General features: G+C 33.5%; 2 protein-coding genes and 1 non-coding gene across 3 annotated transcripts; 1 reads left to right on the forward strand and 2 right to left on the reverse strand.

The window, feature by feature from the left end:
• Window positions 1-27,004: 27,004 nt before the first annotated feature.
• Window positions 27,005-29,001, forward strand: LOC115886801 (putative nuclease HARBI1). Its single transcript, XM_030906092.1, has 2 exons — window positions 27,005-27,491; window positions 28,159-29,001. Exons 1-2 carry the CDS (start codon window positions 27,030-27,032, stop codon window positions 28,978-28,980), a joined length of 1,284 nt encoding a protein of 427 aa, XP_030761952.1. The 5' UTR covers window positions 27,005-27,029; the 3' UTR covers window positions 28,981-29,001.
• LOC115886802 lies at window positions 27,485-29,696 on the reverse strand. Its single transcript, XM_030906093.1, has 2 exons — window positions 29,020-29,696; window positions 27,485-28,118 (listed from the first exon to the last, which is right to left on the reverse strand). Exons 1-2 carry the CDS (start codon window positions 29,389-29,391, stop codon window positions 27,558-27,560), a joined length of 933 nt encoding a protein of 310 aa, XP_030761953.1. The 5' UTR covers window positions 29,392-29,696; the 3' UTR covers window positions 27,485-27,557.
• A 13,736-nt stretch (window positions 29,697-43,432) lies between these two features.
• Window positions 43,433-43,505, reverse strand: Trnak-cuu. The gene has a single exon. It is a non-coding gene; the product is annotated as a tRNA-Lys (tRNA).
• Between the last annotated feature and the right edge of the window lie 28,584 nt (window positions 43,506-72,089).

Raw genomic sequence — 72,089 nt, forward strand, 5'->3', positions numbered from 1 at the left:
TATTACTAGTGAATATTTTAACAAAATATTTGTAAATATGTAAATAAGTAAACGCCAGTTACAAACATTTTTTTTTTGTTAGAGAAGAGAGGAAGCGATTTACCGCCGAACTGTGGGGTTCGATGCAACAGTACGATACGAGCGGCATAATACCCACTAAACCCCACTCCTATGGTAGGTGTGGATGTCGATCGCCATGAGGTATACGGATGGATCCACTTATACCTTTATTCGTCACTCCATCGACCCTCGATCGCTCTAGTTCTTCAACTTAATCTCGATTATCACAGATTCGATTATCACTGACAGGAGCTTATGCAGGACAATTTACATAGACCTACTACGTCTTGCGGCCACTACCTCGTCCGCTTCAATAAGGATGTCGACACACAGTTGATTAACAGCCTACCAGCAATGCTCATCACGCAGCATAACCGTGATGAGGTTTCTCGCAGTCAAAGGTCCTGTTTTCCGTCTCAGTTCTCAGTGCCGCCATGTCGGTCGCATTCCAATAATACTTGCCCGGCATCCTCCACATCGCCACAAGCTCCGCAGTGGGGAGAGGCAGCTTTTCCGATGCGATGCCTGTAGGAATCAAGCGTACTATGTCCACTCAGAAACTCAGAAACTGCACCAAGCACTAGGTCAGTTTCCCATGGTCTCTCTGTAGCCATAGTTTCAGGTTTGGTATACAGCGTCGAATACAGCCGCCCCGATCGCTGCTTTGCCATCTTCTATTCCACAGCTCCAGCTGTTACAGTAACATGGCAAAATTAAACTAAAATGATTAAAGAAATAAAAACTAAAAATAAAGAATATAAAGAATTTCGTAATTTAAGTAAATAATCGCCATTTGATCACTATTGACAATTGCTTTAGGAATCTCTCCCAGAAACGTAGAGATAAACAAATAATTCTGGCTCTCTATCTCTCTCATAACAAAATTTCTATAAAAAATATAAATGTTTTTCCTTAAGCATCTTGTCTCTACAGTTAGGGGTTGGAACTTCTATTTACAGTTGGAGGTTGGAACTTTTGGTGTTACAAGTAAAGTAAAGTGTTTAAAGTGAACCATGTTAGCATCATCAACAGATTAAAACTAAAGTTTCAAAAAACCTGAATAAAATTAAATACTAATTCACCAACAGTAACCAACAGCAGTTATTATTGAAAATGTAGACCATATTTAGGTCATAAAATTAAGCTGGTCAAGGAAAACCAAAATACGGAGATCAAACGCATGATCCATTTGGCATGGGTAGCATTTGGAAATATGAGCGATATTTTCAAGGGTAAAAAGGTGCCCATCAACCTAAAGAAAATGGCTTACGACAGCTGCATTCTACCTGTGCTTACGTATGGCTTAGAGACTATGGCAATTACCCGAACAACAGCAAAACAACTACGAGTAGCACAAAGAGCCATGGAAAGAATTATGTTGGGAGTCACCATTAGGGAAAAAATACGGAATACTCACGTCAAAAAACAAAATTAATAGATGTCGTTAAAAGAGTGGCAAGTCTGAAGTGGCAATGGATAGGACATGTGGCAAGACAGGATCCAGACCGATGGCCCCAAAAAGCAATCTTATGGAGACCTAGGGGAACAACAGGAAGTGTGGGCCGACCAAAAAAGAGATGGGTCGATGACGTCAGGGCAGTGGCGGGAAGACAATGGATTGGCTAGAGATCGCGAAGCATGGAAAAACCTAGAAGAGGCCTATATCCAACACTGGATGGAACCAGGCCGAGAAAGAAGAAGAAGAAGAACCAATACACAGCAGCAATAGTACGTCCAGTATTTAAAAGCAAAGTTTTTTGGTATATTGTGTGAATTAGTGTTTTATTTTGCTGATCCAGCAATAGTCACTATATTTAATATTATATTTATAATATCACTGTATATTTCAACATAATTTTAAATTGTGGACATTGCCTCCCCACATATACTTATAAAATATTTTGTTTCTGCATCTTTCCGTTTTCGTATAATCAACCGAGCCGAATGAGGTGCGCCACCCTGTATACTAAAAGTAATACCGAAAAGCAATTACAGTATGAAAGATATTGGTCACTACAACACAGTTTGTAGCAACTTGAGATAGGAATCGAAGCTTGAGGTGCATCTTTAAATTGATTTAGCAAAATGTTTATGAAATATCAAATATTTTGATCACTCCATTGTACGAGTACTAAAACTATAAAAATATACCCAACGTTTCTAAAGAACTTTATTTCCTTTGAAGTTTTTCCGACAAAAACTTGAAACTATTTGCCGATGGATACTAATATTTTGAAAACTATTGGCTAAAAATTCTGGCAACAGTGAATATTGTTAGCTAACGTCGTTTGCGAACTTCGTTAATGTTTGTCTTTGTCTGGACCCGGTATTAGATGTTTTAATTTGTAAGACCCCTTTCTTGTCATTATGACCTTGACAATAAAATAAAATAAGCTAGCTTAAAAGAAACCCAACCATTATATTTTAGGTTTTGACCAAGAATTTTGAAAAATTTGCCTGTGTAGCACGGATGCGATGTTCCGCTTTAGTTTTAATAAACCGGATAAAAAATGGGGGACTGCGACAGTGAGGGTTCCGGGTGAAACAAATTATATGACGCGTAATGAATACCGTGGGACAAAAGGGGCATTAAAAATAACTCTAAGGGCGGGTTCGTTAAAGTGGAAACCGGGGTTTGGGCGACTGGAATGATATTTAGTCATTGTTTAAGGCTGTTGCTCATTGCGATTTTTTAAAGACTGGAATATAATAAATGATTTTTTTATGTATGTGCATTTTGTATTTTAGTATTTTTTAACCCTTATCTGGTCCGGTAATAGATATGTATCATAAACGGTCCGGCGTAGTCTGTGGGACTACGCCTTCTAAAAAGTAAAAAAAAAACACACAAAAACTAAAAAATAACAAATTTTTATCTTATTATATATTATATTATGTATTATTATACTAATCTAGACAAAAATGGGTTCAATTATTATAAACTTTAAGAAAATATAGTACAAAATAAAATAACATACATATAAATTTGAAAAAAAAACAATTAGATTTTTACTAAGCTCTAAAAAATAAAACCAAATTACTAACAGTCATTACAATATAGAAATAAGTTTTTAATACTATATATAAAAAAAATAAGTTATAAAACTGAAGTTAAAGAAAAGGTTTTTAGTTACAGCATGAGGCAAAGTTTATTGTTTTCCTCACCATGTTTTACAAAATGGATTCGTACATTCTAGGCATTAAAAATAATTAACTAGGACATAACATTGTCTTTAACTAGGATAAGAACTCTAGCATAAGAATATCTCCGTAGGCGTGTTCTGATTATATAGGAATTGCAAGTATTCTACCAATTGTAAAGTATATTTCTCTTGGAATATTTGACATTGTCAAACGCATTTGTCTGGCAGATTGTTATATTGTCACTGTCACAGTCCACAGTCCTCATCAAATCATTTTAATAGAGTTTCTTCATAACTAGAGTCTCCTAAACGCACTCTTTTCGAAGGTCCGGCCAAATTTTACAAAATTTTGTCACACACAAAATCTTACACAAACGGTCCGGCGTCGTCTGAGAGACTACGGCTAAAGTAACTTCTGCCATAAGTTCTAAAAAACTAATCCAGTTTGAGCATAAATATGGCTATCAGTCGTTGACCGAGAGGGGAAGGATTAGCTGGAACGCCAATCCTGTAGGCGGTCCCAGTAACTAATGAGAATGAGTTAATTATTTGGCGTAGTCTGTCAGACGACGCCGGACCAGTTAAGGGTTAAGGCCATCGTGTATTCTATTGCAAATTTTAGAGTGAATGCTATCTAAAAGGATCCTCAATCGAAAAACGAATGTTTTCTAAACCACTAGCCATAAAAAAGCATATTAAAAATTTGCAGTACAGAATATCGAACAATCGAAGTATATAAAATATCTAATATCCCAACTTCCACTCACATCTTTTTAAAGTGAAACTTCTTTACGCGCGATGGGTGTAAAAATTCAAGGCCGTGACATGCGCACGACGCGGCTTTGACAGGCGAGCTAGCTAGAAAACAAGTAGTAACTCAATGAGGAAGTTGAGATGGGTTGTTGGAGCGTCGCGTCGTAACTCAGATACTCGCTAAGCTAGGGGGTTGAAATTCGAAATGTAGATGGATCTCAAAGATTCCCATTTTTTCGTAATATTTTGACAACGTTTCGTGCATTACGAAAGCTCATCATCAATGAATCAAATAAAAAATCGTCCGATTTAAATGAAATTTGGCATATCTAATAATAGCAATAGGCATAATATATTTGCAATAAGCCATATTACAATATCTTTAAAACAATCTTGTTAAATCTGCCCTTTTTCTATGATGATCTTGTAGAAAGTTTACTCAGATATTCTCCGTTTCTAATATATCAACTTATTTTTCTTTGAGTCTTTGTACTCTTTCATGGAAACATATAAAAATGATATGTCTTTACTAATCAATTATTTTGTCTTTTTTTGTCGATAATTGATAGATTGACTGTGAATTTAGAGCCAGACACATATCCAGGTAAGGATCAACCCAAAGGACCTTATATAACAAAAGCATGGACAAGATCACTTGTGATTGGTTTAATTAGTGACTCAGAGAGGGTGTTGTCCTCCATATCCGTGTATAAGTATAGTACAAGAAATTAAATCAAACATACTAAGATGGTTAGGACATGTTCAGCGTTGCAATGACTCAATACCAATCAAATGGTCTCCGAAGAAGACCCTATCAACAAAACACTACCTAACTTTGACGCTGGCGTGAAAGCATTCATAAAGACCATTAAACTCTCCCTATAAAACGGTATGAGACCATCCCATGGTACAATGAAAACAAGGTATGATCGATAGCGGCTCCAATTTCGTTAAGTTTGCGCATACCACCTGTGACGTCATACGTCATACAGAAAAATATCCATATTGTTCAATTGCCACTAACAAAAAAAAGACCTAAAATAGGGAAGAATCAGGACATAACACCAAAAGTTATGTCAAATTATCGAGCTTGACATATTTGAAAAATTATTTTCGCGTTTATTGTGTCATCTGTTTGACAATTTGAAATTGGCGCGCGGAGCTTGCCGACCAATGGTGCCGTTTATCACCTGTGACGTAGAAACCAACCTGCGCAATATCACACCTTGTATTCTTTGTATCATGAGACCACCCGGGATTAAAAATAGCGAAGGAAAATTGTTGAGGTAGCCAAGCCTCACTCCGAGTTGTATAACCACGGATGGATTGGTGAACTAGTAATTCAAATTTTGTAAGAAGATGGCAGTGTGACACAAAGTACATTCTGAATCGTCTTATGTTCTTTACATCCTTTGTAAAGTATTGTGTTCAACCGTTGATTGAAGAAATAAGAAGATGCGCAACTTTGAGATTTAGTTTAGCTCTGCGTTGCTGCGCACTGATAGTCGTTTACAGCGCAGCGGATAAAGAATACTGTACCTTAGTTCTGCTTTCAGTCGACAGAGTGGGTGGTTGCCGAAGTCAGTGTTGCCAGAACTACGGATTAATCCTTAAATTTACGGATTTTGGGTACAGTACGTTAATAATACTGATTTTGTATCATTAAATAATTTAATATAATATTATATGATTAAACAAACGGCGTCAGAGTTGGCTTGGAAATGAAGATCGCTATTATTTCATATGTAAAATATTAGGCAAATGTCTATAGTCGTCATTTCTAAGCCAACTAAACGATTTTTTTTTATTAAACAAAATATTCAGTACCGATAAAACAATTTTTATTTTTGTTGTTTGTTCTTTTTTTTCAATACAAAAATACAGATTTTTTATCCAAAGATATTTTCGTCAAATGTATTAGAGCTATTACACATTTTAATATGGCAACATTGTCGCTTTCAATTCCACAGCGTCTTCGATATGCCTTCGGTAGCCGAATTAAAGGATATTAGTATTTTATGCGTTGGCCGCAGAACGAGTAGAGGCTGCACCGTACAGCATTTGAGACGTAAGAGGAAATCATATCAGCCTTGTCAAGAATTTGCTCATTAGGTTGCGAATCTTCACAATTCTTTCAGTTAACGGTACTACAGAATCTTTTTAAACAACTGTATTTTTTAAAAATAACGATTAAATGCATTTTCCGGCATATACAGGGTGGTCCGAATTGTATTCCGGAAACTTCAACAGCAGATTCTGCAGATAAAAATAAGTAAAAAAGTTCGTATAAATGTATGTCCTAAAATGCTTAGTTTCGGAGATACAGGGTGTAGAAGTTTCATTTTTATTTCGATTTTTTCCAAATAATTTCTGAAGTAACGACACTATTTCGATGAAAATTGGTGTCTGGGAGTTTTTTGCCATGAGAAATTTGATTTTGATATCAACATGACTCGTATTTGTAGGGGGCGCCACCTACATGTGTTTTGACTGTTTTGAAGAGTAATAACTTTTTGTCCGTACCTGTATAAAACTACTGAGTGAAAAAAATATACATTTCCATGATTTTTTACATAATAAATGTCTCCTGATAAAAATCGCTACGAGCGATGTTGAGTGGATAGTTATTTGACTGAAATGACAAATTTGGGAACTTTTTATTTTTTTTTAACTAATCATAAATTTTTCTTCGAAAAAATGATGATAAAACAGTTTCTGTTGAACTTAGGTACGGACGAAAAGTTATTACTCTTCAAACCAGTTAAAAAATATGTAGGTGGCGCCCTCTACAAGTAGGAGCCATATTGACATCGAAATCAAATTTCTCATGTCAAAAAACTCCCAGACACCAATTTTCATCCAAATATTAACGTTACTTCACAAATAATTTGGATTGGACTTTTACACCCTATATTGGCCTTCTACACCCTATATCTCCGAAACTAAGCATTTTAGGACATACATTTATACGAACTTTTTTACTTATTTTTATCTACAGAATATGTCACCGAAGTTTCCGGAATACAGTTCGGACCACCCTGTATATGGCAATTTTAATCAACTTAAGAAATTTTTGTTTTTTATTAAATTACGAGTTTTATTTATATTTTTTTTGAAAGTAAGCACCGCTGCTTTCTGCATTTCATTTTCTGATAATTTCATTTCTAATTAACACTGATTACTTGATTTCGACGAACTTCTAATTAACTTTATTATCGAGTTAAATTAGGTTTTAAAGTTTTTTCCAATGCAAAGTACAGGCTATCGGGTAAACTTGTTACCAAACTATAATTAGTTTCCAGACAACAGGGTATAATCAATACATTGACTTATGGCGTCAACAACCCTCTCGGAAAATTTCTTCGAAGTACGGTGAAAATTAGTGCCACATTGTGTTTAGGGATTTCAATCAACAAACAAATTATTTTGTTAAGTAAAGTTTCTTAAGCGTAATTATATTAGTCTTTATTTTCTAACTAGCAAGGGCTGGGATTAAATACAAACTATAATTAGATGTTTTATAAGACGTCTTTGAAGCTCAAATATAAATTACAACAAGGCTCTAAGTCTAGGTATTTTTGAAGGCGCATGGTGGATAAAATGATACGTGAGAGCAATTCAGTGTAAGTACATTGATCAATTTTGGGTGCAAATTACGCATACAATGATTCATTCATACGTCTATGAGACGGCTATCGGCCTGTTCCATTGCGATCGTTTCAGATTTATTGTGTTCCTCTTCTGATCTCTAGGTTACATTTCTCAGTCCCATCTATTTCTAAAGATCTAACACCTTGGAGACTTTTTAATAGACCTTTACATAGCTCTTTGAAAATGGTCTATCATTAACTAATACTATTAACCACAAATCTGCAAGGCTGCCACACTGACATAAAACGTGTGAGTCGTTTCTTTTTCAGATTGACAAAATCTGCATATGGTATCGTCCTTCAAGACCATCAGCTTTAGATGGTTGTTAAGCTTACGATACCCTGTTAGTAGATCCACTATAGTTTTGACAGTTGCTTGTCTGCCGTAAATTTTGGCAAATATTCACCAAATTTTTTGCCTATCTGGCTTTTAAATTTTCCACCATTCGAGAGATTTGCTGGCCACAACCATTCTTTTGTTGCCATTCTTGCCTGTGTATGTTATTGATAAGTTTTGTTTGATGATTTCATCTGCTCTTCGTTTTCTTTGTCATCGTCGTGCCCGGTACCCAGGCTAGTAACGTAACATTGATACGCCCATCTAAAGTATTTAGAGGACGCACACAATCCCACACTAGTCTAGAATGGACATCCGTGGAACTGATTGCCATTAGCGCTGCTTGAAGCTCTGTGTTGTCCTTGCTTCCTTATATATTTTCTACACAATAATGTACTGTCCTTATTTTCGCCTGGAAAATTGTGACATCCTTGGATATTCTCACGGATATAACTATTTCTTGTCTCACCCTGACTATTTCAGCTTCTAGGCTTTCCGACGCTCTTGAACCATCTATACCAAGTTACCTTAGCTTGAATGGGTACAACATTTTATCCAGTCTTCCCTGCCTTGTATAATTATAATAAATTTCCTCAAAAAATCCTCTGGATATTTCGCCACTTGCATTGTAAGAAAATCTACAAAATAAAATAGTTATTGCACCTCTACTTAATCCAATAAAGACCGACATCCGTTGCGGATCATCCGTTGGTTGAACAAGTACTATGTGTTTATGTGAATATGTTCACATGGGCGCGAATGATCCATCCGTATGATTTCGTCCGACTGACACTTGAGCCCTTGCTTCGACGAACCATCCGCGCTCGGGCCTCCTATATGATTAAAAACGTTGCTTCACATGCGCAGATTGACAATATAGGTGAAATTACTCTGTCAGATCTTAAAAATACACACGATGGTCCGCACGGATGGTCGTCTCCATGTGAAACAGCACATATATTTCCCGAAACCTGTTTTTGTTCGTTAGTGCTGTTTCACATGCGACACACAGTGCTGTTTCACATCATGTGTATAAGGTTCGGCGGAGTACTTTCATCTGTGTACCGTCCGTTGGTTGAACAAGTAAGGTAAAGTGAGTTGATATGAATATTTTCACATGGACCCGGATAATCCGTCGAAGCAAAGGCTAATAATCCGAACGGGCTATCCGCGCGTATGTGAAAATACTTATATAAACTCAATATACTTGTTTAACCAATGGAGAGCTCATGTGGACTGTCCGCTCCATGTGAAATGTCAGACCAGGGAAGATCAGCGCGGACGGTCCGCGCGTACTGGTCCCTTCATCTGAAACAGCACATCGGCGGTGTTTACAAAAAATAACTATTTTATTTTTTTAAAAACTATAACTATTTTTGAGTATTATATATGATGTATACTTTCTCCGTTATTGTTTAATATATAGCAAATCAATTTTTCGGGAGTCCTTGACTAGTAGAAAGGAGGGTATTACTATTAATGGGCAGGTCTTAAATAATATGCGGTTCGCGGACGATACCGTCCTTATAGCAGACAACGTGGAGGGTCTGCAAACACTTCTACAAAGACTAAACAACATGTGTAGAATCTATGGCCTGAAAATGAACCCTAAGAAAACTAAATTTATGATAATCACGCCAATGTTCTAATAGATGATATACACCTATGGAGAGGGTACAAAAATATAAATATCTAGGCAGTTTGTTGACCGAAAACTTGGATCAGTCAGCAGAAATAAAAGCTCGAATAGAAATAGCCAGAGCATCCTTTGTAAAACTCAAAAAATATATCTGCAGTGGAGACATCAACTTAAAGCTTAGATTAAGAATGCTAAGGGGTTACATATTTGCAACTCTACTCTATGTTGTTTGAAATGACTTCAAACCAGTTATTCAGAGCAGCTGTTAACAAAGTTAGAATTGCCATGATGATTTCCAACCTCCATTAGGAGATGGAATTCGAAGAAGAAGAAGAACTATTTTATTTTATAGATTTGCTTACAGTGCAAGTGGCGAAATACCCAGAGGATTTTTTTGAAGAGATAAATCCGTCATAGAGGTACAGACATTTTTTATATTAAATTTGTTGTTAAAGTTACACCTTGTAAAATTTAAAGAAGACGTCCATTCTTCTCAAAGAGACCTGGTTTAAATTAAAAAGAAGTATAAAACACCTTGTATATGTAGATGTTGAATCTAGAAACGATTTTTGTCATATAAAAGATACTTTTTTTTCAGTCAGCAACATTATAAAGTTTAATTTAATATGCTAATGTCATTTTCATTGTATAATTATATTTTCAATAGCGGCTCTGTTAGTAGTTTAGTTTTTTAAATATTTTTGTTCTCCCTATAATTCCTATAATTCTAATTCAATTTTTCCCAACTGCAAATGAAAGTATATAACGATTTTCATGGCATTTCCGTTTAGGGCGGAAATAAAAATTTACATTTTTTTCGCATTTTATTCAATATCTGATATAAAAATCAGGAGAGGTTAAAAAATGTCGACTAACTTTTTCATGATATACTGGCATATATCGACGATAAAAATAATTTTGATTTTAATATTGTACAATAATTTTTAATTTTTTCATATATTTTTTGTTTAAGGTTGTGCTAGGTATTTTATTACAGGAAAAATAATATTTTTTACAATTTTTATACGTTATATTGTTTTGCACATATTTCGAAAATGAAAATTATATTTGTATGTTTAGATTTATAAAGTGTTACAAATCAATATTATTTGTTTGCTTAAAAAACTTTTTATGTCGTTCAAACAAACATTTTTGTCAATTAGAGACAAAGAAGAATTGGTAAATCTCATTTTCCCGTGTACGTTAGACAATTTTCTATGGTTTTATTTTTGAGGTGACGAAGAAAAGAGATTTTGAAGGTTTAGATGAAAACATTAAAGGAATGCCTCATAGGTTTTAATACGTAAGAGATTAATTTTTCGAATTTTGTCATTATAATAATCGGTCAAAATGTCAACAGCGGGTCCGTCGCAAAATCAAGCCTATTGTAACTAACACTTTCCTAACTTAAACTTCAAATAAATTAAATTATTCATTTATCCCTTCCATAAAATAGCCAAACTAAATAACCAAACTATATATATATTTATATATACAGGGTGGTCCGAACTGTATTCCGGAAACTTCGGCAGCATATTCTGCAGATAAAAATAAGCAAAAAAGTTCGTATAAATGTATATTCTTAAAATGCTTAATTTCGGAGATACAGGGTGTAGAAGTTTCATTTTTATTTCGATTTTTTCCAAATAATTTCTGAAGTAACATCAATATTTGAATGAAAATTGGTGTCTGGAAGTTTTTTGACATGAGAAATTTGATTTTGATGTCGATATGACTCCTATTTGTAGGGGGCGCCACCTACATGTGTTTTAATTGTTTTGAAGGGTAGTAATTTTTTATCCGTACCTGTATAAAAGTATGGAGTGGAAAAATATACATTTCCGTGACTTTTTACATAAAAAATGTCTCTTGGTAAAAATCGCTACGAGTAACCGTTCTCAGGATATTTAGAAGGGAAATAGTCAATACATGCCATTATTTTAAAAAAAATGAACACGTTGAGTAGACATTCATTTGACTGAAATAATAAATTTCGGGAAATTTTTATTTTTTTAAAATTAATCAGATTTTTTGTGAAGAAATGATGATAAAACAGTTTTTGTTGAACTTTTGGCACAAAAACATTTTAAATTTATGATTTCAGTCTAATAAGTATTTAGTCAACATGTTTAATTTATGTCAATGATGACAGGTATTGATAATTTCAATTCTAAATATCTCGAGAACCATTACTCGCAGCGATTTTTTCTAAGAGACCTTTTTTACGTAAAAAATGTCGTAAGTGTATATTTCTTTACTTAGTAGTTTTATACAGGTACGGACTAAAAGTTCATTCTTCAAAAAAAAAAGTTCACTCTTCAAACCAGTTAAAAAATATGTAGGAGGCGTCCTCTACAAGTAGGAGTCATATTGACATCAAAATCAAATTTCTCATGTCAAAAAACTCCCAGACACCAATTTTCATCCGAATATTGGTAACGTCAATATTCATTCATAAATTATTTGGAAAAAATCGAAATAAAAATGAAACTTCTACACCCTGTATCTCCACTAAGCATTTAAGGACATACATTTATACGAACTTTTTTACTTATTTTTATCTGCAGAATATGCTGCCGAAGTTTCCGGAATACAGTTCGGTCCACCCTGTATACAGGGTGTTTCAAAACAAATGCGAAAAACTTTAGGGGTGATTCCTTGTTCAAAATAAAGGGTAGTTTGCTTTATAAACGTTGGGTCAAAAGTCAACCATTAGGGAGATATCGCGGTACAAAGATGGCGGAAAAATAATGTTTTTATTTTTTATCTTGAAAACGAAAAGAGATAGACTAATGAAATTTTATGGAAGCATTACTGTTATGAAAAACACACTTTCAGGTAATTTTTTACTTTTTTAAAATGAGTGGAAGGGGTTGAAATAAACTACCCCTATCATTCTTGTTAACAAAATTTAAAGAAAAATCTCATCAAACACATGCAAATGCTTTAATTTGGATAGTTTAGTGTGTTTAGAAACTTTTTTACCTCTTGTGTTTTTTTGATAAAACTCACCGATTGGAAATTAAAAAATAAAATGTAAAGCATTACATGTCAGGACAAAATTTTTTTTAGATTAAGAATCTAGTGATAATAACGATAATAATAATCATCTAGATAATAACATATTGCAGTAGAGTAATGTCAAATAAAATAATATTAGGAACATCCTAAAAAGTAACAGCGGCCGACTAGATTTTTTCCTAAAAAAATTACAGCAGCCCACTAGATTCTTTATCAGAAAATGTTGTTTGTCCTGGCATGTAATGCTTTACATTTTATTTTTTAATTTCAAATCGGTGAGTTTTATCAAAAAAAGACAAGAGATAAAAAAGTTTCTAAACAAACTAAACTATCCAAATTAATTTTTTTGCATGTGTTTAATAAGATTTTTCTTTAACTTTCGTTAACAAGAATGATAGGGGTAGTTTATTTCAATCCCTTCCACTCATTTTAAAAAAGTGAAAAAATTACCAGAAAGTGTGTTTTCATAACAGTAATGCTTCCATAAAATTTTATTAGTCTATCTCTTTTCGTTTTCAAGATAAAAAATAAAAACATTGTTTTTCCGCCATCTTTGTACCGCAATAATAATGGTTGACTTTTTGACCCAACGTTTATGGAGCAAATCACCTTTATTTTGAACAAGGAATCACCCTGAAGTTTTTCGCATTTGTTTTGAAACACCCTATATCAGATTTTAGTGAGTCATTGTTCTGGCTTGTAAATTATTTTCAGTTATCTTGCCCCTTGTACTGTATATTTCATAATTTCTTTTAGTGTTATTCCATAATATATATAGAATATACTTGCGGAATTACAATTACGGTATTAGAAAATAACTTTATAATTTATAATTATCTCTGCATATTCTAGAGGGATATTTAGAGAAATCTTATTATTATTATGAATGTACAAGGGTTAGCCCAGTTATTGTACCTATCTCGAAAACCCCAGACCCTTTTTTCTTGAAATAAGCCCTCCACTAAGATATATACATTTTTTTGTAGTCGCAAACAAACTAGAAAGTAAATTAAACAACAAGATTGAAAACAAGATTAGTATGTTTGTCTCTTAAAAAAAATTGTTTGGAATATTTCTTACTTCCGTACCTACCCCATTTCCCACTCTTCCTGCCAAAAAAATGTTCATCCGGTGGGCCATGACTACAAAGCATAACAATACATCTATTTTACTTACCCCTATTTTAAATCGGTAATGGACCATGCTTCCCTCTTGTATGGAAATAAAATAGAGAATATGATCTGGAAACTGTTTTGTTTTGTCGGATCGTCAGTAGGATCAACATTTTGATGACAGTTTTTATTGTGTGCTGTATTGGTCATATAAAAGCGTGATATAGATATTGTCTAATGTAACAGTCAAATTTCCTCGCAACGACGTCTGTGTGCTAGCTCATAAATTATCGCAAATAACTATTATTTTTGCATCATGTTTACTATAATTTTATTGTTAAATAGTATTTTATTTAAATTTTACAATTATGCAACCCGATATACACCGCGATATTATTCAGCTACACATTATTGTCACTGATGCCGACCAGCAGTAGGCTTTTTGTCCATCTCTCTATATCTTTGATCATCACCTCCGTCACTTGTCACTGTCAGATCAAATCAGATATTTTTGGATTTATTTATCCTTTGTTTCGGTTATTGAAATTTTATAATTATCAGATAAAATTTCGTAGTTAAATCGTTTATTTTTGATGTGGATCGCAGTGCGCAATTCGTTCATTTAATTGTGGAATTTCTGAGTTAAGTTCGTTCATTGACCGGATATGGAATATGGCCGAGGAGAAAATATTCTAGAACATCGTTTTTTATTTATGCCTTTTTGTGAGTGGGACTAGTCGAGATATATATAGTTCTCTATCTATATCCTGGAGGGAGATTTCCGGTTGAAATCTGATTTTGTGAAGGAAATCGAATCCTTGCATCACTTCTTGTGTACTCCCCGACCGGGTATCATCGTGAAGAGTTGGCTGCCGTTTCGTGAAGCATTCCCTGTTGGTGAATAGCAGGTCTTCGTAGAGAAGGATTAAAGCTTCCGAAACATATTTGGTCAGAGACGTGGTTGGATTTTGATGATTTTTATGGACCGCCGACCAATTTCCGCAATGGGATTAAAATAGCCAAATTTTCCGACCGATATTCCGATTCCACGTGCCCAAGAAGTCCCCGAATAGTTCCAAGGTATGCTATAATTCTTCTGCCTATTCTAAGTCAATGCTCAACTGATTTTTGTTCATATTGTTGTCTGGTTTTCGACTTTTCCACGCCCACGTGGTGTAGAAAGATTAGTTGAGTGTTATCTTTCTTAAATCTTATTTGGTTGTTGGTAATTGTAGAGCAAGAAGACCGATCCAGACCGTAGCACAGAACAGTCCAGAATTCCATCCGTTCCTGTTGTCCGTGTAGAGGTACCCCTTGGACATCATAAACCCTCATTGAGGTAAAGTTCAGATTTGATTAGTCTTTCTTTATTACCTTTATTAATTCCTACACGTTGTGCTAGTCCTTGTTCTATAATTGAGGCTCTTTTCTAAGACAATTAATGTTATTTAGGGTTTTTATGTTTATCATTTGAAACTTCAACAACTTGCCTTTCATCTGTACGTCTGCTGACATCCGTGGGCTTCAATGACAGTACACCGAACTGCTGTACCATGCTGTAGCCACCTCATAGCTATACACCGTTGCTCAGCAGGAGGAACTTCCGAGTTGTTTCAAGATTGTACATCCATTAGAGTACGACTGTTTAGATTTAGATTTGCCATTTATAAACCACCCTGACTGTATCTTGTATAAGTTAGCTAAGGGGGTTTGACGTCATAGATTTAGTTATTTCTTATTGATTTAAATTCTGATTTAATTTACATTTTCAATCATCTACGTTTCCTTCCTCTCTTTTATTTATATATTAACTTTTTAATATTTTAATAAATTGCTTAATTACTTTTAGTAGTATTATTTACAGTCTAGTCTCATAGTTAAGTTAGAGTCACTTAAGTTTAACGAATTATAGTAATATTTGAAGTTCATGGTAGTTGCAACAACAGTTCGAGGTTAGTGTTGAAGTCTACTTAATAGTAACATCTTTTATGCCGAGTTCATAGAGTATAATCTCGTAGCGCCCTTTTATTAAGATCTTTGAACTCCGACCACCCGGCTGTTAAAATTAAAAGCTAGTGGCCTCTATGCAACTCATTACCGATTAAGTAAACTTGTGTTTTATTGAACTTCAAATTAGAAAGGGCGTGGCACTAATTAATTAGGCTTTGAAATTTGCAGGATAATTTTATAAAGACGATATTTTTAACGAAAGTTGAGTTTGTTTTTTAAAGTTTTTAATACCTAAATGTTAAAATGTTTCAATATTTATTTTAAAATTTAATTTATATTTAAAATTATGAAATGTTTATTAGCTTGGGGGTTTTCAGGGTTTCAGGATTTATGGTATAAGAAAGTGTTATAAGAAATATCATTAGTTAATATTATTAGAGTCAAAATCGAATTGATTTTGACTGTCAAAAGACCTTAAATTTATTACTTACTCTTCTTAATTGAACTTAGCGATTAAAAAAAATGATTTATAGAGCTTAAATTTGTGGATTAGCCGTTAAACTTATTATCAAATTTTTGGCAACATATTTAATTTTCAAATTCATCTTTGTATTTTTCATTAACTGTTATACTCGTACTTATTAGAGTTTACTATTTTTTATTTATTTTTAAATTTTGATATTTTAATACTCTTTAAAATATTAAACTATTTAGACAGTCTGTTTTCTCAATTATTATTTATTTCAATTCTATTATGTTTCCAACGACGATGCACTACCCGGTATAGGAAATGAGAGAAATACTTAAAATTATAATATATTTCAATATAATATAGTTTCAAATATAAATTTATGTTATAGCATTTGTGGTATGACATTAAAAAATTACATTAATTTATCACAATATATCAACACTTTTTTATACTCGGGAAACCCACATTCCTAACCATCTTACTAGAGTCAATAAATAATTAAAACTCAAAATGTTTAAATTGTACCACACAAATATTTTTAATCGAATACTGATAAATTAGATACACATTTAAACATTTTTATTTATAATTACATTTAAGTTTTATTTTTAATTATGTGAATCTTATATACAACCTCATAAATAATTTTCTACTTGACCGAAATAACATCCCTTTTTTCTAAGTAAAGAAACTCTCTCTTGAATTATAAAAAAGACCTTTAGAGCAAATTCCTTTCATAAAGGTAAATAATTACAAAGCTACATTGCCAAAGGGTGTTTTGTTTTGACTGAAGCTTAATAAGAGCGTAATTAAAAAAATATCCTTTATTGTCTTAAATGTTACATCGGATTACATTTAGTAAACCGTGAATTTAATTTGAGAATAATTAGGCTGTTATTTAATTAGATATTTTGTTGTATCGTAAACATACTTTGAATTTGTGCTTTTCACTATAAATAAGTTACTAGATACGAATAACATTCGGTTGCAAAACTGGCGTTTTACAAAAAAAATATATTTTTATTTTCTGTGTCTCTATCTATACTAATATATAAAATCCTTAAGTGACTGACATACTGATTAATCACGATCCTGCTCAAACCACCCAACGTAAGAAGCTCAGTTTTGACATACAAGTTGATTCTAGGGTGTAGAGTGTAGAGGTTCGATAAGAAGGGATTTTTCGAAATTCCAGTTCCAAGAGGGTGAAACCACCCCTCAAATAATACAATAATTTTTATTTAAAAAACGGTCAAGTTTCCGAAAAAACGCTTAAACACGTATATTTTATTTTGTTTTTTTACATATTTTAAGATTTTTTAAAAATTTATACAGGGTGTTTCAGAAAAATCTGGTCATTGATTAATCAAGATCCTGCTTAAAGCCTTGACGTAAAAAGCTGATTTTGGAAAACAGATTGACTTTAGGGTGTAGACGTTTCCATAAGAGGAAGGGATTTTCAAAACTCTCAGATTCTAAACGAGTTGAAACTATCCCTCAAATATTAAAATATTTTTTATTTAAAAACCAATTTTTTTTTTTTTTCGGAAAAACTCTTAAGCTTACGTATATTTTATTTTGTTTGTTTTACATATTTTAGATTTTTTATAAATTTATACAGGGTGTTTCATAAGATATGACCATTGAGTAATCCCACGATTCTGCTTAAACTGCTTGATGTTTTAAGCTGATTTTTGACAAACGGATTGACTGTAGGTGTAGGGTTCGATAAGGAGGGGTTTCTCGAATCTCAAATTCCAAGAGGGGTGAAAACGCCCCTCAAATATTACAATATTTGTTATTCAAAACAGTTAGTCTTTCGGGAAAACCTTGGACAACCATAATTTATTTGGTTTTTTTACATATTTTGAAATTTTTTAAAAAAGTATACAGGGTGTTCAAAAGTTGGTAATTGATTAACCACGATTCTGGTTAAACTGCTTGAAATTAAAAAGCTTATTTTTTGGCAAACAGATTTTATAAGTTATATAATAATATCGCCATATTGTGTTTCTCATACTGACATAAATGTGTGAGAAAATTTTATCTAGTTTGTATGTTAATGGAAATTCTTGTTCTGCTTTATCATCACCATTACAAATGATTAATTCGACGCGAACAGAGTCCCGCTGGGTACACCTAGTTTCATATAAATTTAAACATATTTACAAAATATTGTTACATCTGTGTTGAAAATACCGTAAATACATTGCATAAAATGTACGCATATTCGTACATTTCGAATACTTTAGTTTGTGCTAGGAAAATAAAAATAAAATTCCACAAAATAGAACATCTTAAATCCATTGTTCCCTAATTCGCATTTCTACCCTGAATCCATCATAAACTTCGATGGAGGTTATAAATCAGCCGAATGCCTACCACAAATTAAATATATCTACTCTCAATTCGATGAGGAATCCACAGAAAGATTATTCGGATATATCGTAAATCAGGACCCGAGAATAAATTGCGCTGTCACTACATGCAGTCTGTTTATTGAAAAATATGGATCAATTTTAATATCGACGTTAGAAAGATCAGTGTTATTTACGGCATCGTTATATACGAAAAGGAGGGTGCCAGGGTTGAGTTTCATAGTAAATAACACGTCTATGCTAAATTTACTACCGTAAAATGGGGTGAATAGAAACATAGGGGTGAATAGAAACAAAATTTCTGAAAAATCACGATTAAAAATATTCAAAGTAAAAAGAGTCGACATATCTAATTTTTCTATCATTGGTAATACACAATAAAATGTAAAAACTATATTTTATCTGTGGCAGCACTGTTTCTGTCAATCAGCTGATCAATAAATGTAGAGATCTGATTCTGTCACCTATTTTGTATGGCGCGAAGACTTTATAAATAAAATATTTATTTTTAAAAAAGTAATACTTAAGCTGGTACATGTAAGTTGTTTTATTATATGTATTGTTAATTATTGCTAAACCTACTTAAATAATGTAATTATCTGTTTCCCTAAAAATCCTGCTTGTTGGAAGTAGAATAGATAAAACCTTAACATCAATGTGTGTTTCTATTCTCCCCGATAGCAAGGTGAATAGAAATTAAAAAGTTATTTTTATTTAATATTTATATGCATATTTTCAAAAATCAAATTATATGTGTACGCAAAGAACAAACAAAGACCCATGTTTTAAAATATTCGGGAACATAATACCACATTTTTATCAACCGGTATATCGCTAATAGCCTACGAAACTGTTTCTATTCACCCCATTTTACGGTACCCCATAAGATTAATTAAATCATGTAATTTACTAGTTTACATTTAGCTTTCGAAAAATTACTTTACAATGATTTAAATAAAAAAAAGCCTTTTTTTGATTTAAATCATTTTTGAATGAATTGAAAAAGAAAATTTTTCTATGATTAGTTTAATTAGTAAAATAGCAATAAATTCTATTTCCAAATACGGGTGTAGCAAGGGCAAAAAGAAAAAAAAAATTGTTTTTGGTTTTAGAAAAGTCTATAACTATAGGACTACGTTATTATTTTATAACTGACTTTCAAATACAAAGTATCAATTTATATAAAAATTATAATTTATATTTATTTAAATTTTGTTTTTTTTTTTTTTTTAAAATAAAAAATATAAAGCCGGTAACATTTTTCTATTTGTCCAATCTATGGTGTCCTATATGTTTGTAATATATTTATTTTTTGATGTTTGCATCTATAGATGAAGCTCTGTATGGTTTTCTTCAGAGTTTACTACCTACAGTGTCGCAGATAGTCAGCACAATATGTGATTTTTGTTAATGCTATGCAATATAATATGCAAAAGACCGTTATTTACTATCACAGCGGAGATTATTCTTTTAAAGATCAACTCCTAATATTGTAATAGATATTGTGAAAAAACTGGAGGTATGTTACCTAGTTAGATGGGTAAAATATTCATATTTTCATAATTTACACTGTCAACTTAAGTAAATATTTTTTGTTTTATATTTTATTTTTTCCATAGAATTTAATCAGTTAAATAAGTTCAAATTAACATATGACCACTAGGAACCACTAGGTGGCGCACCTCATTCGCCTCGGTTGATTATACGAAAACGGAAAGATGTAGAAACAAAATATGTTATGGGTATATGTGGGGAGGTAATGTGCACAATTTAAAATTATTTTGAAATATACAGGGTGTTTCAGAACTAAGATCCATACCAAAGTTATATTTTTTCTTATAGAACACACACACCCGGTATTTTATTTAATTTTTGGATTCTTGGGCCCAAAAAAAGGTATTTATTATAAGGGTTAAATATGTTTAAAATCTTTGGTTTTTGAGATATTTAAAGCTATTTAAATTTGCATGCTACTATAGAATAGACATACCTAATTACATACCTACTATAGAATAGACATACATAATTTACACCCTGTACATTACTTTTCAGAATTAATTCTTGTGCTGAGTCTAAAGGTAGAGAGATAAACTTTACTGGAAAATGTTATTGCTTCCTTAAATTTATACGGCATCAAAAATTGCTGATCTATTTTAAGAATTTATTTTATATAAAAACTTCGTTATTTCAAATACAGCACCCTGTATGTTTTATAACAAATCGAAGCAGATTCAAATGCTCTTTGAAACTGTATTGGGCTTTGAAAATAGTTACTGACTGTCACTAGAAAATTGCCATGGCGACACCAGCCATCTTGATTGCAATTTTATTTAAAAATCGCTTTTTATTCAAAATCTGAGCTAGATAGGTATAGGAAACCCTAATATAGTTTGAAAGAGCATTCAAATATGCTTCGGTTTGTTTAAAAAAATAGGGGGTTGTATAGGGTGTTGCATTTAAAATAACGAAGTTTTTATATAAAATAAATCCTTACAATAGCTCAGCAATTTTTGATACTCCTGTATAAATTTAAGTATATAATAAAATTATATTTTTTTGTTTTCACTCTTGGCTTTAGGTCGTTGGGGTTGCAAAGATGTTTCTAGATTTTGTTCATTATTTTTTTATTTTGTGACGACGTTTCGACAGTATATGTCTTTTTAATAAAATTATATAAGGATTCTTGCCACTTAACTGCTGATTTAGAAATTTAATTCTACGCTGTGTTTGTCATAATGTGGATCAACCTGCTCTCACTACCGGTTTCGGAGCCCTACTCCATTATCAGGTGAGCTTGGGCAGATCCACAAAATGACAACCACAGCGCAGAAATAGTTAATTCCGACTTGTCGGAAAGTGTCGGTTAGATATTAAGTGGCAATAATCCTTATATAATTTTATTATATACCTATACCTACTGCAAGAAATTTGTTTTCTATTTTATAATTTGGCTTGCCTGAAAAAAGCCTTTTACCATCTTTTTACTATCCATAGTTTGGCCTCGGTGGTACGAAAGTACTACCATTGCACATAGGCCGCTATCTCCCGTTCGGGACTTAATATCTAACCGACACTTTCATTTTCAATATCAGGAAATAAATAAATAAAGATGGCAACTTGACATTTTTACAGCCGAGCTACCACCTGCATTCCCAGCGGGAAATTTAAATTCCAGTTTGTCAGTCCGGCGACGAATATGTTGCCATGTCTGACAACAATGAACTTAAAAATTGCGGTCGCGATTACGTAACAATAAGTTTAATACAGATATATATACACTTGGAAGATTATGCCATTCTTGGTAAAGCGAATTTGCGGCCACCCTCTAATTATAAATTAACTTTTATTACTATTATTAAAACTGTTAAATTGTCATTTTTATAAAAATATAGATAGTACTTTAATTTGATATTGAGTAATTTTTAATAGATTATGTGCTCACTATAATAACATAAGAAAACGTTTCATGTGCCCATCCCTGATAACATCTTAGAATTTTCCTATATGTATCACTCCACCGAACGAGAAAATGAAATGTGACTCGCTCGCGATTAAAATAGATTTTTCATATGCCTGACCAATCAGGCAGCTTCCCGTTTCCGGTTAATACCGACTATTATTCATACTCTATTGCTGAAAAATGGTTCTATTACATCGTATAATGTTTAATGGGACATTATAAAATGAATATAAATTTCATAATTTTCTAGATTATGAGACGCAATTTATTATAATCCTTAAACTTATATAAAACCAACCGAAGGAAAGAAATTATTATGCATATTTGCATATTAAGATCAATGATAAATGGTATATATGTTGAACTAGATACTTTTTCCTGTTATAAATTAGTTAATTTGCAATCCATAAAAGCTCTATTTTTTCATACGTTTATGTACTATTTAAATATACCTTTTGGTAACTAATAATTGTAATAAATATACGACGCTTTTTTCCAATGAGGTGGCCTGTGGACAACCCGAGCTTCCTGCAACATTATATAATGCTGTTTTGACCAGATATGGTCCGCAATAACTGACTTCATTGTTTTTGTACATGTTTTTTGTGCTCGCTAAACCGTATATTTAGAGGACGTTTGGCCATATACGATTTACCGCATTCACAAGGTACCTGGTAGATGCACTTTTTCTTTTTTTTCAATGATTACGGCCTTGTTTGTGTAAGGACGCTTCTTAGAGTCGATTCAGATTTGAAGACAGTTTTAATATTATAGTTTTTAGCTATTCGCCTGACGTTCCTTTCATATATGGAATAGTCAAGAGAGCATCCTCCTCAGGTCGATGAACCAATCCAATGAGTCAGTTTTACAAGTTGATTTAATTTTATCTATAGACTTCTCAAAGTTACCGTTCTGAAGCAAATCCGTTAATATTATTTAATTCAACATTAAGTGATGCTTGGCCACTGCATATAGTGTTTGCTCGATGACATAAAGTGTTAATTATTCCTTTCTTAGTTACGTCAGAATGGTTTGACTGGAAACTTAAATATTGCTCCGTTTGTGTAGGGTTTTTATATACAGAAGTCTTAATAGATCCCTCATTTCTACTAACAAGGACATCTAGAAACGGCAGACAGAGGTCCTTCTCTTTCTCAATCGTAAATTTGATGGAATCATTTTGTGAATTAAAATGATTGAGACAGGAGTCCAACTGTCTGAGAGACAGGAGTCAGTCTAACTGTCTGTCGGTTCCATCAAAGGTTCCATTCTATAATTATCCTATTATTATTCTTTACGCGCGTTGGGAGTAAAAATTCAAGGCCTTGAATGACGGTCGCGAGAAGGCCGTGTCGCGCGAGAGGAATAGTGATAGCTGCAGTGTTGCCACAGCTACCCTATTCCGGGTAGATATACCCCTTTGTAAAACTATTTAACCCAGCTATCTCGTGATAGGTGTGATAGGTGTAACGATATGTGCTATGCGCGGCTAAGAAAATCACTATAATTAACTTAATATAGTTCCATCCTTGTGTGCCAGGAAGTAAATTTTCATGCATATTTTTATTGATAGGTTTGTAGCTTCTGAATAACGGCCTGAGTAAAGTATCTAGCTCATTTGCGAGCTCAGAGTTAGAATTTAGAGTCAGTAACTCGGATTTTCATTGGAGGACACTGTCATATTTATTTCAAACCAATAATCAACGAGAATACTCGTATAATTTAATAAAATTATTGTAAATCACTATAAATAATGAATTGTTTATAATTGAACTGTAATTTCTATATTATTAATCTGGTAAATAATAATTTTATTTTAAGATGAAACTTTTCTTGACAACATTCTTAGGCCGGATTCTCACCAAATCGGACCGACCATAATCGTCCTGATCCAGATCGATTCGATTGTGGCCGTTCCGACCGAAATCGATTGAATGTGTTCATCGGATTGCATCGGGACGATTATGGTCAGATTTATTTTAAAGTGGAGATACTTAGTCTCCTCCAAGATGTCGTCAAGTGAAGACGAAGTTGTAGCACTCGCGTGTATAAGACGAAGACGCCGGCGCCGTCACCGGTTTTGGGTACATCCGTACATAGCGGAAAATCAAAACAGAGGTGCTTTCATTTGCGCTCGTGGATTGGTATACCACAACGACAAGTTCAAAGCTATGTACCGCATGTCGAAAGACAGCTTTAACCTCCTATGTAACATGGTGCGGGCGTATATTTCCAAACGAGTTACAAATTACACAAAATGTGTGTCAGTGGAAGAAAGAACTGCCGACTGCCGACCAAAGACGTTGCAAGAAGCGCCAGCGTCGCGTACGACTTATATCGCCCGATTAAAATCGGTCACGACTGAAATCTTGTGAGTGGGCACGTACCTATTTGCGATTAAGTGCAAGATCTTCGTCGCGCGATCGAAATCTGGACGATTGTGGTCGGTCCGATGTGGTGAGAATCCGGCCTTAGAATTCGAATAATGAATTCAATAATGACAAGACAAGTGACATATGTCTAAAAAAGACAGCGGTTTAGAGTTTAGTTATTTAGTTATGTAAAATTTAGAGTGACAATTTTGATTATGAAAAAGAAATAAATATTTTATGAGTTTACTGGTTGCCTAACGATTAACATTAAAGTAATAATAAATCCCTAACATGAATAATGAACAAAACATTTAAACAAAAACAGACCACCGACCACACAAAGCAAATTGTTGGTTAGTAGGCAGTTAGTAATAGTCAGAGATATAGATGTAGTAGTATTTTGGTTTAATAGTCACAGCTGCCAGGCTATCCGGCCTAGTGATAGAATTATCGTTTTTTAATAAAAATTAAAAATACCTTATAAAATTATAAACCTAGAATAGTATATGGTTTTATATTATTAATCTAATTTTTTTGAAGTTTATAAAAAGCATTAATAAAAAAATAAATATTCTTCAAATCCTTCAATTTATTGGCCGTTAGTAAGAAGTTTCACTTCAAATATGCGCACATAGTGCACACACGTTTTTTTTTCTACCACGACGATCTTTTTTTTATGCTTTTATTCAAATTTCTTCTCCAAATAAATATAAGTAGTAGAGAGAGATGGTCGATTTTGCGCCAGGGTGAGTAGTTCAGTCATTGGGGATCAAAAAAAGGTCCTGCTTGGAAAAAAGTCCGGAAGTTTTGAAACTTTGCAGGTTTATAGGTTTTGGGGTCCCTAACTAAAATTCATAAAATGCACATTCCAGACTTGCCGCTGGTGCCGCCATCTTGCCAAGATGGCGCCCAAAATCGGTATTTTCTAAATATCTCGAAAACTATGCGTTTTTTGCAAAACTTTGAAGAGGGCAAAATTAAAGAGAATAAAATTTCCTATAAAAAGGTTATATGAAATTTATCGCTAAAGTCAACCGTTTAGGCACAAAATCCCTGGAAATTTTACAATTTTGCGTAAAGTATGATATACATACTATAGTCGATTTTCCGAAATCAAATGTCGATTAGTGTTCACTAAAACTAGTTTTAGTTTAGTTTCTTCAATTTTGTCATGAAACAGTGGCGTATCATTAATTCGCTCATTAATTTATGAATAACTAATTGTCGTGCTGGACAGCATTCATTGCGATCTTACCACCAGGTTCAGCATTGGTCTGGTTGTACCAAAGATGCCGAAGAATGGGGTTGGAAGAAAACAAAAACAGGCATTACTCCAGTCACAACGTTGAAAGATCCAGCTCCAAAATCCCTAGTGGCATTTTTATCTTGTAAATGCAAAACCAGCAACTGTGGTAAAGCCACAAATGCCTGCGGATGCAGAAAAGCAGGATTAAAATGTTCAATGATTTGTGCATACTGCAATGGGAAATCCTGTGACAATGTCACTGAAGTGTCACTCGATGAATCCGATGAAGAGGGGTTGGACTTGCCTGTAGATATCCCTCTGGCGGCTGAAGATGAAGAGTTGGACGTATTGAGAGACCACCCTGATGAGCCCAACACAGCAGATACAATCGACTTTGACATCAATGAGCCAGATCCGTCGGGCTTGTGCAGATAAGTTAAAGTTTTTAATTTACCTAGTAGAGTAAGCCTCCGGAGAGACCACGTTAAAATAAACGCGCCATGTACTTTATCTCTTGGGTTGTGTGGAAACAAGTACACATTTTCAATAATTAAAACTAATTATTCATAAATTAATGAGCGAATTAATGATACACCACTGTTTCATGACAAAATTGAAGAAACTAAACTAAAACTAGTTTTAATGAACCCTAATCGACATTTGATTTCGGAAAATCGACTATACATAATATATCATATTTTACGCAAAATTGGAAAATTTCCAGGGATTTTGTGCCTAAACGGTTGACTTTAGCGAAAATTTTCATAAAACCTTTTTTATAGGAGATTTTATTCTCTTTAATTTTGCTTCCCTCAAATTTCTCGGCAAGATGGCGGCGCCGCCGGCGGCGACATGTCTGGAAATGTGCATTTTATGGATTTTAGTTAGGGACCCCAAAAACCTATAAACCTACAAAGTTGCAAAACTTCCGGACTTTTTTCCAAGCAAAAATCCCCAATGACTGAACTAGAGGTGGAGCAAGGAGCCGGAAGTGACGTCATCAGCTAAGAACATGTAAAATAGGCTAATAAACAAGAATAAACAGGTTTAAACTGCTTTGAACCGCTTTTGAACTGATTTGAACGGCTTTTTAGCTTAAAACAACACACCTGTTCATTTTTTGTTCAAACCTGTTTATTTCTATTTTAAAGCTGTTCAAAGAATGCTTTTTAAACCTGTTTATTCTTGTTTATTAGCCTATTTTACATGTTCTTAGCTGATGACGTCACTTCCGACTCCTTGCTCCACCGCATCCTAAAGCCGGGTCCAGACTATGTAACAAAACATGTTGAATATCAAGTTATACAACAAATTTGTTGTACAACTTTGTTTTATAACTTGTTATAAAATAGCAGAGACATCCACACTATGTAACAAAACAGAACTAAACAAAATAAGTGTAATTGCTCGAAGTAGTAGCAGCTGTAGTATTTAAAATGACCTCAAACGTAGAGGATGTAATTTTGGCAGCAGCAGCTTGCGTGATTTTATGTAGGCGACGAGTAAAGTCTAAACGAAGATTTTGGGTACGGCCATCGTTAAGAACTCGAGGAACATATAGTGGAACAACTCTTTTAAAGGATCTAGCAATGGATGACATACACCCATTAACAGGAGAAATTAAATGTGATGGTAGTTTCAAAAATTTCCTAAGGATGACCAGTTCTGATTTCGAATACCTTATAAATCAAATTGGCCATAAAATAGGAAAAAAAGACACAACATTTCGAGATGCAATACCAGTAAAAGAAAGATTGGCAGTTACATTGAGATTCTTAGCAAGTGGAGATTCCTACCAAAGTTTAAGCTATTTATTCAAATTTTCTAAGCAAAGTATTTCGAATATTGTGCCAGAAGTGTGCGACGCTCTCATCGACTGTTTAAGCGACAAAATAAAAGTAAGTACATAGACTTTTTCTAAACCTCTTTATTCATTCATTTGCAATTAGAAAAAATCAGGACATTTATAAATTCAGAAGCATTTGTGTAAAGGTTAATTCATTCTCACTTATGTCTTCTGCGCCTGCGTATGATTGAGTGTCAGTGTCTGTTTGAATTGGTGAAGTAGTGGATATATTTGTAGCGGACGGCATGGTAGACGACCCAGGTCTATTGTATGATTGAGTGTCAGTGTCTGTTGTAGTTGGTGAAAGTGGAGTAGATGCAGGTGTATCAGATGCCGGAGTAGTGGATGGCTCAGGTGTATTTGAAGATATCTCTGCTATCTCCGCTCGGTAGAGAGCATTATTTATTTCATATTTCGCGACGGCTAGAACCGACTTGCTTTTTAGATTCCGCAAGATCCCGGCTACATATTCACCATACACATCGAAGTCATCTCGTTTTTTCACGTTACTTGATAGTTGTTTCATTATCGCGTAAGCTTCTTCAGATTTCGCATCTAACACTCTTCTCTTGGTACCTTTTGTGGTAGGAACACGTGCAACGGTTTTTATTACAGGTTTTTCTTGACATTTTTCGATATCACTTTGCACTTCTGGATGTGACTCTAGTTGCCCTTCTTCCTGCAAGACAAAAAATAAAACTATAAAGCATTTTTTTTAGGTGCCTAAATATCAAGAAGAATGGCTACAGATTGTAGACGATTTTAACCAGAAGTGGAATTACCCTCACTGTTGTGGTAGTATGGATGGAAAACACATATGTTTACAAGCTCCAATGAACAGTGGAAGCGACTATTTCAATTACAAGGGATTTTTCAGCATAGTGCTTTTAGCTATAGTTGACGCTAACTATTGCTTTACCTATGTAAATGTGGGTTGCCAAGGACGTTTGTCTGATGGCGGAGTATATGCTAACACAACATTTAAACATCTGCTTGAAACGTCTTCCTTGAATCTCCCACCAATGAAAGTATTACCGGGAAGAACCTCACCTTCACCGTTCGTATTTCTAGGTGATGAGGCATTTGCTTTGCAACCGCATATTATGACACCCTTCCCAGGCACTCAACAGAAAGGTTCACAGGGGCGAATTTACAATTACAGACATAGTAGAGCTAGGCGTGTAGTCGAAAATTCATTTGGAATTTTATCTGCCGTATTCAGGGTGTTACGAAAACCAATGCTTCTTGAGCCCGAAAGAGCAGAAAAAATAGTTTTAGGATGCTGTTATCTCCACAATTTTCTTAGGAAAGGTCAATCATCTTCATCCTACTGTCCACCAGGTACTTTTGATTCAGAGGACACGTTTACCGGGGAACTAATACCCGGTACATGGAGAGTCGAAGGTCAGCCAAATGGTACGTTGCTGAGACTCAAACGGATTCCTAGAAAACCCAGTGTGCTAGGCAAGGAAATACGAGAAGAGTTTTCTATGTTCTTTACCAGTGAGGAGGGAAAAGTGCCGTGGCAGAATAATTACTGACTTCAAATTGGTTATTAATTAAAAATGTAGGGTACTTACCTCTGCTGTTTTGTTGTCACTAGTATCTTGTGTATCTTGTTCGGGAGATAGACCACCATCAGTAGAATGCCGTGGCTCATTTTTGTCTTTTAAAAATAAAAGCATTTTAAAAAAAATCCATTTTGTTTTATACGGAGCATCAGCTCCATCACCACTCCTCCCTTTTTTCAACTCCCGCTGGAACTGCCCCATAAGCATACGCATTTTTTTTTCAACTTCACTTGCATTTGTTTTCAATTCTGCACCTAGTTCAGTCCATGCGTCGTGTTTTTTATTCCTGTTTTTAAAATCCATGAAGGTAGGATCCCATAATACTCGATGCTCACGAAATAACTCAATTAAATGAGTGGTAAGTTCTTTCGACCATTCCATTGCGTAAAAAAATTAACAAAAATTACTGTGTGCACCGCGAGAGTTCTGGCAATACTAAATTCAAACGCCGCTCGTCCTACAGTACCTAAATGTTTAATAACACAAGTGTGGACAAGTCGCGGCGTGTTATAAAACAAAGTTTTATAACTTTCTTTGATCTTTACCGACACCTAATGGATAACATAATTTTTGTTATATAACAAGAAAACTGTTGTATAACATTGTGTTTTATAACTTTTTTACTTGAATTTCTCTAACAAGTTATAAAACTTTGTTATTTAACATGTTTTGTTACATAGTCTGGACCCGGCTTAATAAGTTCTTTGTTTTACTTTATAATATAAAATATTTAATTACAAATTTATGTCTGCATTATTATAATCATGAGCCCTTCTCAAATCTTAAAATATTTCTATTCCTTGGTTTGTTCAATATTTAATAAATCACAAAATCCAAAATTGGGCATTATTATTACACCATTGTTGTTGTTCCACTTACCTAGCTTATTATTCAAAGCGGTTATCCATCATTGCTCATGCAAATATTTGTCAGAGCCTTTTAACGAACCACAAAAAACCAATCAGTTTACAAAGGACCGGGGCAACAAAAACAAATTACACCGACACTGTCGGATTGGCCCTAAGGGAGAAAGAGAGAGAGAGAGAGTTGCGAATCAAAAATCTTCACGGCCTTCAGATTTGTCAGCCATCGCGCTAATTAATGTTGTCGTCGGTTTCCGACAAAAACCGATTTTATGTCGAGCTGGATTGCTGCCGCTAATGATCCTTTTGCGTGCGGCGGGGTCAGATTTTTATTCTTCGTTTGTCGTCGCTTCTTCTCCGTTTCGTTTGGACGATATTTCATTTTTCGAATGTTGGAAGTGGAAATGTAAGGTATATGGAATAAAAATGCCAATTAGTTTGGAATTAAGGAGGGTTATAATACAATATAATGAATAATAATATAATATAAATTTCTAGCAAACTAAATTAAAATATTTTTCAATTTATTCAATCTAGAATATAGAATGTTCAGGAGGGGAGTTAATAACCGCGACCTTACAGATCTATTGTGTGTCCCCCTTTCTTGAGTTATAACGGATTTTAACTCATCATACAGTCTCAAGGTTTTAACAAAAGTCACTATCTGAGACTATCTCCATCCTCTGCACCGACCGTACCAAAGTTCATAGCACGAACGGTCGTTGTCTAGGCGCACGATAAGGTGTTCTGGCGTTTCCCCATTTTTCCTACAGAATCTGAATTTGCCTTTGTTCCTCAGCTTCAGCCTACTGAGGTGTTCGTTGAGGAGACAGTGTCCAGTTAGAAACCTCCGTGAATTTTCGAATTGTTTTTACTTAAATCAAGGAAAATCTATGATTTTTCTCAGTCGTAAGTTCTGAGGAACTTTTTTGAGTGTCTTAGACCGTTTGAGGAATCCCATTCCAGGTTACAGATGGAGTTTTCCAGGTTCCTCAGTTCCGCCTTTAGTTGGTTTCAGAAAAGAGAAGGTTCTGGTCCAGTTAGTGGAGTGTTCGCTCCTTTTCTAGCTAGATCATTTGCTTTTTTATTGCCTTATATTCTTTTATCTTGGTGAGCGGGCATCCAGAGTAGTAGGACTTGCTTTGCTTAATTTGTTCAACTTTTCTATCACTATACAATCACTAAAACCACAAAGGAGCAAGAGGTATTAGCATTAGATCCAGTCTTCCGTATTCTGTTTATACTTAATGTACTAAATACATACTAAAAATTATACAGGGTCCGGCAATAGTGCGCCGGGCATCTGTAGATCCTAGAATAGAAAAATTGGGAATTTTGTTTAACGAGTATGTACGAGGATGTATTTCAGGAAATTATTTTAACTTCTATAGGGTGGCTCAAAAAGGTGTGAGTTGATCGGGATGAGTTTTTTTAAATGAAACACCCTGTATATTATTGCATTTTTGGCTTTCTTTCAGATCACTTTACATAATCCTAAGATATGAGTAAATATATTTTGATAGTTTCAGAGATATTATAATAAATAAATAAAAATTATAAATTTTTCAGCCTTGCTTAAAAAAATGATTAGTAATTCAAGAACTGTCCTGAAATCAAAACTATATTAGCTATTTACTTTAGATGGTCTGTACTTACTTTGCTATAATTATGGAAATCGTAAATCATACAGGATGTTCAAAATTCTACGCCAAATTTTCTAAAATATTAAATAATTTTTCTTGGTTTTTTAAATGGAACACCCTGTATGCAGATGGAGAATTAAAAAATTAACATTTTTTGTATTTAGAGTATTTCAAAATTTTTAACGGTTTCGCAGATATTCGCGGTATGGCATTTTCCACAATAAATTTTTGTCAAAGACACCCAATAATTTTTCTCTCGTATTTTACCATTGAATGCGCCATATGAAATAATACTGCGTGTATCTGCAAAACTATTAAAAATTTTGAAATACTTTAAATACAAAAAATGTTCATTTTTTAACTCTTCATATAATAAAAAAATAATATATAGGGTGTTCTATTTAAAAAAACAAAGAAAAGATATTTTATATTTTAGAAAGTTTGGCGTAGAATATTGAACATCCTCTATGATTTACGATTACCATATTTATATCAAAATAAGAACAGACTATCTAAAGTAAATACCTGATATAGTTTTGATTTCAGAACAGTTCTTGCATTTTTAATAATTTTTTTAAGAAGGGTTGAAAAATATATATTTTTAATTTATTTTTAATATCTCTGAAACTATCGAAATATATTTACTCATATTTTACGATTATGTAAAGTGATCAGAAAGGAAGCCAAAAATGCAACAATATACAGGGTGTTCCATTTAAAAATAATCATCCAGATCCACTGACACTTTTTTGAGCCACCCTATAGAAGTTGAAATATTTTCCTGAAATACATCTTGGTACATACAAAATGGTTTGCACTTAAACAAAACTTCCAAATTTTTTATTCTAGGAGCTACAGATGCACGACGCACTATTGCCGGACCCTGTATACTAAAAATTTGCTATAGGCTTCGTGCATTCTCCGCCGATGCTGCAACCATCGGAGAATATGTGAAACAACTGATATATACAAATACACGAGTTTAAATAGCGAGCATACAAAAAATGTATTATACCCTGCTGGCAAGCGAAACCTTGGGTCGGCATTTACATGTATAGGAGTGGATCGCTATGGCAATCTAGTAAGTCGGAGAGAGCAAAAATACAAAGTATTTATTACATATCTACTTAATCTGACGCTAGATTCCATACGCTTGGAAAAATACTTGCCTTCTTTATTCAGTACATCTTATTTTGCTAAGCCTGTTGACCGTACTCTTCGTACACACGAAAATCGGCACCCAACACCAGAAATGTCAGCCCTAGTATAATTATTCTAAACGTATTAGGAAGTATAATTTGGGAAAATTCTAAAAAGAAAAAGAAAGAAAGAAATATTTTGATATCTTCAGAAGGTCTAACTTGTATTATAATTTATTATTCCAGCTAAAAAAACCTTTTTAGATGAGTTCAACTACGGTAGCGAGCATTTTTCAATTTTCACACCATTTTTGCTTTTGATCAAATCGGTGTGAGAAACTATGAAGCTATAAAATGTTGTTTCGGAAGAGTTGAATATCCGGGAAAGTTGAGTTATTGAATGTTATGGCACTCAACAACGCCCTAATTATGCTCTCCTTTACGCGTTAACGTTTTATAGTTTCAATAACTTACTCCTTAACGTGTTATAGTTTCAGTAACTGCACTAGCAAAATACTAAAATACTTAAGTGTTATGACAAAGCCACGATTTCAATATTATTTTAATGCGATCAACATGAACTGTAACCGGGACGGCGCACACTGGTTCGCTCTTATGGACGTACGTGGCCAAAACCTGTATTTTATTATATCAGTGAAAATGAATGTATCAGTTAATATTTTTTAGTAAATCTATAAATATTTACCAAGCGTTTCAGAATCATTCATTAACATAGAAAAAAGTGCTTTATCATAAGGCGTTTTCAATGATGATTGTTCATTACAATCAGATTTATAAATGGAAGTGTTATTTATTTACCAATAATTACAAGGGTATTACTTTATAAAGGTATTTAACAAAAATTGAAAAAAAAAACAGATTGAAGAATGGTTAGAACATAACCGGTATATAGTTCATAAGCTAATAAATAGATAGATACAGAGTGGCCTATTAGTGTGAGAAAGTCCAATATCATCGTTGTAGACGAAAATATGAAAAAAAGTATTATATAGATATTTGCATGGTTTATAACAGTGCATATCCTAAAAATATTTTGTTATATACAGGGTATCAAAAAAAGTAATGATAAAGCGTTGTCTTTTTTAAATCACAGCTCCCATTTTTCTGTACATAATTCGATTCAGCATAAAATTGTGCATATAGGACACTATTTTTATTTGGAAAACTATGCGGTGTTGCCATGCTATTTCTTCTTTATTAAAATTTTGGTTAATAATAGTAGGTACCTACATATATCCGAAAATTGGTTAAAACCTGAAGTTAATTTATATTTGTTAATATCTAGTACTATACTATGTTAATACCCTGAACTTTACCAATATTTTCTTAACACCAAAGAAACGAGAATAAATTTGTGAAGAAAAACTCACATTAATGTGTGCCGGTTATTTTTTTATGGCGTGGCTAACAATGTAATATTTAAAATACTCTATTTCAATTTTTTAAATGCACATTTCTTAGCCATGCAACATTTATATAAAACTTTTGTTTACGAAGACAATTTATGCTGAATAGCAGATATTAGCAGCTAATTTGACATGGTTCTTAAAAAAGACATTATGAAGTTTCATTTAAGTTAAAAACAATCACTTAGTTCAGCTTCGATATCCTTGATTTAGTTATGTATAAAAATATATTTCAAAGGTACAATATATGTTGATATTTTGAAATGGTTAGTATTATTTTTTTTTCATTTTATTTATCAAAAACTAATATTATATGAGGAAAGTATACGTGCAGTATAGTCTAATTATAATATGCACTATTTTATATTCTTTTGAAAACACTAAGCGAGTAATTTATTCATTGTCGATACAAAAATAGTTAAATGCTTATTTAGACTATTGTATATAAAATGTTATTACATAGGTGCTCTAAAGTGAATTTTCCCAAAATATATTTTTATAACAAATATTTCATGTTTTTAAATATAGATTATAAAATATTTGATCATATATGATCAAAATAATTTTTTTCGATATATTGAGTTTTGGCCAAATTTTTATAAGGGAGGGAACTACTGTGCGGCGCGGCGCGGCGTGAAATACATAGCGAAAATTTCTGATTTCTGCCGTATGCAGCGTCGCGGTCGGAATTTTTTGAAATCAACTGGAATGCACCAAGCTTATAATCAAAATCATTCATTAATTTAGAATTTTGTCATTTTATCGTAAATTTATCGCATTGCTGCTGTTATACAATCGGATTTATAAATGGTGTAACTAACATAACATTGTTTTATTTATTTAGATATCTCTCTCTCTTCAGTCCTGACCCCCATTAGGGAGTGTAGTGGTCAGCGTAACATCATGGATGATTTTTCTCCATGCGCCTCTGTCTTTTGTTATCTCCATGACATCGTGCATTGGCTTGCTACAGCTAGTCGTCATCTAGTCTATCCATCGAGTTGGAGAGCGGCCACGTGGTCTACGTCCCTCCACCTTGCCTTGAATTATGAGTCTTTCCATATTGTCTGGACTTTTCCTCATTATATGTCCAAAATATTTTAGTGGTTTTAGTCGGATTTTACAGGAAAGCCTGTTAGTAATATTAAGTTCATTTATAATGGAAACGTTTGTACGGCGTTCAGTCCATGGGATACGGAGCATACGTCTATAACAATACATCTCGGTAGCATCGATCTTCTTACGTTCCGCCTGCCTGAAAGTCCACGATTCGCAGCTATACGTCAATATTGGGAGTAGCAAACAGTTGACTAGCCGGTTTTTGGTGGCTCTTGAAATCTGGCGGTCTTTCCAGATCTTGATCAGTCTCCCAACAGCTACTTTTGCCATGTTGCACCTACGCTTCACCTCTTCTTCCGATGTGCCTGTATATGTCAATAGTGATCCCAGGTATACGTATGACTTAACGACTTCAAAGCGGTCGATATGTCTTATATTTGGATGGTTGTTATGTTGCCTATCAACTATCATAATTTTGTTTTTTTGCGTATTTAGTTCCAGACCGAGCCGATTGCTTTCGTCTTCTACCCTATTTCCTAAATTGATTAACTCTTCTTGACTGTTAGCGAGTAGTGCTGTATCATCTGCAAAGCGTAGATTATTTATTTTTTGGCCATTTATTGAAATGCCTCCTTCCCATGTTTCTAGCGACCTTCTCATTATGTATTCACCGTATACGTTAAATAGTTGAGGGACAATATACACCCCTGTCTGACTCCTTGTTCTTATTTAGATATACAAAACCTTAAATCAAGATAGTGGACAATTTTTTCCTTAATGTATGATTTAGATTATTCATTTATTATCTCTATTTGATATTAAAGTAATTCTTTGTATAATATCTAATATCAAATGCCATATAACTAAAATGGTTAATTAGTAAGATAGAGAGACGGTTTCTTCCTTTAAAATTACATTAGAACGAATTACCATTCTGAATTCCCAAATTTTGATTTTCCATTGTAATTATTTCTATTTTCGTAGAAAACTATTACCCCATCCTATTAAAGTTTCCAGATCTCCTACCCAATACCATTACCCCATTATTGTTATCAGTAATTACATTTCTAAACTATCCAGTTCGGCTACGACTCGGCTGCCGTCAAATAAATTTGTAGCTCTAATTGAGGTAAATTGAATGGGAATAATCGAGGCCGCCAAGTATACCGCTATAATTCGGATATGTAGTAACGGCTTTATTTTGCGACAATATTCTTAGTTCGCTAACACAGGAATTTGATCTGGACGTTTTATTGCTCGGTATGAAATAAAAATGTTTTTAACAGAAGGTTAATTTCGTTACTCGCGCTTCGTTTTTCTACGTATTTTAATACCCCAATTAATTTTTAATGAGAATAAAATAAGGAAAAAAACTTGTAATAATGTCATATTAGTAATTATATAAAACAGTTACACTCTAGTTGCAAAAAAAACGTTACAGCAATTACAAGAAACGCTGAACACATATACCTGAGCATACGAGGCTTTGGGTCTTAAGCTGAACACCAATAAAACTAAAGCATGTGAACTCCTCTGGAAGATCACGACATAGACAATGCTATAAAAATCGGAGAAGAACTACTGGCATATGTAGCGGAATTCAATCACCTCGGTAGTTTGATTTCGGAAAAGGTCAATATCGACTCTGAAATTCAGCACAGGATTAGCAGCGTCTCAATAGCATTCTGGAAATTAAAAGACAGGGTTTTCTACAATCGTGACTTGAGCACAAGAACGAAACTTGTTTAATAGCAATAATAATTCCCACCATGTTATATAGAAGCGAAAACTGGGTGCCATACCGCCAACACATGAACGCACTAAACAAGTTACAACAGAGACACCTAAGACAACTCTTAAGAATAAAATGGTTCCACTATGCCTTAAACGTATCGGTCCTTGAAAAAGCTAGATGCGAGGGCGTTGAAGTCACGATTACTAAATCTCGCTTAAGATGGGCTGGACACGTATGCAGGATGCAACAAAGCCGCCTACCAAAATCGCTTCTTTACGGTGAGCTTGTAGGCGCTAAGAGGAAACCGGGTGAACAGCTGAAAAGGTACAAGGATATTTTGCATGAAAACTTAAAGGGGATAAGCATACGGAATGAAGAAGAAGCAGCGCACAATAGAACGTATTGGAGAAGAATTGTAAACTCAGTTAACACAGCGACAACCAAAAAGTAAAGGGGCAACAAAACAATAAGATTTTTGAATATCTGCAGTGTAGAAACGAGATAACATCACGTATGAATCTTTTCAGTCACAGAAAACTCATGAAAGGAAATCCCTTGCGTAACAATCTTCTGATGCTTATCAAATACTCATCAGCGAGTAATGGTAGTAGTAGTATATAAAACATATCCATTTATTTGAATTATAAGAATGGCAAACATTGAAAAACTTGCAAATTGTAACTAAATATTAATTGTCTGAATTTGCGGAGTCAGAAACTGCTTTGGCCTCATTTACTTCGCCATTGTTGATGGATTTTACATATCCATTTAGTACACTTGGGTAGCTAACTGGGTTTTCTTATCATGATTTCTGGGATTATAAATAACCTTCCTACTTACTACTTGAGCCTACTAGGAGATGTTAATGGTTCCTCCAAAAAATCCAAAAAAATAAATGTTGAATATAAGTATTTCTTAAATGTTGGTGACGCGATAACAACTTCACGATCTTCTAGCATACACACCTACTAACCATGGTTAAAAAATACACGAAGCGACATGTAATTTTGACATTACTTCACTATATATCGAAATAAAATTTTGTGTGGGGTTAAAATATCATACGCGAGTACTGGAGGGTTAATAAAAACTTTTTTGGAAACAAATAGAGGGTACGACAGTGTGCAATTCATTTTCTCCATTTTGGCCTATTTAGTCATAAGTAGGTTTGAAGAAATTTGGGTATTTCCCTACAGTATGGTTCAGATATTTGGATGGTATATTTGCCGTTTTTGACACACATTCTGACACTATAGAAAATTTTATTTAAAAAAAAATTAAATATTCATTTTTCTTCCAATAAATTCACCTATATTATTCAGAATAACGATAGATTATCATTTCTAGAGCTATTAGTTATTCTATTATATTCCTGGAATTTGATATCTATAGAAAAGATACAACTATACGCAGATACATTCCTATTGAGTCTTATCATTGTGTTGAACATAAGGGTGCTGATTAAGTTTATTAGTATATGTATTAGTACATGAACTACTTACCTTCCTACTTACCAGCGAAAGTTGGTAAATTGAAAGTAGTTTCTGAGAGTAAATCCTCTTTCATTAGTAGATAAAATAATTGGAAAACTTTTCAAGTGGATAAAGATCTATTAAATTATGTTTCAATACCGTTGGATAGATAGTTAACTCGTGGCCTAAGAATTTTTAAGAATTTCAATCAGAAATTTGTGTTAGCGTAAGGCCCGCAAATTGAACCCAGCCGACGCACAGCACACGCCCAACCTATTCGTGGTGAATTTTGTAAAACACAGGAAAGAAGGGACTACCGCAAATTAAACACAGTCCACGCCTAGCACAGTCTCTTCGTCGATCTAGTTGCGTTCAGACACAGTTTTCGTGGATCGTGGGTTCGTACCCCTTCTACTTTTGCGACAAACTGCTAGTTTTTCTTCACTTCCAATAGGTTTTTGAGCGTTGCACTCCTTACCCGTAATGTCTGTTTTTAATAGTCCAAACACTTCAAAAAACTGAAACTGTCTCCTGTTTAATCGAAAAAACTCTTTAAATAAAATATGCTGTCTTGAACTCCGCTAGACAATCTAAACTCTCCATGGTCTCTTTTTGTTAAGCAAATAAAGTAAAACAAGTCCTTCTTCTTTCTCGGATTCTGATTCTAAATCAAGAAGTTGCTCGTATATTGAGTCATGATTGAAACTAAACACTTGGGTCTGGGCTGTGTTCAATATGCGGTGCTAAGGAAAACGTGTGCATGGAATCATGAATGGGTTGGGCGTGCTGTGCGTGGGCTGGATTCAATTTGCGGCGGACCTTAGTTTGTAATTATATATTACAGGAACTATTAGGTAATTCTAAAGATAAAACACTTCCACTGGAAAAGTTAGGTATTTCTGAATTTATATTAGGTATTTCAAAAATGTTAGGAGAATAATCGGAAATATTAGTAACAAATAGGTAAGTTACAACGAGAGAGAGAGAGAGAGAGAGAGAGAGAGGGGGGGGGGGAAGACGAGGAGAGTGGATATCTAATATGTACCATATTAAGTAAGGAGTATTAAATATGTTTTAAAAGAAATTATTACACTTATTTATATTCTAGCTTGAATATTGACATAATTTTAACAAAATTTATGTTCGAGAGATACATAAGGTAATGTTAAATTAATAAATTAATATCTAGAAAAAAATAATACTAAAAATATCCATTTAATGGTAAGTCTGGGCATATCTTTACATATTCGTTTATAAATTTGTGGACGATTCAGCTAATGTTTGGATCGTAACAATGGTTCCGGTTATGGACGAATAAAACGCGTAGAGGAGTGAATAATGGAAACATTTTGGTCGTTTCCTCACAAAGCCTACATCACGTGCGACATAAAAAAAGGATGCGCAATAAAAATCCTTTTACTTTAATGTTTTAATGACATCGCAACGTTTTCTAGTGGTACTCGTTTCTTTAGCGGTTTTTTTACATGCTGACACTACTACTTTTTCAGTCTCTTCCGAATATAACTGATGATATCCCCCGAATAAAACTGTATTGATTTAAAAGTCTTCAATAGATTTTTCAGAATTAAAAAATATATTCAAGATATACAGGGTGGCGCGAGGGGTGTCTCACTATTGGAATTGCATGTACATTTTCTTGGCAGTCGCTGGCAGTCATTGGCAGTCTTACGGCAGTCGCCTATAAAAATTACATGGCAGTCATAGGCAGTCTTCTTCGCAGTCATTGGCAGTCGCTTGGCAGTAAAGTGATATTTTGGCAGTACATGTACATTTTTTACCCAAGTGAGACACCCCTCGGGGTGGCGCCTCTCATACGCCGCGGAAGCTCCAAGGAGAACGGTTGTTTATATCGAGAATCGAATTTTGGCAGCATATGTAGGTTAACTGAAAGCATTTTTTAAAAATATATAGAGTTATACAGGGTGTCCCAAAAAAGTTACACATCAAAGTTGTGTTTTTTCTAATGGAAGCCTATATATTAATTGATTTTCGGATTCTAGGAAAAAAATAAAAATGAGTTTTATTAAAGAAGCATATACCTAAAATCTAAAGATTTTGACATATTTCACATTTTGTGAAAATGGAGAGTAAATTTTAACAGCTATCTAAATTTTAGTTGACCCTGTATAGCCTGATATTTAATTACAGTAACCATTGTATGTTAAATCAAATTGAAATTTGAACCAAAAAGTTATACAGGGTGAGACAAAATTAATATGGAACATTAGTCACTTTTAAAAGCAAGTTACTCCTTTATTTTAAATGGAATACCCAGTGTATTTTTCCGGTGTTCAATGATGAATTTATATATCTTCAAAATATTATCAAGGTTGCCTACCCCTCAGACAAAGATTTTCCTAGATATTTTAATTTTTATGATTTTGCGTCATTAGATCTTTATTATTTGAAAAAATCTAGGTGGCTGTGTGGTATATCTTTTGTTAATTTAACAAAAATTAAAGATTGTAGAGTAAAATACTCAACGGAAATAAAAAGATACACATTTAAAACATATTTTAATTATTACAGAATTACAACTAGACAAAAACCTATAATTATGTGACAATAATTAGCTAGATGAAATCAAATGCTCAAAATGCTTCCTTTCCCGTTAACTGCATAAAATGATTGTCTTTTCAAAAGGATCTTTTCATTTTAAAAGTAAGTAAGTATATGTGGAAGTCTAACTCGAAAAGCAGCTACAATAATTTCTCATATTGTCGACAATAGTTGGTTTGGTTTGGTTTGGTTTGGTTGCAATTTTTGTAAACACTGTCTTTAACATATCCCCATAAAGAAAGCCAGACTAGATAAAATCAGGAGCATTTATCATTTAAGTATTGAATGCATACTGCATTCACCAACTAATAGGATCATATCAATTCTCTCTGATGTAGAATGTAGATTTTTTTTTTGTTTTAACTGACACAAAATTATAACTAGTTGTTAAAGTTGGACTAATTAGACAGCTATGTTGAAGTGACGTCAGACATATCACAGCCACCTAGATTTTATCAAATAATTAAGATCTACTCAGATCAAATCATGTAAATGAAAATATCTAGGAAAATCTTTGTTTGAGAGGTAGGCAACCCTAATAGTATTTTGAAGAGACATACATTCACCATTGAATATCGAAATAATATACTGGGTGTTCCATTTAAAATAAAAGAGTAACATGCTTTTAAAGGTGACCAATGTTCAATATTAATTTTGTCTCATCCTGTATAACTTTTTAGATCAAATTTTAATTTGATTTAAAGTACAATAGTTAATTTAACTGTATATTAGGCTATACCGAGTAAATTTCAATTTAAGTAGTTTTTATTGTAATTTAAAAATTGTTCTTTATTTCTAGAAAATGTTAAATATGTCAAAAATCTTACATTTTAGTCATATACTTGTCTCTTATAAAATGTAGCATTTTTTATTTCCTTTAACAAAATTGAATTTAAAAATCTATTTTTATTTAAATTTCTTAGTATTGGCGCCATCTATTTGCTAGATGCCAAAGATATCAAACTTCGTTTATAACAGTTCACTTGTCTTGTTTATTAGCGCCATCTATTCGCTATATGCCAAACTTCCTTAATTGCATTTCCCTTGTCCCGATATTTAATTTTTATTAGCGCATCTATTCGCTAGATGTCAAACTTCATTTATGACAGTTGGGTTCTGAAACTGAGAACTGAGAAGAAGGTCTTTTTTCCCTTTTTCTGGGAATTTGGATCTGAAGGAGACGCGTCCGACAAATTTTCCAGTGAAAAGCACTCTGAATCCACTTTTCGATTTCCATTGCATGGGTGTCCGATTTGGAGATTTGAAAACCTTGTAAAGTATGCAATTCAGAGTATAGATCGTATTTGTTTGGTTTCTTCTTGGAATGATCACCTTATTTCCGTTTGTTATTTCGTTTACTTGAGTATTTAATTACTGGTTTGGATCGGCATATGGTTTGAATATATTAATGTAAAGCTGATTTTCAGACCAGTAAAACTACCACATGATATTAAGTAAAACTACCACATGGTACTCAGTAATTACCACATGGTATGCAGTAATAATGCAGTAATTATTGTATGTTTCACCCAGTTTCATTTTGTATGGACCTATGCAGACCTTAAGACAGTGTTCCTGACATTACAATCGTTCTTGTGGCTGATATCGAAGACTTCTCCTGCCATAGTCATCTGCATCCACTTCTGTTAGTCTGGAGAATACCTACCTACCTGTTTACATCATAAGAAACTATATACAGATAAGTCTCTCTTAAGTTTGATACACAAGGTACACTTTTATTTTATAATTTTTGAGACAACAGATTTAATAAACTGGTAAATTATCTCTATTTATCCCATATATTGTAGTCAAAATTATTTTTTATTTAACGTTATAAGTTATAATTTGATTCGTACAGTAGACTCTTACTTAGCTATGATATTTTATATGAAAATTATTAACACGTATTCATTTTAAAGGTTTTTGTACACGACATGTTTCGAAACATCATCGTATTGAGACATACTTAAATTTCACCTGTTAATATAAAAATATTAAGTAGCTTACTTAGTTCAAAGAATACAGTTACTAAATTCGAATCTATTTAAAATAACTTGCGGTTTTATTGGGATCACTGTGACTAATTGATGATACTTGTGTTCGTTTTCAATAAATGTTTAATGTAGGATAGTTATTTCTGATTTTTATTCCTGATAAACATAATAGACCCTTAATGCTGTTGATTACTTTATTTTAGCTATGTTGTGATATCGTATTTTTCTTTTTGGTTTCTTACTTTACCACTCTCATAAACAAAGTAAGTGGCGCCCTTTTCACTGTCTTTGACCATACCTATTTGAATCCTTAACATCAATATTAAAATCTCTGCAGCCTATATATTATCATTTTTTATTTTAACATTTAACAACATTAGAAAGTCACTGTGAGTCAGAAGCCTTACCTACGAACCCAGCTTTCCTCTAACCCTGAGCAACGGATTCTTTTTTCATTCTATTTGGGTAACGACAGAAAAGTCGTCACACATAGAAGAATAAAGTATATGGCGCCCAACGTGGGGCTCGAACCCACGACCCTGAGATTAAGAGTCTCATGCTCTACCGACTGAGCTAGCCGGGCTAATATACTTTATTCTTCTTTCAATTCGTACGCATTTTTTTAGCAGGGCTATAGTTTGAAAAGCATTTAACAGCCGGCAACCTGCTTTAATTATTTTTTTAATGCCACCATTTAAATGTGCTTATCAAACTCCCTTCTAAAAAAATGCGTACGCATTTATGTACCAGTGAGCCGCTGGACTTTTTCTTAACGCCTTGTTTTGTTGCCGATTTGGTTGCACGATGACTTCGTTCGCCATCTAGCGGCTCGCCATCAAGAACTCACCATAGACAAGTACTGTAACGTACTAGACGTGCATTTTCTGTTTGAAGCTTGCCAGGTCGAGGTAGACTACCAAAGTCTTCCTTATGAAGGAGTATAACTCCGAAACCGGTCGAAGAATGGGTAGTCTCCTTGGCCTGACAAGCTTTAAACAGAAAATTCGCACATAAAGCAGTTGCAAGTTTTTTTTGTCTGTTGGGCAAATTTGTTTTAGTAGTAAATAGTAGTAGTGGGAACTATCGAATGAATACTATCGAAACATTTGATAGTTGCAATTCATTCGAATAATTCGATAGCTAGTAAAAAAACATTCGTTGAAAACTATTCGAATAAAAATTATCGAATAGATGCGTCATCTGCCTTGAAATATTGTATTCTAGTAATTCGGCAGCAAAAACCATTCATTTATAAAATTCATTCATTTATGAAATTCATTTATTCGTCAGGATCGATTATAATAAAATATTAACTGGATTTTAGTTGTCGGCCGGCGACGTAGGTTTCTTTCCGAGAAACCCGACAGCGGTCGGTGGCAATGCTATGAAAGAAGCCGGCATCTTTGATTTTTTGCGGAGTCATATAAAGATAAGGACACACTATTTTTTTATTGAGGTGCTAGTATTTACACAGAAAATACATTATGAAGGGTGCTGTTGCCATATATTGGTATTAGTTGATATTAGCAAAGAATATTATTGTTTGGCTTTAGTTAGTTAGGGATAGTATGTCTATATATTTTGCATTTTTTTATTAATATTCTGTTGTTACACTGCAATAATACTTGTTATTTTGGATGTAGGAAAATTATTTTTAATGTTTTTAAGCAAAGTCTTGTGTAATAAAAATAATAATAACAGTAATAATTTGTTATACCTATTAACAACAAAAATTAAAATAATTTAATATAAACATTTTTTTTACGTAGTAGCAAAATATAAACAACAAATTAGATGTCAAAATTATTTATATATATAAAAATTTAAAGACTATATTATTTAAAAATAATATAGTCTTTAAATTTTTTGGCAACGTTGGTTTATTAAATAATAATAATTACAGAACTAATTTGTTATATTAACAACAAACTTTAAAATTATGAAATATAAATATTTATTAATTTTCTAAGCATGCAGTGTAATGGAAGGAAAATATAAATAAAAAATTAGAAATCAAAATTATTTATATTAGGTAATTTATATTACTTTTTAACAATAATATTTACTTTTACTGGCATTTACTTTAAAAAATAAATGAAATATTTCTTTGCAAAAAAACTACATGTAAGAGAATGATCATAAACAAAATACAAACATCGTTAACTTTTTTTTTTAAATTGGCACGTGTAAAACTTTCAATTGAATTTTCTCACCCCATAGTTGGAGTTCGATAACCATTTACTTAACCACATTACTTAAATATGATTATTAAGTTCAACTAATTCATATTATTAAAACATCTAAAATACAAATATGTATTTTTAAAATTAATTCTAAGTTCATCTCATCTCTCTTAAAAATTGCTCCTTTTAAAAATTTCCAATTAAAAAATAGACCATATACCATATAAAATAAAATAATTGAAAGATGGGGCTACGGAAAATCACACAAATTTTCGGAAAAATTTTGACACCTGCACACGCAAACAATCAATTAAAAAAAACTACTATTTTAGTATTTTAAATATTTTAATAAACGCAAAAATAGTTACAGTATTTATAAGGCGAAGTTATAAAAATTTGTAAGAACTAATAATGCACTGACGCACACAAAAATCAAACGAATACTAAATTTCATTTATCAAAAGCATTCGATAGTCGTGGCTCAACGATAACCATTTAGTCGCACGGCGAGGTTGTCACATATGCTTTAGTATACAAATGAATGATTGATTTTATTCGAATAAAACCATTCGATAGTTGAAATCATTCATTCAATAACCATTCGATAGTCTAATTCATTCGATAGTTCCCATCGCTAGTAAATAGCTATCACAAGTATCCAGTGGTGAAATACCTAGGCTTTTTTCAAGATTATATGTATTGTTACTTTATATTGTTTTCATATCTATAATAAAGGCATATATTTAGTTTTATTTTAGTTTGTCATTTCAAATTGTTTGCATTTACAAAACTACTCAGTTTTAATCATCTGCTGATGATGCTAACATGGTTAAAGAAACGCGCGTCCAGTGTAAAAGTAAAAATGTTTTGGTATATTGTGGTGATTTAGTGTTTTACCTCCCAAATGCAATGATCTGTCACACTTACCCCATAAACCAGATAATAAAAATATTTTTAAAAGAGGTTATGTGTTGGCGAGAGATGGGTATACGACCTTTGATTATTATGTGTATAAAACATTACGTTTTTTGGGTAAGTGTGATTCATTATTTTTGGGAGGGCGCCACCTACATAATTTTTAACTGCTTTGAAGAGTAATAACTTTTCTTTCGTACCTGTATAAAACTTCTGAGTAACAAAATATACATTTTAAAGATCTCTTGTTATAAAGGTCTCTTGGTAAAAATCGGTACGAGTAATGGTTCTCGAGATATTTGGAATCGAAATTATCTATACCTGTCAGCATTGACATAAATTAAATATGTTGACTAAATAGGTAGTTATTAGACTGAAATCATAAATTTGAAATGCTTTTGTGAAAAAAGTTCAACAGAAAATGTTATATCATCATTATTTTGAATAAAAAATTATGATTAATTTAAAAAAATCCCCAAATTTATCATTTCAGTCAAATATACATTTCAGTTAAATAATGACATGTATTGACTATTTCCATTCTAAATATCTTGAGGACGGTTGCTTGTAGCGATTTTTACCAAGACACCTTTCTTACGTAAAACATAACGGAAATGTATATTTTTTTTACTCAGTAGTTTTACACAGGTACGGACGAAAAGTTATTACTCTTCAAAACAGTTAAAACAAATGTAATGGCACCCCCTACAAATAGGAGTCATATTGACATAAAGATCAAATTTGTCATGTCAAAAAACTTCCAGACACCAATTTTCATCCAAATATTGACGTTACTTCAGAAATTATTTGGAAAAAAGCGAAATAAATATGAAATTTCAACACCCTGTATCTCCGAAACTAAGCATTTTAGGACATACATTTATACGATATTTTTTACTTATTTTTATCTGCAGAATACGCTGCCGAAGTTTCCGGAATACTGTTCGGACCACCCTGTATTTGGCATTTATCACAAATCACTTTGTATCTTACGAATAGTGTCTTTATCTAAATTTGACACGTTTTATATTATGCAAGCATCTTTTACTAAATTAAAAAAGTGACCAGAAAAAGTTGGACGAAATCCATAAATTTACTAACGCTAACTGTTTTTTTCAATTTTTCTAGAAATGCATTTTTCGTACTAACCTGATGCGATAACCAAGCATTGTCTGTCATAAACGTTCAAGTTTTTTCTTTTTTAAATTCAATAAGGAACGACAATAAGGATGCTTTTATAAAAATCCTCTGCTGTCATTTATTACCTTAGTCGGGCGATGGAAGCTCGCGTTTATAGTGTTCCATTAAAAATCGTCTTAAAAGTTTTTAGCAGGAGATAGCTGAAAGCGGGTGACATTTGCGATATTTGAACAGCAAAGCGAACATATTGTCCAGGAAGAGAAAAGGGGAGTGCGAATTTTTCTGTTAAATTTCATTTCCTTTGTCCGAAATTTGTTAAAAAGCATCTGCTATTATTGTCAGCGCCATATCTTTTAACTGCAAAAAATTTATGATTGTACTTTCCTTACAAATTCATTTTGTAATTGAATATGTTGATTATTTTTATTTCGTATGTAGCTGTACTATTCTTGTATTAAATTTGCTTTGGCTTATTTACCTATTTAACAAAAATTAATTGTAGTAACGAAATTGATTGTGGCGATACAAATATTATGAAAATAAGGGTTATTGAGCGATAGAAGATGTGGCAGAGACGGTTATTGTCTTGTCATTATAATTCATAGATAAATTATAGTATCTGAGTCAAAGCGATCGGCTCCATAAGAATGTATTGTTTTCACTTTTGCAACTAAATAGTTGGCCGATAAAAATTACATGTCAGTGCGTACCCTAATTATCTTTAAAAAACTCACAAGAAAGGCAGAAAAATGCATACTTCATTTAGAAATGTGTAATAATTACTTTTATTCTAAAGATGCGATACATAATTGTTTTGAATAATGTATTTTAATAAACAGAATAATAGTTTAATGAAAAAATTATGTTTTACTTTCTGGTAATATACAGGATATTTCAAGAAACATGTGCCATCTCTCGTGGGGAGATTCCCTACGTAAAAATAGGATTTATTTTTCATATCAAGATAGGTCCGATTGTGCTTTGTTTTGTAGCTACAGGGTGTTAAAGTTTCAAAAATTTTTCGATTTATTATAATTTTTTTAGTACTTTTAGTGATTCGAATGAAATTTTGAGGGTAAAAGTTACTATAAGTGCTACATTTTTTAATGCTAGAAAAGTGTCGATAAATTCATCAGGGACGTGCATATGGGTTATCACTGGAATATTTTTCAAGAAAGAGCATGTGCGCCACTGACTTTTTTTTTCTTTTGATACCAAAATTGTGTAGGCCATTTAATGTCAATTAAAAGTTATCTCTTGATATTTTGTCGAATTCGGCCTACTTGATGATATAAACGCAATTTTATTAATTACAATAATTGTTAATAAAATTAAATTTAACATAAAATGGTGAATATGTTGACACTTGGTGAATATGTCGACACTTTTTTAGCTTTAAAATATGTCGCATGTATAGTAACAAAATTTCATTCGAAACGCTAAAAGCACTTGGAAGAAAATTAAATAAATCGAAAAAATATTAAGATTTTAACACTCTGTAGCTACGAAACAAAGTCTTGATATGAAAAATAAATCTTATTTTTATTTGAGGGATCTCCCCACGAGAGATGGCACATGTTTTTTGAAACATCCTGTATAACACTATTGTAAGCTACTTATACTTTCAAGTGTATAACAAATAATATAACATCCCATACATTGTAAACAATACTTTTTAATTTATCTGCAATAATAACAATTTATTTTTTTTTCAGGTAAGTCTTCAATTACAATGTAGTAATGAGACGACATTAATATGTAAGTTTATAGAATAATTTTTATAAAACTCCCTTTGTATATAATAGTAAATGCTTTTTAAGCAACATTAGTTCAGTTTCAAATAATACAATCCTTATCATGCAAATTAAGCAATAAAACACTTTTTTAGGCATATATAATTAAGTGAATAAATTCTATATAAAAAACGCCTAAGTGCAAACACAATGAGACAACTTTCTGCATTGCTATAATTTTAATATATAAATATTTTTCTTAAATAGGTTTTGGCGTATTTTAGTAAACAAACCACACAATTTTGCCTTGGGCAAATTGACAATTTCTGAAAGCTTAACAACCAACTGAAAACTTTAACAACCTACTGAAAATCGACTAGTATACACCGGGTCTTCTTTAATGACATGCTAATTATTAAGAAGGCGAACTTAAGCTTATTCCAAGAAAAAAACTGAATATGAACCTATGTTCTAAACATTTTAACTTTTTAGATACAGGGTGGTAAAATTTTGTAAAAAAAATTTTTTTTTCGTATTACCTCTGATGTCATTAGATATACACACAACCAAACTTATATGGAATCATCTATTATTTTTCATAATTTTTGAGATGTATGTAAATTTTCTGTTTATGAATAAAACTCAATCCTTACCAACAACTTTTAATGAAAAATAATCCATATAGCAATAAAAAGAAATTAATCAGTTCCCAAAATAAACAAAATGGTATTTTTTGGTTTCTGAAACGAAATCAAGATTTAAATTTTTAATGGACAAAAAGCATAAACAAAAAGAAAATTGGTAATTTTAATATTCCTTGTTGCCACCTCTAGCCCTTATGCAAGCTTCTATCCGCGCTGGCATGCTTCTTATTAAATTATTCACGTTGTCTTGGGGTATGTTTTCCCATTATGCTAATGCTGCATCAATAAGCTGTGCGAGATTTCCTGGATTGTTTCGACGAGCTCTAACCCTTCTTTTGAGCTAGACCCACAAGTGTTCGATAGGGTTTAGATCTGATAAATAGGCAGGCCAGTCCAAAACTATGACATCTTCCGTTTCAAGACATTCTCTAGTCACTCTGCTGGTATGGAGAGGTGCACTATCGAGCATGAAGTTAAAATTATTCCCAATTGCAACTTTCCAAAGACTAACGATTGGTTCTAGCACCAAATCAACATATCTCCGACCCCTTAAAATTTCTTGAAGTGGTAACAATGGTGCTTTTGCTCCTAGTATAATACCTCCCCAGAACATTACAGTTCCTCCTTCCTATCTTGATACAGATTTGGCAGCCTGAAGTCTCGGTCGTCTTCCTGGAGCTCTAAGAACCCAAATTCGATGGTTATCTGATCTTAGGCCAATTCTGGTCTCATCCTAAAAAAGAACATTTTGCCCATTCTCAGTTGTCCAGTTTTGATATTGAAGGCATCAATTTAGCCGGTCAATTTTATTTTGCCGATATAACTGTGGGATCCGTAACTCTCTTCTACTGTAAAACTCTCATGCACGAAGCCTTTTTCTTATGGTTTCAACTGAAATATTCACACTGGTAGCTGCCAGAAGTTGTCTTTGTAGCTCTGGATGAGAGACATTGGGATTTATTCTAGCAATTTAGCACACCAGGCGATCTTGTTGTTCAGTTGTGACTCTTTGACGACTTTGTATGGGCCTATTCTTGTGTGTTCCTAATTCCAAGTATCCTGCATATGTTTTCGATACAACACCCTGAGTAACGCCTACTATCTCTGCTACATCTCTTTGGAGCATTCCTTGTTTGGTGAAAGCAATAATTCTTCCCCTCTGTACACCTGTTAATACAACATAAGGTATTTTTCAATTTTTTTGGATTGAATAAAAACTACCGGACAATCATGATTTTACTACTGAACACAACATTTAAAAGAAAATAAATTGCAGCAGTGGTTTATTTTTTATTATCATGTTTATTTACAACAAAAAGCCTTATCTTAAAGTTGTATACCAATTTTTATCCTTGCAAGAAATTTAGTCAGAAATAAAGACTGATTCCATATAAGTTTGGTTGTGTGTATATTTACGAAATATGCATAAAACGGATACTATTATGCAATTATGTTATTATTAGTAATGTAAAAAACAATTTTTTTATATCTCTTAATTTCCATCCAACCGATGGCGAAACAATTTCCAAACCAAAATCACAGCGTCAGATTTTTAGTGATATGATCCTGAAGTAAAGAAGTAAACTGACTTTAATTTGTTTAAGCAAAAACTACAGGTCGAACGAATATTCAATGCAAAACCCGTATGGACGCCACTGGTTGAAGTAAATATAAAATTTTGTACATCAAAAAAGGCACTTTATGGAGGACGTGTATCAAGTTTCAGAAGGTAGTATATTTTGACACCAGAAACACGATTATGAGGTTTTATTTCACTATTTTTTATAATTTGGAATTTTTTGAAAAAATGTTTGAATTTTTTTTTAGTTAAAAAACATAATTTCTTGATAGCATATAGGTATATAGCAACATAGGTAGTAGATTAAATTTACAAGAAAACCCAGAAAAGATTCAGTGGTTCTCAAAATTTAAGCAAAAAACGTATTTTTTTGGAATTTTATTTGGAATAATATTTGGATAACTCGGTTATTTAGAACTTACTTGAAAACAGTAAAGAGAAAATTAGTTTCTTTATTGAGATCTAGAATAGGTTCATTAATTACCCCCTTAAATATTAGCATGTCATTAAGGAACACCCCTTATCGTAATTAAATAAAGAGAAAATAAATAGTAACATTTTCTTAGAAACTTCAAATAAATTGCTCTTTTTATCTAAAACCGTTTAGTAATAACGTTTTTACATCACTATTTTTGTAGTATTTCAGTTACGTTATGAGATTCATAACACAACTAGTGGTGTTATGAATCTATAATAAAACTAGTTTTTATAATAAATAAAAACAACTACGAACATCTAAATATATTAATTTTTGATACAAATTCCTACTACTAATTTTATTATAAATATTAATAACACTATTTTTTTCACTTCTTCAAAACAATTCTAATTTTTAAAATGATTTTTCTGGGCAAAAAGTGCTTGCGTTTACTTGACAGGGCAAACTGACTTTTCAGAAAAAAATATAATTAAAAAAATGTGACAAATTTCATAATTATATATATATATATATATATATATATATATATATATATATATATATATATATATATATATATATATATATATATATATATATATATATATATATATATATATATATATATAGTATATATATATATATATATATATATATATATATTTGATGTGTAACACCAAAGGTTCCAAACCTAACTGTAAACTGATATTAAATAAAATCAATTTTTAAATTAACAGTCGTAATTTGTTAGATTGTGTAATTTGTGGGTGCACTGCATTTCCGCCGATATTTTAAATTCTATTTTACGAGCCCTAACAACCTTCATCAATCACCTTTCGCCTTAACAACTGCCTGAACTCTTAATGGCATTGTATTTACCAAAGATTGGCACATTTGAGGAAAAAAATTATCCCAAATTTCCTGCAGTTTTAAGAATTTGTATCAATAATCTAATTGATGGTAATTGATTATCCACACAAAAAGTTTACATTGTAATACCCCAGACCGCATTTATGGATATATTTTCGGCAACATTCCATTGATATATTTAAACCAGTTACTGTATTCCATTTAACTGTTACTTCGCGAGTACAAGAGTACTTCTTCTCGCAGACTTGCAAATTTTTACTAAATTTCGTAAATCTCTCTGAGATACAACTTTTGGCCTTCCCGAACTTTTACCTCTAACGTCTACATCGGCAGATTCGCCGTATTTTTTTATTATATTAAAGACCGTGGCTTTTGGAATACTTAAATCATCAGGAATTTTTCGAATTGTTTTTCCCGTAATGTATTGACGAATGATAATTTCGCGTAGTTTTTGATTTGTAGCTTTTCCACGGACCATTACTTTGAATTAAATTAACAAAATTGAAAATTAAAAAAATTAAAATTACTTACAGTAAATCTCACTACTCAATGTATCGAGTCACTTACAAGCTGTCAATGCTGAAGTAAACAGTTTGCGACATTTGTGACGTTTATAGCAAAGCCGCCTATGAATTATTTAAAAATACTTGTCCCAACATTTAGTTGTCAGCAAATTTGTCCTTTTATGAACAAAATCCGCTACTGTAAATATGGATTGATTCACAAATTCATAAAAATATTGTCAAGTTGTTTAGGATATATGGCTATGTTTATATTTAAAAAATTGAACATATATTTTTAAGTCATTTTGAAAAACCAGGGCAATAATTCCAAAATATGACCTTGTCCCAACATATAGTTGTTAGGGCTCGTATATACCTTTGTTTAAAAGTTTATGTTCCAGCGACTAACCCAAACTATCGCACTTTGAATACAACTTTGTTCGGTAATCTTTAATAAGACAGGAATGCAGCAAGTTATAATCCGGACCTGAATAATCTAGTCACTATACTGAACGTGTCCCGTTGTAGTGTCTCCAGATTTAGTTAATGTAGCGTAACAAAGACGTCTTAAGAAGCGAGATACTAAAATACTGTTAAAGACTTCGCGAGACACCTATCTCTAATAGCGCAATGCATCTCCAGTTAATGTGCCATTTAGAACTTTTACTTTTTACAGCTGTACTTTTTATTAACGTCTTAAAATTTCCCCATTAAATTAATGGGATCTTAAATTCAATGGGAGTCGTTTTTCTTAGATAGTTTCTAAAAGAAAATAAAATGACAGTTGTGAAAATCCCGTAGGTCGTAATTTTTGAGAGAAATTTTTATTATTGTGACTGTGGAAATTTTAAATATTTTCTCATATTGAAAAAATGGGCTACTAAGGAATAATTAATAAAACAATTTACTGGTTCTAAATATGAATTTGTTGTATTAAAATGTCAGTTTCTGATTTTTTTCTGAATACCTCTTACTAGCTCAGGATATCATCAACAAATACGCGCATTATTTGAAAATCCAAGGACGGAAATATATTTGAATGAAATCTGATTTTCTAATGTGAAATATGTTTCTTTGGATGTGGTAGACAATGAATAGAATTGAATGTGGTATACAATTGCCTATACCACAGATTGTCGAAGATAGACATTGATTGATAATGGAAATGGAAACGAAAATGTAGTTATATGAGATTACCAGTAGATCATGATACTACAGTGTAAGATGACGGGTGTGTGTCATTCGCAGATGATCAGGCCATTGTAGCACAAGATACAGACGACTTGGAATACATGACATGAAAACTTATCGAGGAGTATGAAAAATGGGGATTAGAACTGAATATTAAAAAACGGTATACATGTGTATTGGTTTACAATAACAGGACCTACTACTAGCAACAGGACAAGTCATCAGACATTACAACAGCTACAAATATTTCGGAATGAAAATATCCAAATACGGAACACTGGATGATACAATATTGGAAAGAAATATACAAGGCAGAAAAGCAGTTTCCATGCTAAATGGAATACTATGGGATAAGAATATAACGATAGAAAACAAAAAAAAAAAGAAATTACATTAAATTCATCGTAAAAAGCATAATAATTACCTTCTACAGCTCTAAATTATGGCTCTTAACAGAGAAAGCTGAGTAACGATTTTATTTCTGGTGTTTATCAACAACATTGCAAATCTAGACATTAGCGGTAAAATCTGTCCCTTTGCGGACGATACTAGTTTCACTTGGAGCGGCCCAGATGTAGAATTTTTAGAATTTAGAATGAGTGGGAGGGGGGTTAATCACTGCGACCTTACAGATCCATTGTGTCCCCCTTTCTTGAGTCATAACTCATCATACAGTCCCAGGGCTTTGACAAAAGCCAGTATCTGGGACGGTTTTATAGAGGGTAGTTCTCCATCTCCAATATCAGTCGTACCAAAATTCATGGCACGAATGGTTGTCGTCTCGGCGCACTCAGTGATAAGGTGTACTGGTGTTTCCCCATCTTCCCGACAGAATCTGCATTCGCCGTTTCTTCTTAGTTTCAATCTACTGAGGTGTTCATTGAGGAGACAGAGTCCTGTTAAAAACCCCGTGACAATCCGAAGATTGTTCTTACTTAAACCCAGGAAGATCTGTGATTTTTCTTGATCATAAGCCCTCAGAAACTTCTTCGAGCGTCTTAGACCGTTGCAAGATTTCCATTCCAGGTTGCGGATGGAATCTTCCAAGTTCATGAGTTCCGCCTTGAGTTGGTTACCACTTGGAAAGCAGAACGGTTCTGGTCCAGTTAGTGGAGCGTTCGCTCCTTTCCCAGCTAGATTATTTGCTATCCCTTGGTGAGCAGGCACCCAGAGTAGGAGGACATTGTTTTCTTTGCCTAATTTATTCAGCTTCTCTATGCATTCTTTGGCCAATTTCGAATTGATTGATACTTAGTTGATCGCTTTTAACGCTGCTTGACTATCAGACAAGATGGCTATTTCTTGTTTCCGATAGTTCCTATCTAAGTGTGCGAACACAGTGCAAGCAGGTTTGCCGCTTACCGGTAGTCGGCGTCAATCTGGGTACCTATTCTTGACATCGTTCGCAATTTTGCGTATACGCATCACGTGTATTGTTATAAACAGGGTATCCCAGAAATAAGTGCAAGTATTTTAAATGCTGGTAGATCTCGATAAAAGAAACATATTTTCTCTTTATCGTTTTTCAAATAAGTCCAAAATAACGGAGTTATTTTACAGTTGAGGGTTGGAACCTTTGGTGTTAAACAGCAAAATAAAAACACTAAATCACCACAATACACCAAAACACTTTTACTTTTACACTGGACGCGCGTTTCGCTAACCATGTTAGCATCATCAGCAGATGATTATAAACTAAAGTACAATCTACAAGTTGAGCGTTTATATACTCGCCCAGTGGGCACCGAGTGGGCGTGGCAAAAACTAGCCAACCGAGTCAGAGCCAACTGAGCGTAACAGTTAGATTTCCGCCACTAGAGTAGTAGGAACAAAGAACTTGAAGGAATTGGACCGTTGTCTCTGTTCATACTATCTTTACATTTATTAAGCATCAGAATTAATAAATGTAAAGATAGTATGAACAGAGACAACGGTCCAATTCCTTCAAGTTCTTTGTTCCTACTACTCTAGTGGCGGAAATCTAACTGTTACGCTCAGTTGGCTCTGACTCGGTTGGCTAGTTTTTGCCACGCCCACTCGGTGCCCACTGGGCGAGTATATAAACGCTCAACTTGTAGATTGTACTTTAGTTTATAATCATCTGCTGATGATGCTAACATGGTTAGCGAAACGCGCGTCCAGTGTAAAAGTAAAAGTGTTTTGGTGTATTGTGGTGATTTAGTGTTTTTATTTTGGAGTTATTTTACTTTGAAAATTTCCTTGTAACTTTAATCTACTACCTATGTTGCCATATTATCAAGAAATTATTTTCTTTAAATAAAAACTAAAAAAAATTCCAAAAAAATTTTCAAAAAATTCCGAATTTTCAAAAAAAAATATTTAGAAAAAAAACCTCATTGGCGTGTTTCTGGGGTTGAACTATACTACCAGTTAAGTATAAAATACTTGCACTTATTTCTGGGACACCCTGTATATGGGTACATCGTAGCGCCAAGCCGCGCCGCCTCGCGGTTATAACCTTGAAAAATTAAAGCGTGTTATCAAATCGGCTAGTTCACGGTGAAAGCAGGCAGATGGCAGGCAGGCACCGTCAACCAGCGTTCATCGGCGTTCTCGCTTTTACCGGAACGAAAATTTATTTATTTCTGCTTTTGCACGCGCCGACGGCACACAGAGGGTATTAAGAACTAAAAGTTGGCCAAAATTATGTTTTATGATTTTTTTGCTTTTTTGCTTGTAATATTAATTATTAATTAGAGGAGAGGTTGCTAATATGGAACCCCATTTTGTTTTTCCTACACAATATTTTTTCCTCTACTCTGAAACCCTTTCCACCGATCAAATAGGGCCATTCTGTGCAAAATCAAGCAATTGGATGAGGATGCTAGAACAAGAAAGTAATTTGTATATTATAGACGATATTTGAGCGAGGATGGGTGTTATAGGGTAAAGACTATTTCCTTTAAGAATCTATTTAAATCAATGTTTTTTTGGCAGTGGCAAATATTGGCAAGATTTTTGTACATATTCCAAAGCTGGAGACTTTAAGCATTGAACGGATACTAATTTCCATGCGGAATATTGCCGAATAGTCTTACACCTTATAAAAATGCCTCTGATTTTTTAAATATAAAACATTATAAAGAAATAGAATAGAAGAAAACGTTATTTGATAGTCAACTTACGACTTAAAAAAAGCTAATAAACGCGCTTACATTTAGTATTTATAGATTTGTATTCAGTTAAGATAAAAAATGAAAATAAAAATATTTCACTTTTGGCCAGGTTTATAGACCAAATACCCCTATGTGCGGCGCGGCGGGAGCGGCGTTTGAATATAGTTAGGTTAGATTAGTTAATCAGGTAAATTTCCTCTTAATTAACTACTTCCGAACCCTGCTCGCATCTCCGAAACAGCCATATAACAATACACGGCATATACGCAAAATTACGCATCACGTGTATTGTTATATGGCTTTTTCGAAGATGCGAGATGTGAGCGATATGTGGTCAAGAATAGGTCCCCAGAGACGGCGCTGGTTGCCGGAAAGCAGAAACCTGCCTCCACTATGTTCGTACCCTAAGATAAGTTGTACGCATCTTCCGATAGCGTAGATTTCTGCCTGTAGGATACTAGGGTAAGTGCCCATTGGTTCGGAGTATTTAGCTCTCGGCCCAAACACTCCGATCCCTGTTCCCGTATTGGTTTTGGAAGCATCAGTATACCAAGTTATGGTATGGTCTTTTAACTGCTGGGCAAGCGTTTCGCTCTTCCAATCCTTTTATTGCTCAATACTACATTGAGATGTTTCTCAAAGTTGTACGTTCTTGGCATATCGTCCACTGGGAGTTGCAGGAGTGGTATTTCCTTTTTGAGGGTGTTCCAAGCCCCTGATCTGACAATTCTACCAGTACTAATTCCGTTAGTGACCATTCTAATCATTGTCGCATTGGCATATCTACCAATGACAATGTGCAGTGGTGTTAGACCTAAAATGACCTCCTTTGCTGCTGTTGGACAGGTTCTCATGGCTCCTGTGATGCAAACGCATGTTAGTCTCTGGATTTTGCATAGGTTTAGCCTTGCCGTCCGTTGCTCTAGTTTTGTGTACCAGGCAACTGCTCCATAAGTAATCATGGGTCTTACTATCATGGTATACATCCAGCGCAAAATGTTAGGGGAGAAGCCCCATCTATTTCCGGCCAGTCTTCTGCATATCATGAGAGCCTTTATGGCTTTGCTGGTAGTGTTCTTAATATGCCTGTTGGGTTTACTGTCAGGGTTATTCCCAGGTATTTAACTTCCTGTGTTGGCAGTATTTCCTTTTCATCTAGTTGGATTCTTTTCAAGTTTTTCAGACTTCGCTTTCTGGTGAATGGCACTATCGCGGTTTTGTCTGAGTTGATACTCAGCCCGACAGTTCTACACCATCTCTCAGTGATACGGAGTCCTCTTTGGATAATATCACACAAGGTGCCTTCATGTTTCCCCCGAGCGATCATGACTATGTCATCTGCATACCCAATGCAGTGTATTCCCACTAGAGTTAATTCGTCTAATAGTTCATCCACCACCAAGCTCCACAGCAAAGGGGAGGTTACTCCACCTTGTGGAGTTCCTTGCGTTGTTTTAACAGCTACAGTTTTGGTGCCCATCTGAGCCTCTGCTCTTCGTGTTGACAGCATTTCCCAAAACCAGCGAATAATAGTTCTGTTCACCCCTCTTGTTTCTAGAGATCGTCTGACCACCTTATGTGGTATATTGTCAAACGCCCCCGCAATATCCAAGAAGGCACAAATTGCTGTTTCTTTGTTCTGGCCCAGATGTAACGGCACTATACTGGTATAATACTATGTCCAGTAACTTACGCACTATTAAATCTTGGTGCGATTCTAATATCCTATGCCTCAACTTTTCAGAAACTAAAGTTTTGTCATATAAAAGTACTATACAACCTACTTAATAACACCACTATTGACGTCGTGGACTTTGTGAAATTCTTAGCACTTGTTGTAGACAACTCGTTAAAATGGGACTTGCACATCGAAGCTTTATCAAAGAAACTAAGCGCTGCCTGTTTTGCGCTAAGGTCACTTTAAGGAACTTAACTTATTAACCTCTAGAATAGTCTACTATGCCCTTTTTGAGTCGCATCTTCGTTATGCCCTTCCATTCTGAGGTACTTGCTGCGCGACAAAATTTGATCGTATTTTCAGACTTTAAAAGAGAGCAGTTCGATATTTATTGGGACTGAACAGTAGAACTCACTACCAGAATTTGTTTAACAATTTCAAAATATTGACTCTTCCTTCCTTATTCATTTTTGAATCCGTTTGCTTAATCCGCAAGCACATATCTGCTATTCCCGAAAGGCCATCTCACAACTATCCACTTAAGAATGGGGAGCACGATCTTTATCTATCAACCCCGAACTCAGAACTAGTTAAAGGCTCAATACTGTACAATGTCAAAAAAATGTACAATAATCTGCCTTTGAATATCAAGTCACTGTCATTCTTCTCCGCATTTCGCTAAGCTCTGCAATCATACTTACTGGAGAGAGCCCTATATGCGGTAAACGACTTTTTTTGTTGATGTTTAATCATGAACAATTTTGAATTTCAAAATCATTTCAGACACTGGTTAAAGGTCTAGTATTTGATATTTAATATTTTATAACTCTTATATGATAATATCCATTTAAATTTTCCTATTTAAAAATTTTATTGATACGCCTGTGTTCTGCAATGTCCATGTATGTTTTATTTGTAATTTTATTGACGTAAATTTTTTGATTTGATTTGTTTAGAATGACCTCCTTTGCTGCTGTTGGACAGGTTCTCATGGCTCCTGTGATGCAAACGCATGTTAGTCTCTGGATTTTGCATAGGTTTAGCCTTGCCGTCCGTTGCTCTAGTTTTGTGTACCAGGCAACTGCTCCTTAAGTAATCATGGGTCTTACTATCATGGTATACATCCAGCGCAAAATGTTAGGGGAGCAGCCCCATCTGTTTCCGGCCAGTCTTCTGCATATCATGAGAGCCTTTATGGCTTTGCTGGTAGTGTTCTTAATACGCCTGTTCCACAGGAGTTTACTGTCCAGGGTTATTCCCAGGTATTTAACTTCCTGTGTTGGCAGTATTTCCTTTCCATCTAGTTGGATTCTTTTCTAGTTTTTCAGACTGCTTTCTGGTGAATGGCACTATCGCGGTTTTGTCCGAGTTGATACTCAGCCCGACAGTTCTACACCATCTCTCAGTGATACGGAGTCCTCTTTGGATAATATCACACAAGGTGCCTTCATGTTTCCCCCGAGCGTTTGCTTAATCCGCAAGCACATATCTGCTATTCCCGAAAGGCCATCTCACAACTATCCACTTAAGAATGCGGAGCACGATCTTTATCTACCAACCCCGAGCTCAGAACTATTTAAAGGCTCAATACTGTACAATGTCAAAAAAATGTACAATCATCTGCCTTTGAATATCAAGTCACTGTCATTCTTCTCCGCCTTTCGCAAAGCTCTGCTATCATACTTACTGGAGAGAGCTCTATATGCGGTAAACGACTTTTTTGTTGATGTTTAATCATGAACAATTTTGAATTTCAAAATCATTTCAGACACTGGTTAAAGGTCTAGTATTTGATATTTAATATTTTATAACTCTTATATGATAATATCCATTTAAATTTTCCTATTTAAAAATTTTATTGATACGCCTGTGTTCTGCAATGTCCATGTATGTTTTATTTGTAATTTTATTGACGTAAATTTTTGATTTGATTTGTTTAGAATGACCTCCTTTGCTGCTGTTGGACAGGTTCTCATGGCTCCCTGTGATGCAAACGCATGTTAGTCTCTGGATTTTGCATAGGTTTAGCCTTGCCGTCCGTTGCTCTAGTTTTGTGAACCAGGCAACTGCTCCATAAGTAATCATGGGTCTTACTATCATGGTATACATCCAGCGCAAAGTGTTAGGGGAGCAGCCCCATCTATTTCCGGCCAGTCTTCTGCATATCATGAGAGCCTTTATGGCTTTGCTGGTAGTGTTCTTAATATGCCTGTTCCACAGGAGTTTACTGTCCAGGGTTATTCCCAGATATTTAACTTCCTGTGTTGGCAGTATTACCTTTCCATCTAGTTGAATTCTTTTCAAGTTTTTCAGACTTCGCTTTCTGGTGAATGGCACTATCGCGGTTTTGTCTGAGTTGATACTCAGCACGACAGTCCTACACCATCTCTCAGTGATACGGAGTCTCTTTGGATAATATCACACAAGGTGCCTTCATGTTTCCCCCGAGCGTTTGCTTAATCCGCAAGCACATATCTGCTATTCCCGAAAGGCCATCTCACAACTATCCACTTAAGAATGCGGAGCACGATCTTTATCTACCAACCCCGAGCTCAGAACTATTTAAAGGCTCAATACTGTACAATGTCAAAAAAATGTACAATCATCTGCCTTTGAATATCAAGTCACTGTCATTCTTCTCCGCATTTCGTAAAGCTCTGCTATCATACTTACTGGAGAGAGCTCTATATGCGGTAAACGACTTTTTTGTTGATGTTTAATCATGAACAATTTTGAATTTCAAAATCATCTCACACACTGGTTAAAGGTCTAGTATTTGATATTTAATATTTTATAACTATATGATTATATCCATTTACAATTTTCCTATTTTAAAATTTTATTGATACGCCTGTGTTCTGCAATGTCCATGTATGTTTTATTTGTAATTTTATTGACGTAAATTTTTTGATTTGATTTGTTTTGTATGATATTTTTTTGTGCTTTTGTTTTTTTTATGTAAATGCTTTGTCGATGAAGCCATTTTGGCTTTTTGTACAATAAAGCATTGTTTATTTATTTATTTATTATAACGGTAAAAGCTGTGATGAACTTTTGGAGAAGATCGGCTGGAAAACCCAGAAAAGATAAAATACCAAATGAAACCATAAGACGCCAAATGGAACTAAAGCACGACATTGTAGATGATATGAGCAAAGGAAGAACATGGAATCACAAAGAAAATATTAAATTGGAACCCTCAAGGTAGAAGAAAAAGAAGAAGACCACACAAGAGCTAGAAAGAGGGTAATGATAACGAAGTTTTGTACGTGTCTTGTTTGGTTTTGGAAGTGGATGGATGGGGAGATAGAAAGAGGCGGAGATTAAGATGTTTTCCGTCTTCCGATTCGAGAGATCGAGAAAGAATTTCGAACTTAGCAATCCGAGTACGAAAATATCTATATTTGAATTATTAAAGAGGACAATGTTGTTAGATATGAAATCGGCTATTTAAATATACATATTTTCCAATAAGGTTCCTTGGGGAAAACTCGAGTTTTTTACCTAGGTACCACTTTATGCTGTGCTGTTTGAAGCACATAATATGATGGTCTGTGATACCCAACTTCATTGTTGTGTCTTAATTTAGTCGTGCATTTAGAGGAAATTCCGTCTCTCCCATACATAACACACCGCAATGACAATGTATCTTGTGACTAGCTTCTACATCCCACTAGTCAACTCGCGTATCTAACAATGTTGCCATCTGTTTTCCCTTAATTTCATGATTTTAAATTGTCAGCTAAATTAGAGACGTTTATTTTTACGGTTTATTTGAAAGTTTGATTGTTGGTTGGTTTATTTTGTTAGAACGTTCTTAATAGTAATCAGACTACTAGATAAAGTAAGAATTAGTGAAATGAATGCCCTGTTTTGTGCATTTTAGTGCAGGTGTTTATTCTTGGAGTGCAAGGGGTATTTACATATAGCCTAGCTTACCCAATAGTCAACCTCACCTTCACGTGGTGCACCCTCTTTATACAAACGAGACTCTGACGTCCGAGTATAGGCGGTATATCCTTATACAACCCTCAGACCTACCATTTTTCTAGGGAAGAGGAGTAGTAAACTACTTCTAGGCGGCCGAGAACGGGGGTAGCATAAGGGAACTATCGTCGCAGTCCTCACTGTGCCATAGCCATCCCGTGCTACAGTTGCAGCCAAAACTGTGCGGCAGCGTAACCGTCATAGCTAAACAACCGCGGCACCGTAGATTACATATTCACCATCAGCCAACTACAGGAAAAAGTAAAAGAGCAGCAGTGTAAACTTTATGTAGCTGCTCAGGATATCATCGACAAATACGCGCATTATTTGAAAATCCAAGGACGGAAATATATTTGAATGAATGTGAAGTCTTGTGTGAAATTATTTGGAAATATGTTTCTTTGAATGTGGTAGACTAGAATTGAATGTGGTATATTGTGGGATTACCAGTAGATGATGATACTACAGTATACACCTTATCATTCGCACATGATCAGGCTGTTGCATCACAAGATACAGACGACTTGGAATACATGGCCTGAAAACTTATTGAGGAGTATGAAACATGGGGACTAGACCCACACCGAAAACACCCTTATCCATCAAGATATTGGTCGCCATCTCAACAAAGAAGGCACCACAAGAGGAGAATGAGATACTTGAGGCTATCGTCTGCGAAATTTCCACGTACTCTGCAGACAGCAATGAATTAAAAGCAAATGTGTAAAAAAAATAGAATAAGAAAGCAACACAAATGCTAAGCAGATATGCCAAATCTGAAAATGTTTCGGCCAATTTCAATTAAAAAATAATTATGCGCGCCACTGGACGCCATGCATCTTGAGTTAATGCCCCATTTGGAAATCTTTTACTTTTTACAGCTGCACTTTTTATTAGACTCTTAAAATTACTCAACCAAATTAATGGTATATTAAATTTGAATAGAGGTCGTTTTCATTACCATTTTTTAAAGGAAAATAGAAATGACGGTTGTGAAAATACCGAGGGTCGTAAATAAAAATTTCTGCGCAAAGAAGTTATAAAATATTGCAACTGGCTGTGGAGATTTACGACCTTTGTTCAAATTAATTTATCACATCGGTAAAATATAGGACGCGGGCGATATTTGAGCTAAGTAAAGTCATTTATTTTATATTGCCGTTAACGGACGTTTATATTGGTTTTGATGTGTAGCCATATGAGTGTGAAAAATGATTGTTGGTTCTAAAAACAAGTTTTTCAAAAAATAAACAAAACCGGTTATATTTTACATAAAATTTTTACTGTAATCTTTATGAGATAATTTCTTCTCGAGGTGCTTCTTTGCTGCGAAGATTGGCGATAACCACAGCGAATTATTTTCGTTTTTCTGCTGTTCTAACGAATATTTGGATATTCATTTTTTATGTTTTAAATTAAAATCCCTTATGTTCTTAAAAAATATCTATACCTATGTGGCGGATTCATCTCTCCAAAAAATCCTGTATGGGTATTTAGCCATTGCAAGAAAATCTACAAAATAAAATATAGATATATTTTTTGTAAACACTGCTGCGTTAATCCAACTGAGACTAATTGTCAGTAGTGGCTTACAAATGAACAAATTTGCCTAACGGATATAAAATGCTTAACGTTTCGGAAAGTTTATCTCTTTCCGTCGTCGGAAGCAAAAAAATACGAAGAATAAAGAAAAAAAACTATTTAAAATATTTAAACGCAACTATTCGAGAACACATTAAGGTGCGTATTCATTATCCGAACGAACGAACGAATGAAAGTGCGGTATATTTAGACGGGGACCGAACGCATGCGGCCGTTCGTTCGTTCGTTCGCTCGACCATCCGTTTCGAGTCGGTACATCAAAGACGTTCGCCAACAAATGCCTCCGGTCTTCTCGTGCGGTTCTATATGGTTCTATCGTACGGTCCCCGTCCATACCACTATAGTCTGTCCAACGAGAAGATCCTTGACAGTGATAGATGTGTCTGTCATTTTAATTTCAAAGTAGTTTATTTTATTTTACAAAGAAATAAGTTGGTACAACTGGAACGCACAGCAGGATATATTTAAAATTTGATTGACAAGATGACAAGTGATTACTTCAAAATATTGTGAAAAAAAACTCTATTAAACTGAAAGAATGTAATCGAGTTATTTTATTTAATAAAAACGGTATGTGTTAATACAAAACAAACAAAAACAAGACACTACATACCAAAAAAATATGAAAAAGAACTATTATTTACTTTCAAGCTTTATGAAACTACCCGCATTTATGATTATATTTATCAATATAACTTATGTACAAATACAAATTTGTAATATTCCACAGGAATAAATAAAACAACATAGGTAAATAAAACAAACTATTTTATTAATAATAACACCTACCAAATTTTATACCTTAAAGGTTGATTAATTAACTTTAATCTTAATTTTTTTAAACCAGTACCTTTTGACATTATTTTTCTGCAGTATTAAAATCCATTATTTACCTATAATGTGATGTCGATATTTTACAGCTACTCCAGTTTTTAGTATGTGTTTAGTTTGATCCTTCTACCATATACGAGATGCACTTATCTACGACGAAATGGTATACAAACTTTATCGATGGCAACTTCATTCGTGTATAAAACTTTCTACCTGAGCAGCGAGTATAAACCATAAACTGTGCTCTGGGTCAACAGTTAATTTTCACTCGATTTTTCCTCCACTTTACTTCAAAAGACACAAAACACACGTAATAATACGAATCAAAATCTTCCAAAACGCAGGGTATTTAACAAGGTTGACACAAAATTCTAACCTATAACTTGGCAAGACTTTGACAAGCGTCAAAAATGACAAAAATCTAAAGGTGACTTCAAGTGAAACCAATAAAATTGAAATACGATCTGTCATTTTTTAAATAAACCAATAAAACTGGTTAAAAACAACCAGACACGACGCATGACGGATTTATATTTAAACCCATCCATAGATAACTTAAAAGTTATTAGAAACTTTTTTAGTAAAATAAATATTTTGGTATGGGACGTCATCTGCTTTTCTTCTGTCATCGTCTGTCGAAATCTTACCTGAGAAAAAAAACAGAGTATAGCGAACATTCGTTCGTTCGTTCGGATTATGAATACGCACCTTTAGTTTTTTTAAAACAGATACGTCTATAAAAACCGTTGACGTTTAGTTAAAATGGCATTATATCAAGAAACTTCAAAATTAAGAATTACTAACTGATAACAATTACCTAATAAGGTGAAGCCAAAAAGCTTCAAACTTTCTGTATGATTATTTTTAATTTGTTTTTAATTTTTATGTATTGTATGTTTATGTTATGTTCTTTAAAAATCACAGAAGCGATTGCCATACATTACTAACATTTACAGAGGCATGAGCAATACATTTATCTTTATCAGATTGTATTAAAAAATCTTCTTTTATTTTTCTTTTAGAGGCTATCGCTTCTTTCATTATAATTTTGTAATGTTTTTCATATACGACATGTATCTTCTGCTTGGACCTCGCTTCCCTTCAATTTTGCCTTTGATGATAAAGTGTAGTAGATGGTATTTGTCACCAAAGTACGCCGATTTCATTTTCTTTATTATAATTAGAAGTTCTTCACCGCTTTCATGCGGTGTAATATGGAGTCATTTGACATGTACTCCGTCCAAGGTATCTTCAGAATCCGACGAAATAACCACATTTCAAAGGCTTCAATTTCCTCATTGTAGTCACTTTCAGGGTCCAGTATTTTAATCCCTGCTAAGATCACAGAATAAATATAGCACTTGATCATACGATATCGGGTGTTCAGTGTTCGGTCTTTACTACAATAGAATGGTTTAATTATAAGTTAACGTTTTCCTACAGGCCTGCTCTATTTTGATCCAAATCCTCAGTAATCCAACATCTAAGTTGCCTCAATTTACTTACTTGTTCTATGTGATTGTGGTTTATTTTATATTCGTTGACTTTTGCCCTTTTTCGAAATGATCTGGTGAACTAGAGTTCTATGTTGCTGATTCGATAATATACAGGGTGTCCGAACTGGATTCCGGAAATTTCGGCAGCATATTCTGAGGATAAAAATAAGTAAAAAAATAAAAAAAAATCGTATAAGTGTATGTCCTAAAATGGTTTGTTTCGGAGATACAGGGTGTAGAACTTTCATTTTTATTTCGATTTTTTCCAAATTTTTCTTTTCTTTTTTCCAATTATTCTGAATTAACGTCAATAGGGGCACAACCTACATATATTTTAACCGTTTTGAAGAGTAATAACTTTTCGTCTGTATCTGTATAAAACTACTGAGTGAAAAATAAACATTTCCGTGATTTTCTACATAAAAATGTCTCTTGGTAAAAATCGCTACGAGCAACCGTTCTCAAGATACTTAGAATGGAAATAGTCAATACATGTCATTATTGACAAAAAACAAACATGTTGGGAACATTTGGGAACTTTTTATTTTTTTAAATTAATCATAAATTTTTCTGCAAAAAAAATGATTTTCTGACAAAAAATTGACTGTTTTCAGTTAACTAATACCAACCTTTGTTATTTTGGATTATTTTTCTATTGCAACAACTAGATAACTTAAAAATGACGCCATCCAATTTATATTTGAAGTGTGAAGCGTAGATATTTTCCAAATAAATTTCCAGGATATTACAACAACCAGACAGCTCAAATTGTCAAAACTATGATTTTAAAGATATGTCGTTTTAGTTTTGATGTAGCGAATCAGCTTCTGTTGAACTTTTGGCACAAAAACATTTCAAATTTATGATTTCAGTCTAATAATAATAAATATTTTGTCAACATATGTTTAATTTATGTCATTGAAGACATATATTGATAATTTCAATTACAAAAATCTTGAGAACTATTACTCGTAGCAGTTTTTATCTAGAGACCTTTTTAACGTAGGTAGTTAAATGTCGTAAATGTTTTTTTTTTCCAGTAGTTCTATACAGGCACAGACGAAGACATATTACTCTTCAAATAAGTTAAAAAGTATGTTAGTGGCGCCCTCTACAAGTAGGAGTCATATTGACATCAAAATCAAATTTCTCATGTCAAAAAACTCCCAATCAGAATTTATATGGAAAAAATCGAAATAAATTTGAAACTTCAACAATCTGTGTCTCCGAAACTAAGAACTTTAGGACATACATTTATACGAACTTTTTTACTTATTTTTATCTGCAGAATATGCTGTCGAAGTTTCCGGAATACAGTTCGGACCACCCTGTATATTCTTTTTGATTAAGTTTTGTCTGTCACTCTGTATTACAATTTTCGAAATAATAAAAATGTATTAACTAGATTAGTACAATTATTTTAATTTATTTCATTCCATAATATTTAAAATACTAATTAATTACATTAAATATTTAAAAACAAAAAGGCTATTACAGGTGTAACGTATTCGCTTTAACCGTAAATCTGTGGCAAAATGCATAGTCAGCGGTAAATCACGATAAATGTAGCTTCCGTACCATATAACACTCGCACGTCAATTGATTTCCCTCAGACGCTTGAAATCAAATTATCAGGCTGTTCTTCCACTGAAGGAGGTAAAGGTTAAAACGATCACGAATATCGTTCATAAATTTACGAGTTAAATCCTAACTCACGCAACTTCGTTATATTTAGCTTCCGAGGTAATGTACTTTATTGTTTGTTGTTTATTTATATATGTTTAATAGTTTACTTTTCAATTTTCTTGTTAAAAAAAAATTTAAAAATATTTTAACACTTTACATACAAGGTCTCCGCGTTCAAAGCCTTTCCTCTTAGGCCTATCTAAAATAAGCATAATAAACCTTGGATCACTAAAGGTCTACGCATATCTTCTAAAAACATGCGTTCATTATCTCACTTAAAAAAATTCTCAGACAGTGTCTTCTTCCACAATTACGTAAAAATATACAGAAAAATGTATCATAAGACTATAAGACCCGCTAAGGACCTTTATTATAATAGGAGAATAGTCAATTCTGGTAATGTTGCTAAAGAAACATAGTCTATTGTGAATGATTTGAGAAACAAAGCTTTTCTTCATCTAGCAATACCTCTACCTCACCTGAGAACCTTAACGATTACTTTGTAAATGTAGCCAAAAACTTTACTAATACCATAATATGTCCTTCTCATGATCCACTTTCATATCTCTCTAATGGTAATGTAAACTTACATAGTTTCTTTTTTTCGCCCGTAGTTTTAGAAGAACTTCGGAGTACAATTAATACCATCAAAAATAAATCCTCATCTGGGACCGACGGGCTAACTTTAAAAAATGTTTTCGAATCTGCCAGAAAGCACTCTCAATCACCTAATTACTTTAATGAACATGTCATTCCAAAATGGTATTTTTCCAAAATGTCTTAAGACGGCAATAATCATTCCTCTGCATAAAAGAGGAGACAAAGATGAAGCTTCTAACTATCGCTCAATTGCACTCCTTCCAGCGCTATCTAAGATCATAGAAAGGTTGGTTAAAAGTAGGCTGGTATCTTTTCTGTTTAAGGACAAAATACTTACTGAATATCAATTTGGATTTCTAAGCAACAAGTCCACAAATGACGCTGTTTTCCCTCCTTAATAAAGTTTACTTCATCCTAAATAACTATCTACTACAAATCATTCTACAGCAACAATTTTCTGTGATTTTTCTAAGGCGTTCGGTTGTGTAAATCACAAGATCCTAATTAATAAACTGCAGCACTATGGGTTCAGGGGAACATCTCTCGAATGGTTTAAGTCGTATCTGAGCAACAGAAGTCAACTTGTGAGTGTGGATACCACGTAGTCTTCTAGCAAGCCAGTAGAATGTGGAGTACCACAAGGCTCAGTACTAGGCCCTATTTTGTTTCTTCTCTTTATTAACGACATTGCTAACATAAACATCAGTGGCAAAATATGTCTTTTTGCGGACGACACTAGCTTCACTTGGAGCAACAAGGACGTCACGGCACTTCATACGATTATATCAAATGACTTAATCATCATTAAATCTTGGTGCGATTCGAACCTCCTGAGTCTCAACATTTCTAAAACTAAAGCTTTGTCGTATAAAAACTCGCTGCAGCCTTTTGTACTTAACAACACCACTATTGACGTCGTAAAATCTGTAAAATTCTTAGGGCTTGTTGTGGACAATTCTCTGAAATGGGACATACATATCGAAGCTTTGTCGAAAAAATTGAGCTCTGCCTGTTTTGCATTAAGATCTGTTTCTAAGGAGCTTAACTTGTCAGTGGCTAGAACTGTAGCCACATTTTTGAGTCACACCTCAGGTATGCCCCTCCTTTCTGGAGTACGTGTTGTGCGACTCAATTTGACCGCATTTTCAAGCTCCAGAAGAGAGCTGTTTGATATTCACTGGGACTAAACAGCAGAACTCATTACCAGGACTTTTCGAAATCAAATCCATAACATCATTTTCTTCATTTCGCAAAGCATTGAACTCTTATTTACTAGACAAGGCTTTCTATGCCGTAAATGAATTATATTTTGAAAATCGAATTTGATCTTGTAAACACTGGTCTAATGTTTGCTATTGCTATATTTACTAATGACATCGAAATAAATTTATTTAGAGGTCATTGATTTTTACTATAAACTAACTAAATATTTTTGAATATGATTTTTATTTTTTTGTTCTTTGACATTGTAAACATTTATAAATGTTTATTTTAAACAATAAGACTGACAATATTATTTGTATAATGTTTTGAATTATCTTTTGTTTGTTTGTTTGTGTACCTTGTTTGTTTAGTTTACCTTTGTCTACAAATTGAAAAATTTTTTGACAATAAAGGCATTTTTTTATTTATTTATGATAACTGTGGTACGAGTTGTTCCTCGTGGGAAAGGCATCGGCTTAAATATTCTTGAAGTTGCTGATTCTTTGCTTTCCATCATGGAACTGTGTCTTGTTTACTGAAGATACCATGGTAACAGCGTAGTTGATAGCTCTCATGAAATATTTATGTTTGTATGTATTTTTTTATGTTTCTTTTTAAGTTACTTTAGAACGAACGTTAAGGTTTTACTTTGAAGTAAACAATTAATAACAATAAATAACAATATAGAGAAATCAAAGTCATTTGAATGTTAAATACTGATGTAATATATTAAATACAGTGTTCTACAATGTATTTTAGCAAGATAATTTTGTAATATAAAAGTATAATTATGGTTTAATTAAAAATATAATTTCTGATATGTTTATAGCTTCAATGATTATACTGCATATAAGTTTCCAAAAAAACACAATATAGCAAATTCAATTAGAGATAGATTCTTCGAGGTGGCTATCGGCATGATCCACTTCGACGTTTTTAGATCTATTGTGGTTTGTTGCTTGATTTTGTTGCTCTAGTACTATCATTTTCAAAAGGTCTAACGACATATTAGGGTGAGCTTAAAAAAAACTAACCTATGGAATTTATGAACCTACGTATGTATACTACCTATGAACAGACACTCATGGAATGAAGAAATCAAGTCTAAAACGACTTGGAAGTGTATCTAAAACTTGTCGAAGTGGAAACAATACTCACATGTCTGTTAGAAGATAGCGCCACGCTGTATTATCAACTGGACCAACTGTAAAAGAATCCGGATACTGCAGAAAGTCCCGAAGTAAAAAACTGGAAGAAAACATCAAATTGAGCTCTATACAGATCCAGGATTTCCAACAGAATTTCTTGGAATGAAGAAATCAAATCTAAAACCTTTTTGAAGGTTATCTAAGTCTGATCGAAGTGGAAACAACGCTGACAGGACTGTTATAAAATAGCGCCACCCTGTAGAATCAACTGGACTAACTGTAAAAGAATCCGGATACTACAGAAAGTCTCGAAGTAAATAAACTTAAAGAGGACATCGAATTGACGTCTCTACAGATCCAGGATCGCAAAGAGGATATCGAATTGACGTCTCTACAGATCCAGGATCGCCAACACAACCTTTTGCAATGAAGAAATCTAATTTAAAACGACTTTGAAATGTATCTTAGCCTGATCGAAGTGGAAACAGCGCTTACAGGACTGTTAGAAGATAACGCCAAGCTGTATCATCTACTGGGCCAATCGTAAAAGAATCCAGACACTGCAGAAAGACCCGAAGTAAAAAAAAACTGGAAGAGAACATCGAACTGAGGTCTGTACAGAT

Source organism: Sitophilus oryzae, unplaced genomic scaffold, assembly GCF_002938485.1.
Source record: "Sitophilus oryzae breed Bouriz unplaced genomic scaffold, Soryzae_2.0 scaffold_497_pilon_pilon, whole genome shotgun sequence".
In the NCBI taxonomy this organism is placed as follows: domain Eukaryota; kingdom Metazoa; phylum Arthropoda; class Insecta; order Coleoptera; family Curculionidae; genus Sitophilus; species Sitophilus oryzae.

What these genes read in the sequence shown, in the direction of transcription:
- LOC115886801 (XM_030906092.1), top strand. Translation starts at nt 27,030, where the DNA reads ATGACCTCAAACGTAGAGGATGTAATTTTGGCAGCAGCAGCTTGCGTG. An exon ending in GTTTAAGCGACAAAATAAAA is followed by an intron (nt 27,492 to 28,158) that starts GTAAGTACATAG and finishes CATTTTTTTTAG; the next exon opens with GTGCCTAAATATCAAGAAGA.
- LOC115886802 (XM_030906093.1), bottom strand. Translation starts at nt 29,391, where the DNA reads ATGGAATGGTCGAAAGAACTTACCACTCATTTAATTGAGTTATTTCGT. An exon ending in GTGACAACAAAACAGCAGAG is followed by an intron (nt 28,119 to 29,019) that starts GTAAGTACCCTA and finishes TTTGTCTTGCAG; the next exon opens with GAAGAAGGGCAACTAGAGTC.